The 61,289-nt window shown below is 44.0% G+C and overlaps 2 protein-coding genes and 1 pseudogene across 15 annotated transcripts; 1 reads left to right on the plus strand and 2 right to left on the minus strand.

Annotated features, from left to right (window-relative positions):
- Window positions 1-1,306: 1,306 nt before the first annotated feature.
- On the minus strand, window positions 1,307-17,588 carry SLAMF7 (SLAM family member 7). Of its 11 annotated transcripts, none has more exons than XM_001117618.5 (7): window positions 17,312-17,588; window positions 8,680-9,000; window positions 7,102-7,374; window positions 6,768-6,887; window positions 5,727-5,830; window positions 4,181-4,243; window positions 1,307-3,331 (listed from the first exon to the last, which is right to left on the minus strand). In XM_001117618.5, exons 1-7 carry the CDS (start codon window positions 17,364-17,366, stop codon window positions 3,260-3,262), a joined length of 1,008 nt encoding a protein of 335 aa, XP_001117618.2. In that variant the 5' UTR covers window positions 17,367-17,588; the 3' UTR covers window positions 1,307-3,259. The 11 variants fall into 11 exon arrangements, with proteins under 11 accessions (XP_001117618.2, XP_077796437.1, XP_077796423.1 ...); XM_077940311.1 differs by having other exon boundaries at window positions 16,416-17,407; XM_077940297.1 differs by lacking the exon at window positions 6,768-6,887 and having other exon boundaries at window positions 17,312-17,583.
- A 6,575-nt stretch (window positions 17,589-24,163) lies between these two features.
- On the minus strand, window positions 24,164-24,774 carry LOC719770 (large ribosomal subunit protein eL36 pseudogene; annotated as a pseudogene). The gene has a single exon (XR_001439307.3). The product of XR_001439307.3 is annotated as a large ribosomal subunit protein eL36 pseudogene (transcript).
- A 13,666-nt stretch (window positions 24,775-38,440) lies between these two features.
- CD48 (CD48 molecule) lies at window positions 38,441-54,613 on the plus strand. 3 transcript variants are annotated; one of them, XM_077940393.1, is made up of 4 exons: window positions 38,441-38,622; window positions 48,216-48,518; window positions 51,912-52,169; window positions 54,226-54,613. In XM_077940393.1, exons 2-4 carry the CDS (start codon window positions 48,230-48,232, stop codon window positions 54,303-54,305), a joined length of 627 nt encoding a protein of 208 aa, XP_077796519.1. In that variant the 5' UTR covers window positions 38,441-38,622; window positions 48,216-48,229; the 3' UTR covers window positions 54,306-54,613. The 3 variants fall into 3 exon arrangements, with proteins under 3 accessions (XP_077796519.1, XP_014969114.2, XP_014969105.3); XM_015113628.3 differs by having other exon boundaries at window positions 38,441-38,581; XM_015113619.3 differs by lacking the exon at window positions 54,226-54,613 and having other exon boundaries at window positions 38,441-38,581; window positions 51,912-52,943.
- The last annotated feature ends 6,676 nt before the right edge of the window (window positions 54,614-61,289 follow it).

Below are 61,289 nucleotides of genomic sequence, written 5' to 3' on the forward strand. Positions count from 1 at the left end.
GGGTCTCAGACTTTCCCCTCAACCCCACGAAGTGGGTAGCACCTCTTTTTTCTCACTGAACATCTATTTAAAACTTCCTCTACTCTATTATGTAATACATACTTTCTCATTAAGGAATATTCAGAAAATGAATAAAAATTGGAAAAAACCAAGCCACCTAAGCTTTCGCCCTCCCTAAACAACTGGTGTTACTATTTTGATGTTTTCTTCTAAATTTTTCCGTGTAGAGATTTTTTTTTTAAAACACAGCTGTAATCATATAGCACATTAAATTTTGCATTCTACTTTTTATATTTGTGATGTCATAACATTGTCTAACTTGAAAACCCATAGTTGTTGTTGCTGTTGTTTTGTGAGACAGAGTCTCACTCTGTTGCCCAGGCTGGAGTGCAGTAGCACGATTATAGCTCACTGCAGCCTCAGCCTACCAGGCTCAAGTGACCCTCCCACCTCAGCACCTTCTTGAGTAGCTGGGACTACAGGCATGCACCACCATGCCTGGCTAATTCTTGTATTTTTTGTAGAGGTGGGGCTTCGTCAAGTTGCCTAGGCTGGTCTTGAACTCCTGAGCTCAAATGATCCTCCTACTTCAGCCTCCCAAAGTGCTGGGATTACAGACATGAGCCACCTCTCCCAGCCAACCCATAGTTCTTGTTTAAACAATGTTTTTTTTTTTTGAGACAGAATCTCACTCTATCACCCAGGCTGGAGTACAGTGGTGTGATCTCGGCTCACTGCAACCTCCCCCTCTTGGGTTCAAGAGATCCTCTTGCCTCAGCCTCCCGAGTAGCTGGGACTACAGGCAAGTGCTAAAAATTTGTTATTTTTAATTTTATTTTTGATTCAGAAGCTACATGTGTAGGTTACATGGGTATATTTCATGATGCTGAGTATAACCCATAATTCTTTTTTTGAGATGGAGTCTTGCTGTGTCACTTAGGCTGGAGTGCAGTGGCGTGATCTTGGCTCAATGCAGCCTCCCCGTCCCGGGTTCAAGCAATTCTCCTGCCTCCACCTCTCAAGAAGCTGGGATTACAGGGGCTCACCACCATGCCCGACTAATATTTTTTGTGTTTTTAGTAGAGACAGGGTTTCATCATGTTGGCCAGGCTGTTCTTGAACTCCTGACCTCAAGTAATCCACCTGCCTCGGCCTCCCGAAGTGCTGGGATTACAGGCGTGAGCCACTGTGCCTAGCCTAACCCATAATTCTTAATGTCTGTGTGTGAACAGGCCTTCACCTGTGGTGGTCAGGTTCTTAGGCAGTTTCCAGAATTTCACTATTGCAAATAGCAAAATAATGCATCTTTTTGTATGTGAATCTCACAATATCTGTTTTATTAAGATAGTAAAGGACTTTTTTACTACAATACGGTTTTGCAGTAAGAGAAAAAGATCTGGCTCAATTCCTTCAAAATGCCTTTTCGAGAGAAGATAATTCTCAATTTCTCAATCCCATTCTTGCCCAACAAGCATTTGTTTTTAAGTTTTTCAACACTTTCAACACCTGGTGCAGAGGTCTCCATTCAAGATATGTGTCAGGGAACATATCAAAAGCAGCCATCCCCCTTTCCCCTTTCCTATGTTTTTTGCTTAAGTATAAGAGATGGTGAGCTCTGTGTTTGCAGGGATGTGCCAGACTGAGACTGACCTAGCATAGGGTCTTTTTTTTTTTTTTTTTTTTTTTTTTTGATGGGGTTTTGCTCTTGTTGCCTAGGCTGGAGTACAGTGGTGCGATCTCAGCTCACTGCAACCTCCACCTCTCGGGTTCAAGTGATTCTCCTGCCTTGGCCTCCTGAGTAGCTGGGATTACAGGTGCGTGCCACCACGCTCAGAAAATTTTTGTATTTTTAGTGGAGATGGGGTTTCGCCATGTTGGCCAGGCTGGTCTTGAACTGCTGACCTCAGATGATCCATCCAGCTTGGCCTCCCAAAGTGCTGGGATTACAGGTGTGAGCCACTGCACCTGGCCACATAGATTCTTAATAAATATTTATTGAATGAATTAACCATCTTTAAAGGTTTGCAAGTACCAACCGCCCCATGTGCCCCACCAGTCTCTACTACCTGACTCCAAGTCTCCTATACTGGCTTTAAAATGTGACTTCAGACTTGATCTCTTTATTGGGATGGGTTCTGGCACAGCCTTAAGACCTAGGCTTTTCTTTTGCAGCACAAGTGCATAAATGAAGCCTGGCTGGAGGTCCTTGTCCTTGGGCCATGCACACTTCTGCATCTTCATTATAGTATCTGCCACACATGGTCAGCTGCCCTGATTCTTCATCTTTGTGAACTTTGACCTTCAAGTCCTGTGGATCCGCACTTGGCCCTCTGGGAATTTGTGGTCAGGCCTACTACAACTGCTCATGAAAGTAGTTCATTCATTTGGAGCCAATTTCATGAGAGCAGAGAGCATGTCTGACCAATTAGTGTAAGCTCAGCATAGTGCCGGGCACATAGTTCATGCAGCCAATTAATACATCCATTTTTGTAAGGTGCATCTGCTTCTGCTGGACTTTTCTGGGGTCTTCTTGCCCTCCTGGTAATAGGACTCTTGGTATAATCCTGATGTCCAAGCCCTGGGATGGAATGAAACTCCAGACCCTGACCTGGAGCCATCATTAATACAACAGGCTGTCATTAATATGTGTGACCTTGCATTTACTTTTTTTTTTTTTTTGTGAGACAGAGTCTCACTCTGTCGCCCAGGCTGGAGTGCAGTGTGGCGATCTCCGCTCACTACAAGCTCTGCCACCGGGGTTCACGACATTCTCCTGCCTCAGCCTCCTGAGCAGCTGGGACTACCGGCACCCGCCATCACGCCTGACTAACTTTTTGTATTTTTTTAGTAGAGATGGGGTTTCACCGTGTTAGCCAGGATGGTCTTGATCTCCTAACCTCGTGATCCGCCCGCCTCGGCCTCCCAAAGTGCTGGGATTACAGGCGTGAGCCACCGCGCCCGGCCGCGTTTACATTTTTATAGGAACACTTCTAAGCACTTTTCTTGTGGTTTGCTGACATTCACAATCCCATTTTTGGGATGGGGTAGTTAAACCTTCTGGGTTTGAGGAGATTTCTCAGCAGTGGATGGAATTATGAACTCTTAAATCTAAAGGAACGTCAATGATAGTTTATCCTGGAAAAAAGTCAATGTTCTTCAATCTTCCTTGATGTTTCTAGTCAAATCAGTGAATTCTTTTGATTGTCTTCGAGAATTGTTTTTTTTTTTTGAGCAGAGACTTAGGGGAGTGCACTGCTGTCTAGATAACATTCTCATAGGCAAATAGCCTTGGTGTGTCTGGCATCGTGAGCAGTGAGTGGGGATTTTCAATCTGAAGACAGACAAAAAGAAAGCAGAGTGAGGGAGGTGAGCAGGGCTCTGGATCTTCCATGGAGACCCTGACATCCAGGAAACTTTATTTCCAAGGTTACCCAACCCAAATTGGCTGCCATGCTGGCTCCCACTGTTTAATCTTAATCACCCCTAGCTTAGAGAAACTATTCTTTAGGTTTAACCCATATTTATCTTGCTGAATGCTTAACGAACTGAAATTTCCTTGTAATAATCCACTAAACCAACCTTTTCTATAACTAAGCAAACTGCTTTAATGATTCTTATCTTTTTGGATCTGTTTCGGAGAGGAAGAAAAAGGAGACAGAAAGGCACCATTACTGCTGCCAACCATACCCTGTGAAGGAATAAGCGTTAAAGCTACTGCATTAGTAGTTTAACTGAGAGGAGGATGCAAACCAGATGTAACATAGTTGGACCATGGGAGAAAAGTAGAAATCACTCCCTCCTACAGTTTCCTGGTTTCTCAGGAGCAAGCTGGAGTCTTCTCCCCAGTTATTCCTCTCTTCATTCCTTGCGCAACCTAAGCCATGGTCTTTTTCCTTGTCTGTAACTTCAGTCAGAAGCCTTTTGATTTTCTCTGTTATTCCTATCTAGAACCTCTTTCCTACTCTATTTGTTCCAGATTACCCAATTTGATGCCTAAAACACAATTCTCTTCCATCTCCCATGTTCTCATATAACCCTAAGCAAAGGGAATGGGGAACTACTAGGGGACTTTTTAATTCCAGAGAGTATGAGATCCCTGGGTCCAAGAAATTTTGACCTAAACATGAAGCAGGAAAAGAAATGGAACCATTAAGATGAAATTCAGCTCAAAGCTTCTTACCTTTTTTGGTATTTCCACAGTGGAATAAAGTGTATTTGCTGCGTCTTCCATTGGGATAGTTCTCTATTAAAAACAAACAACAAGCAAAAGAAATCATCACCCACATCCTGACTCACATAGACAAGGCCAGAGAGACGTTCAGAATCCAGAGAGAGGAAAGCAGAGATGGGAGGAGATGGTGAGAGGAAAAGGAGGGTTCTGGAACAGAGAAGGGCAGTAGGAAGTTCTCTTGTTGGTGACTGCTATTATAATAATTTTTGATAACTTTTTTCAGGAAGCCATTACATTATTTTTAAACTGTATTGTGTTTACATGAATTTCAAAAATACATAAGATCTCTCTTTCTCTCTCTCTCTCATTAGCTATAAGTCTCCTAAAAGGATTAAAGGATAATTTGAAATAATTTTGCTAATGTTGCAAATAAACTTCCCCAACGGTCAAAGGGCCCTTGGAGAAAATCAGTAAGGATGACTTACGGAACAAAATAAAACAAAACAAGAACAACAATAACCAAAACTCCTTCCCAATCAGAGGTAAATATCCTGGGTTGGCTAAGCCTGTTCTTGAACATCCTGGGCAGCCCTGCAGCCCTCTGGGGATATATCTTAAGCAGGGGAAGAAAGAACATAGTGATAAAGTGATAAATTTTGACTTAAACCAGTTAAATGGAGCATAAAGCAGCCTCTTTTGTGATAAAGGAAAGAGTTCTCACAATACTAATGCCTTTGGTAATGTCTCCTCTTTGTAGAGGGTAAACGTAAGTAAATGTTGTAGGTAAATGAGGAAGATGCAACCTGATTGAGAGACACCAAAGTTTTGAGTAAAACTGGGGTTTTGAGGCTTCAAAGTATTTTTATTTCTTCGCTAAACAGGCCGTTGTGGTAAAGGGCTCTATGACCTCTAAAGAGCTAGCCCAGCCTGGGCTGCAGGAATTGGCCCTGAGGAGCCTTTTGAAGTTGTCTACTTATTTCATTTCTCCAAATTGTCTTTTGTTATTTGAGTTTCTTTAAACTTCATTATTATGATTTTCTTTTTGGAGACTTTTCTTTGAATTGCATTTGTATTCATTCACTTCACTCAGTGACCTACACCTGCAATGCCTTGATTCAGGGCCCAGAGTCACTACAGATGCCCCGATCCTTCTGATGGCTCCTTGAGTCATTTCAGAAGAAAAGGCATCTCTAGAGAAGTCTTCTGATACCATGATTCAAACATCCTGTCAAAGTCACACTCTTCTACCCACTCCCTTATGCAAAAGGAATCTGGCCTTTTGTGTGGCCGTTATGAACTGTGGAAGGGAGCAGGTGATTTCATAGACCACAGCATGAGCATTACGAGTCAGAACCAGGTGCTCCAGAGACCACCAGCTTCTTCTGCACAGAAGAGAATCCATGAAGACTTGCAGGAGGCACAGGTGCATTGAGTTTTAAGGCTATATATCCTCACTCCCCTCTTCCTTCCCATGTTGCCCAAATCCATGGAAAAACCTCACAAGGAGAGCCTCAGAGAGAGGATCAGTCCCCAGGAAAGATTAGAAGGGACTCACATTAGTGTAAGGGATTGTGTCATACTCTGTGTTCTCTCCAGAATAGGGGCATATGTTAGGAGTTTCCCGACAAATGTCCGCTCTCTTCTTCTCTTCAATGGACTCTAAAAACAAGTTGGGAGAGAATCAAAGATACGTCTCCGACCACTCACCACTTCCACTGGCCCACCATTTCTCCTGGATGACCCACGTAGGGTGACCAACCATCCCAGTTTCCTTGTAACGGAAGGGTTTTTTCCTTGTAACACTGAATAGGACTTTCAGTGTTAAAACTGGGAAAATCTAAACAAAACAGGATGAATTGGCCACCCTCATCATTTCACTTCCTGATCTCTCCATCAAGGTGGTTAAAGTGGGAAGTAGAGAAAGTCAAAGACACATTCAGAGGGGCTTCCAGGAGGGAAGGGAGATTTCAAAGTCTGCAAGTCATACCCAACTGATGTTATGTCCCTCCCCATCACCCACATGGACAGTGGGAACTCAGAAGACCAATCAGCAGGGTTTAGGAACACAGGATGGGGTGCAACTGGAGAGAGACAGGGAAAGGCTTCCCCAGGAGCCATGTGTCTAGTGGGCAGTAAAGCTAGGTCTTGGGTTGATCCTGTGGAAAGGGTGGGAGTGGTTTGTGGGCTCTGATAGGGATAGGGATAGGAAAGATTGACTAGAGGATTCTGGTCTGTGGGGACCTCAGAGTTGGAGGCCATCACCTCCCAGGTCAGGGGTGCAGAGTCAGCAGTGTGGGGCCTGTATCAACACAAGAGCCATATCAGTATGTCCCTCTGGGAGAAGGAGAGAAACAGGTCCTGGAAAGGGAACTGAGAGAACTGTGTCCTCAGGAAAGACCTCCAGCACTTTCTCTACTCCAGAACTAAGGAGTACAGGCTGACTGTGTGCTTCCTGAGGGCAGAGACTGTGGCTTCTTCATCTCTGCATCTTCAATACCTCATGCCAAGTCTGGCACACAGCTCTATATGTGCTTGTTGAATCAATGAAGGAGAAAACCATGAATGTGGGTGAGGACAAAAATAGTACGTGCTCTACCTTCTTGTGTCTCTCTCTTCAGAAACCAAAGAAATAGCCCCAGTACAAAGAGACTGAGCAGGAGGGGCACCAACAGGAGACACAGGAGGACCATGGAGGAATCTGAGTCATCAGCAGCACCTTCAAAGAGAGAACGGTTGGAGGCACAGGGAAGGGAGAAAAGTCAGTTCAGGAAAACGACCCAGGTCTTGGAGCACCTGCCACCTTCCTCCCAGCCTGGTGACCACCCAGTGGCTTCCAGTTTCCATAAAGTGCCTGTTCCCATGGGGGCTAGGAGCTGAAGAAGGTGTAGGTCCTGGGCAGAGGCTCCTGTGGAGGGAGGAGAGGCAGTCACCTTCACAGAGCTTCCTGGCAAGGATGGGGCTTGAGGAGTTGCTGCTGACAGGGTTCCTGACAGTGCAGATGAAGGTCATATCACTTTCTCCCCATCTCCAGGAGATGGGTAGGATGGACCCATTATGGGACTCATTGACTGCTTGCCCCAGGGCCTTCCAGGTATAAATCACATCCTCTTCCCCATGTTCCATGCGGCATGTCAGGTTGGTCACACAGGTGCCATTCTTATTACTCTGTAGACCCATGGTGACTTTAGGCTTTGACAGGTGCTCTGTGAAAGAGGAAGGACAAACAGAGGTGGAAACTCTGCCTATAGCTCTCCATTCTCTAAGTTAACCTTGGATACCTTGGACCTGAATCTCCCTGGGAGCTCCGACTGGAGAGAAAGCAGTAATTCAGAGCAGAATCCTCATTCTTATCTGGAAAAGAGAACTATCTAGGTCTGCTTTACCACAGCTATATAATAACAACAACAATAACAACAATAGAAATAATAATGCAATCGGAATATAACCGCCATTTACTAAGCATAGCCACATGGCAAGCACTGTGCTAGACGCATGTTAGATGTCTGCTAATATTATCTGTTCTAGAGGTTCCCTAGTCTCTGTCCTCAGGCTTCCCTTTACTCTCTAGGAGAGTTTACTTTACTCTCTAGGAGAAAATTGTATTGGAGTAGCCCTTCTGGCCCCCTTCTCTACCCTGTGCTCACTCCCCTGCCTCAGAGAATGAGTAATTGGTTCATTGGTGAGATGGTAAGAGTCTGACATTCATCGTTTACCTTTCTCTACTCATGGGTTTGAGACGTTAAAGATTGCAGTTCAAATGTGGTTTGCCCTTTTCCTTCCTCCCCTGACTAGTTAGCCCGCAGAATACATATCTTCGTTCCCTTCAACCATGTCTATATGGAAGACACACCTGGATCAGGTGTAGGAGGTGTGCCTACCTCTTACAAGCAAGTCTGAAGGCCCATCTCCTAATGTCCCTGATATTGTGGCTCAATGAGTGAGGCAGCTATTCTTCTTGTAGATGTTTGAGTCATTGTTTTGTAATTTTAACTTCCTTGGATGAGTGCCAAGGTCCAGAATTGAAAAGAAGCATTTTTCCTGTCTAGATTTACCAGAAATAATGTTGATATTTTTATCCCCTCCTTCTTGCATCTATTTATCAGTTGGTTGTAATCTGTAGAGAAAGAGGTGTGATCTATACTTTGCCCAAAAATCTTCCTAAGGTAGGCATTGCTTTCCTCCCCACTACAGATATGGAAACTAAGACTTGAAGAAATTAAATAACTTGGCTAAGGTCATGTGACTAAATTAAGAAGCCAGCATTTGATCTTGATCTATGCTATGGCCACTGCACATATCAGCCATCCACTGCACCACGCTGCTTCTTATAGCATCTCTGAGTAGGCAGGGACCTCAGGGGTCAGTTACATCTACTTCATTCATGCAGAAGTCCCCTCTCCCACATTCTTGCCAAGTGTTTATCCAGCCTCTGCTTAAACATCTCTCATGTCAAGGAGCTCACCACCTCACCAAGGCAGCCATCCACCATTGGAACTGATTCTGCTCACCGTAGACACGCAGCACATACTTCCGGGTGAAGGGATCCTGGAGGGATGAGCTGTATATCTCCACATTGTAGATCCCTGAGTCATTCTTCTTCAGTTTGCTGAGCTTCAGGGAATAGCCTCCATCTGGGAAGTGTACTCTCTCCTTATTACGATTTTGGGTCACTATCATAGGGCCCCCTTCTGGCTGTATGGTGACAAGAGTGGTTGTGTTGAAGGTCCAGACAATAGAGTCAACTTGCTTTACTTCAGACTTCAGGGGGAAAGTCACAGCCCCACCAATGGAACCGACCAGCTCTTTCACGGATCCAGAGGCTGTTGACCCTATAAACACAGAGAACCATAAAATAAGCCTGATTCCCTGTCCTTGTCACCAATTACTCATCCCCTTTAGGTCCTGGAGAGATCTGAGACACCCACTCAGTCCGACACAACCAGCTCCTGGAAAAGCCTTTGGAACCTCATATGAAGGTCCCTTACATGTTACCCTGTTACGTAAGTGCTCATATGGAAGCATTGATAGTAGAAATTTATGTATCACAACAATCTTAGTTCACTCCCAGAAAGTATGACTTATAAAAAGTCATCACTGGTTATGTGGTTGTAGGTGAAAAACAGTTAAGAATGTCTGCTGAAGAAACTTCCAGAAGTGGCCGGCTGAGCACTACTAGTAAACAGGTGTGGGGAGTAAGTCATCTTATTCTTACCTATTAAACTGGAGAGACAGCCTCTGGGAATAGCACAGAGCAGTGAGAGAATTTAGTTTGGGACTAGCAGTTTAAAAGCACAAATTATAATCTTGATTAACACTTTTTTTTTTTTTTTTGAGACAGAGTCTCACTCTGTTGCCCAGGCTGGAGTGTAGTGGCACAATCTCAGCTCACTACAACCTCCGCCTCCTGGGTTCAAGTGATGATCTTGCCTCAGCCTCCTGAGTAGCTGGGACTCCAGGTGTGCACCGTCAGACCTGGCTAATTTTTGTATTTTTAGTAGAGATGAGGTTTCACCATGTTGGCCAGGCTGGTCATGAACTCCTGACCGCCTCGGCCTCCCAAAGTGCTGGATTGCAGGCATGAGCCACCACACCCAGCCTTGTTTAACTCTTAAAACAACTTTTCGAGGAAACATTCTTTATATCTCTATCTTACAGATCAGGAATGTGAGGCACAGTGTGGGTAAATGACTTACTCAAGCCACATAGTAAGAGGCAGAGTACACACCAAAACCCACAGGGTCAAGACCTTGAAGGGCATATTTTATAGATGAGAAAACTAAATAGCAGAAATGAAAAGAACTTATTCAAGGCTGATAGAAATACAAAAACTAAGTCCTTAAAGGTGAAGTAGGGTAGGTAGTGAAGGAAGTAACAGTGTTCGAGGCAGTAACTCTGGTGACCCTACAGTCAATACAATAAGCCTCAGCATTCACATTGTAATTGAGCTCATTTAAGCAAAACTATCTTCGGTGAGGACTTTCCTCTGTAGAGAGAATGTGGATTTTGATTTTACTTGTCCTCAAACTGACCCGTTGCTCATTATAATAGTAAAAAAACACACCCATGGGTGGAGATTTAAGATGCTAATGAGATACGAGGTTTATGAAGAAGCATGTATAGCTACCGTGCATGTCCACCCAGAAGACCACCAAGAACATGGTTACTAGTAACACTTCTTTCCACCCTTTTATGAAGAATCATGTAAGATTCCCATAAAGGGAGTCTCCCCAGTGCCAGTCTTTGCTGTCTCATCCTTACAAGCAGCCCGCCCTGAATTTTCCCTCTCTCAGGATGTACTGTCTTTTCTGCACTTAACTGTCAAAATATTCTTTTTCTTTTGCAATCAATTACTCTATGCTGCATTTCCTTTGCTGTGTGTCTCTCATATAAATTCTTTTAAACTAAGTAGACAAGAACTTAGGTCTCACATCAGCTGTCAACAAAGGTGTTCTCCTTAAAAGTGCAAAACCCAAAGTTATTTCCCCTTCTGCCTCTTAACATAAAGTGTCAGGTTGAAATTTTTAAATGGAATTTTTATTAATTCAGCCATGAAAAGCACAAATGAAAGAAGCAAAGCCAACAAAACAGCCAAGCTATAGGATCCTGACAGTTCTAATGATGCTATTGCAAGACTACATAGTGACTTTTGTGGTTTCTATGTGCTTTTGACCTTGTTGGTCCTTCTTCCATAACAAATATTAAAAATCATATTTCATGACTGTGTTGGTATAAAATGAACGTGATCCAGGCTGGATTCATTATATAGTCATTGTTATTGTTATTGCTGTATTCATTTCTCTTCTGATTTTAAAAGAAATTAAAATTAAAACTACTGTGAGCCTTACATACAGTGTCTCCTGTGTCTAATTGGCCCTGTGAGACTGACCAAGCATCCAGGCTCTGTTTCATTTCACAGCCTGCTCTCTTAGACACAGTATTTTCTTCTACTCCAGTACTGATGTAACTCATGTCTTTTCTAGTAAAAAGACAAATTCCTATACGGACATATCCAGATATCAAAAATTGTTTCATTAGAGACATTTCTTTGGTCCCTGTTAAAATCAAATATCTTGGCAAGGGCTTCCAAATAATGAGTTGTCATGTATTAAATGTTTATTCTGGGCCAAACGTTTATTGTAAGGAGCATGCCTAACACTCAAAACAATCCTGCAAATTAGGCATTTTGACCTTTTTACACAAGGATCAGCAACCTATAACCCCCAGGCTAAATCTGGTCCACTGCCTGTTTTTGTAAATACAGTTGTACTGGAACACAGCCATACTCTTTCATTTACATATTGTCTATGGATCCTTTTTCACTACAAAGACTGAGTTAAATAATTGTGACCATGTTTTATTGTCTGCAAAGCCTAAAATATTTATTCTCTGGCCCTTTTCAGAAAAAAATTGCTAACTCCTGACTTCATAAGAAAACTGAGATTCAAACAACAACAAACAACAACAGCTAAGTAACTTATCCAAGGGCACAAAGCTAGCAGGTGATGATTTGAGGATTTAACCCAATGTCTCTCCAGCTCTGGGACCTGTACTCTTTTCACTGTGGCTCAATTTGAAGGCCACCTGGCATTTGTACCAGCTCTAGCCTTCTCCCTCACTCCCCTTCTCCATCCCCCTAAGGGGCTCTAGTGTCAAATTCAAAGCCCTTGGGCGCCATTGAAGCATAATTTCCCTTCTTGTCCTTTGGTGACCTTCCCTCAAGCATAAACTGCTCTACCAGTGCCCCAGGGGGAGGAAATCTGATGCTACCAAAGGGTGACCCACTCCATTGCTTACAGATCTGAAGTCTCTGGCAATGTTTTGCTAAATTTATCTCTTACCCAAGAAGAGGAATCAGTATCTTTTAGGAGCTGATTTCTATTTTCAAACATTTTCCCCCCTATAATGTATCAGTCGGTACGTATATACTTTGGATTACTCAAGCTTTTATCAAATCATCGCATTAAGTAATCTGATTTTTTTAAAAAACTATTCTCTCTGCTTCTTCAATATTAAGGCCGAGATGGTTTTTCGACTGCTCTCTCTGTTCATCTTTAGGAGTGTCAAGTCAAATAGTGCCAGGAAATGTTACAGACAAAATCAATTTTATTCTGAAATTTTGATCAGTGAATGTATTTGTTCTTCTACTTCAACAGCAGAGATGGAAGGGGTGAATATTTTGAAGTCAAATAAAGATTGGGTATCACTTGGCCCCAAATGGATGCAATTTCTACACTTAGGGCAACCTTCAAGTAATTTCATTTTCACATTTCATTTTGGAGCAATATTTAAGGTGAGGAAGTGCCAAAACTACAAGCATGTGGCTTTAGTTGCTAGCATGTGTGCAATTACTCTTTTCACCCTTGCACACACATAGTGCTGTATTCTCAGGGTAAATGCCAAGGGACATGACTTGTGTGGGATATAAGAAAATGCCGCCAAATTAATTGTTTCTTGTTAGAATAAAATTAGAGAGTGACGCAGGGCAAATTACCAACATGAGCCTATAGATGGAGTGTATTGTTCTATCTTAAGTGTATCTTCAGGGTGAGACAAGGAGTAATGAAAGAAAACAGTAGCTCCATGCCATTCTCGGAATGTGGGTCCAGAGGACAGGGCAGGGTTGGAGAGTCCTAACCAGTTTTGCTTCTACTTCCCAGTTGATTATGAAAAGGGATCCAGAAACAAGACACTTCTTTTTTCAGATATCCAAGGCTGAATTGAAGCTCTTCTTTCTGTGATGGTTTTGCACCTGCAGTGTGTGACCCTATGGAGTTTCGCCATATCTAAGCAGGTCACACTTGTCAGATTCAGTCATTCCTTCTTTTAATAAGAATTTATTTAGTTCCCATTGTTTAGGAGCCGAGGGTATAACTGGGGAGCAAGACAGTCATAAGGTTGTAACTTGCCTCTTTTACATCAATTTTACTCCTTCCTCATTCCGTAGAAGCCAAAAGGTTTGGGTTACCCAGTTCAGGTGGTAGCCCTTCTCCTGTACGGTAATTAGTTCAGGAGTGTCACATGACATGGGTTGATTGTATAAGGCCAGGATGACAATGTATTGCTGTGGAAAGATATGCAGCTGGGACTACCATTCACATGTGGCCACCACACAGGCATCCCGGCCTCCTCCCTCCCCTGATCCTCAGCTCACTTTCTACCTCACACTCTTGTTTGTGCTTTATCCTCCTTTCTGTTCATCTAAATCTTATTCAAACCCCGTAAATTCTAGTTTAAAGCTCTTCCCTGAGGAAGCCTCCAACTCTTCCTCACACATATCCCCTGAAAATTTACCACTAATTTCACTTCACTAACACTTTAAATTCTCCGGAAAGAAATATCCTTCCTGGGTGGTTGTTGGATATATCATTTTGCTGTGGATTAGCTAATGATTGGTCCACAGGATTAGAGGCCAGATCACCCAATGATGGTGTCACCAAGTCCTGCCCAGAGAGGGGGTAGAGGTGGCTTCTCCTCCTCCAGCATGTGGCAGAGGGAGAAAGGGCTCTGGCCTAACTGGGAGTCAGGACCTTGGGTCCATTCCTGTGCCTCAGTAATCATAATTTCAGCAGCAAACGCCTGGTGTCACGCTGCGGTTTGTAAGCTAGATCAGTGGGCATCCTCTCTACTGATCCTTAGAACAGCCCTGTGAGATAGAGCTTAAGCCCTGCTTTATAAATTAGGATATTGGAGTTTTGAGAAGTGGGGTGACTTTCCTAAAGCCCCACTGAAGAAACATTGGAAGAGGGAAGAGGAGTTAGTTCCTCTGCCTCAGAGGTCTGTGTGGTTTCCACTACTGCTTCAACATTTACCACTTCAAGTTTTGGTTTCGAACCCTCATACGGGAAATAAATAACAACATTTAGTTTCCAGGCATTTAGGGAAGATGAAGTGTGAATACGGATTTGAAAGCATTTTGAGAAGTACAGAGTAGCCTAACAAAAAGGTGGGAGGCAGGTGACAAGGTTGGGAAATGGGAGCATAAGAGTCAGGCCTTGAGAAGACTTCCCATCTTTTGGTTTTATTTCTGCACAGATAGGTAAAAATGAGAAACAGAGATATCCCAAAATGCCTTTGGATGGGTTCTCAGCAAAGTGAGCCACCAGAAAGTTAAGATGGCCGTGAGCATTCCCCACTACATCCCCTGCCTGCCTTTGGAGGTAGAGGGAGCTGGGGCAGGAGACCCTTTGTCTTTTGCCCCAGCCAAGATTCAGATGTCTTTGCATCAGGGGGAGTCAGCTGTAAGATGTCCTCCGTAACAGAAAGGGATAACAGGTCCTGCCCGTTGCCACCTTCCTTTCCTCTTGGTTGTCATCTCCTCCCCTGTCCTGTCCCCTAGAGTCTCACGAGTTGAGTGGAGGGAAGGAACCCAATTATGAGGAACATACATTATCAGTGCAACCAGAACCAAGAGATGGTGATATAGCAGAAAGACTTGGGGGGAGGGGAGAGTAGAAAAGCCTGCCTCCTGCTTGCCAGCCCCGTCCCCAAGCACTTCTCTGAACACTTGGTGCCTCTGTCCAAACGCACCAGTGTGTCGTGGCACTCTCCTCATGAAAACCATGGACCAGAGCATCTCAGAGCTGGGAGGAGTATCAGGGATTACTTAGTCTGATCTCATTTCACAGATGAGAAGGCTGATATTCAGAAGATTATGGTGATGTTTCCCAAACCAGAGGAAGGCCAGGATTAACAGCCAAGGCTCCTAAGGCAGGATTTTACAGACTGTGCCCCCTGCCACCTTTGGAGGCTGTGGCAGTGCCTCAGTGTATTTCTTGGGAGCTCAGGAGGAGGTTTAAGGGGTGAGCATAGGATAGGAGGCTATGGGACTTGCCTCCGTTAGAGAGACTTCAACTCTATACATTGGAGTCATTTATTTGTTTTTTTTTTTTCTGTGTAACATTTCATTTCATAAAAGGAAACCATGGATTAAAAAAACAAAAGCAAAAAACCCCAAAGTAGTTTGAAATCTATTGCACTTTACTCAAGTCCTCCTTAACGAATGAAAAAGCAGTGTAATTCAATGCCGCACAAGGCAGCCACAGACAGAGGCTTGAAAATTTCCCACTTCACCACGCACCTTTCCCATCACTCTAGCCCTAGCCTACCACACTCACATGTACGTTGCTCACCACTCTGCTCCTCACTCATCACCTGCCCCCTCTTCCTTGTTTATTCGGGTTCTTTTCAACACTCTCCTAATTCCCCTCACTCACTTTTTTGTTTTCTTTTTATTGATTGTCTCCTCAACATTACTGTATCATCGAATCATTGGCGGATTACTGTGCCCATTTTTCAGATGAGAACACTGAGGCCATGAGAGCTGCTCCTTGGACCCTCTGAGTTTAGCCAGGGTGGCCCCCTGTTGGTACACCCATATCCCAGAAACAGAGCTACCTGTTCTTCTGGGGCCTTTCCAGTCTCTACCTCAGATTTATGTACCTGGTGAAGGAAGAAACCCCAACTCGTACTCCCTGAGGAAGCTTCAGCTCAAATGCACATGTAGTGAGCATCTCTTTGGTGCCAGGTCCAGTGACCAATGGCTTGTTGTGATTAAAAGAGCACTCGCTTTGAAAACTCAGTCTCTGGCTACCTTTTAAACACTGTGTTATCTTGCCCAGGAAACATGATCTCTCTGCTAAGCCTACGTTTCCTCATCTATACAACAGGGATAATGACATCTGTCTTACAGACTTATGAGGAGGTGGTATGAAAAACACCTTGGATGTAGTAACTTAATAAATAGTGATTATTTTAATAATTATTTTGCATTTGATATGTCATTTAAAATGTCACAATAATTCTGCAACTTAGATTTCATTCTTTGTTACACACCTGAGAAGAGCAAGGCTCAGAGGGGAAGAGTAATTTGCCCACAATAATGCATCTACTAAGTCAAACCCAGGATGTGCTTGTCCAGGGCCAGGACTTGTTCCACTGCCCTGCAGACCGGAAGTTCCAGGACAATCTCTGTCTCCTTTCAGCCTCAGGAGGGGCACTACACAGGCTGCCCACAGCCTCTGGAGCAGGGCAGAGGGGGACTTGCATGGCAGGTTTTCCACACTTGGCTCTTTCACCGATAGGTTTCAAGTGGACACCTGGGGCTTTCAAAATCTCTGTCATTTTCCCCAACCCCTCCACCTTATCTCCCTCAAGCTCCATTTTTGCTCATCATTTCCGTTCAGGGAGTGCTTTTTTTAAAGTGAGAACCTGTTCCAGAACCACCTGGTTAGACCCAGGTACTTACCAAAAATACAAACTTCTGATGAATTCAAAGCTGGTAAGAGTCTGCTGATGCTGACCACTTAGCGAGGCCAGATGATGCAGGGGAAAGTACTGGGGGCACCAGCCACCTGCGTGGTCTTGGGCAGATCACTTCAAGCAGGCTCAGATACACATAATGAAGCAGTTATGTGAAGTCCTCATAGGGTGATCTCATGGTAGTACTCCATGAGATTGATGACAGAAGATATATTTCTCACTTATGGGGCTCCTGATCCTTTTTGAGAGCCCTTAGGATACAAAAATCTTCAAAGACTAGAATGCCAGTGACAGGTGCAGAACCGACCTCTGTCCTCCATGGGCTTAAACATAAAGTGCCTATGGTATGAGATGGTTCTCTAAGTAGAGACTGATTAGATTGCTTGAGTAAGGAAAGAAAATTCAAGTGATTCTTTCCGTTTATATTACTGTTATGCATAACCGGTTTTATAAATACATTTATAAGTAAATAAATACATACCTGTACAGTACCATTTTGTTCTTAAAGTTGCCTCAAAAGGAGAGAAGGCTAGAAGATAAAGTTTCCGAGGCCCAGGAAAACGTTAACATTCCTTATCTAACTCATGGCAGAACCTGAATTAGAAAAATGGTCTCTGATACCCAGCACCACTACCTTCAGCTCCTTCATCCCTGGGACAGTCAATAGGGGAGTCAGTTCTCAGAGTCATTTTTTGCCCTCCCTCTAGTCTCTTCCTGACCTGAGATTCAGAGATCAGAGGATGGCGAAAAGCAAATGTTAGATGAGAACACAGAGCCTCCTGAGTTGAGCCAGAGGCCCAGAGTGGAACAAGAAACCTGGAACTATTCAGGATGGGGTAGACAGGAGAGCAGGAGAGTGGAAGAGAATCCGGCTGGACTCACCTGTGAGCTGCCAAAGGATATAGATGAAGGTGAAGCATGTTGGGGAACCAGCCATATTGCTCTCTGGAAGTCAGCCACCGAAATGAACTCACTTCCCTCTCAAGTCTTACTCAGACCTATTCCCCAGCTGATTTTTAAAGAGCTGGGAGGGGTCACGCCACAGACGTGTGAGACTGAGTAATTGCTAAATTATTCTCAGAGTGAATAAAGTAAAATCTTTGCCACCAGCAATCTATGAGAGATCCATTTGCTCCCCATCTTTATCAGCATTTGGTTTATTCCTATTTTATATTTTAGCTGTTGTAATAAGTGTTGCAGTGATACCTCATTGTGGTTTTAACTTGCATTTCTCTAAAGCCTAATAATGTTGAAAATTTTTTCATGTGCTTATCTGCCATCTATATATCCACATCCTCCTTGGTGAAGTGTCTATTTATGTCTTTTGTCCATTTTATAATCAGATTCTTTCTTTCTTTATTTTTTTACTGTTGAGTTTTGACAATTCTTTGTATGTTCTAGGTATGAGTCATTCGTCAGATATGAGGTTTACAAGTATTTTCTCTTAGTCTGTAGCCTGTCTTTTCATCTTTTTTAAGGGGTCTTTTGCAGAGCAAAAATTTTAATTTTGGTGAAATTCGACTTACCAGTTATTTTTCTACCCACCACTAGGGCCCAAAGGTTTTCTCCTGAAAGTTTTATAGTTTTATGTTTTACATTTAAATGTATCATCCAGTTTTAATGTAAGGTGTGAAGTTTAGATTGAGATTCACTTAAATATATTGTCTATATTCATTGAGAACCAGATCAGGTAATATGGTTGACAGTTCTTTTCCTTTTTTTTTTTTGAGACGGAGTCTCACTCTGTCGACCAGGCTGTAGTGCAGTGGCCGGATCTCAGCTCACTGCAAGCTCCGCCTCCCGGGTTCCCGCCATTCTCCTGCCTCAGCCTCCCGAGTAGCTGGGACTACAGGCGCCCGCCACCTCGCCCGGCTAGTTTTTTGTATTTTTTAGTAGAGACGGGGTTTCACCGTGTTAGCCAGGATGGTCTCGATCTCCTGACCTCGTGATCCACCCGTCTCGGCCTCCCAAAGTGCTGGGATTACAGGCTTGAGCCACCGCGCCCGGCCAACAGTTCTTTTTCTTTCAACACTTGAAACTTTCAGATTGAACACTTTCAGATTGGGCATTTTCTATTGTTTATCTTCAAGTACACTGATTCTTTACTTTTTCATCTCCACTTTGAAATTTTTTATTTTTTTATTTTTTCATTTTTTCTGAGACAGAGTCTCGCTGTGTTGCCCAGGCTGGAGTGCAGTGGTGCGATCTCGGGTCACTGCAACCTCTGCCTACTGGGCTCAAGAGAGTCTCCTGCCTCAGCCTCCTGAGTAGCTGGGATTACAGGCACCCAACACCACACCTGGCTAATTTTTATATTTTGGTGACTACAGACTTTTGCCATGTTGGCCAGGCTGGTCTTGAACTCTTGACCTTAGGTGATCCACCCACCTTGGCCTCCCCAAGTGCTGGGATTGCAGGTGTGAGCCACTGACACTGGCCTCCATTTTGCTATTAAGCTCATTAAACTCATTCAATTAGTTTTACGTTTCAATCATTGTATTATTCAATTCTACCCTTTGGTTCTTCTTTATATCTTCTATTCTTTTTTAAGAGACTTTCTAGGTTTTTTTGTTTATTTGTTTTAAATGTGTTCATAATCACTAGTTGAAGCATTTTTACTATGGTTTCTTAAAAATCCTTGTAAAATAATTCTAACATCTGTGTCATCTTGGTTTTGGTGTCTGTTGCTTGCCTTTTGTTCATTCAAGTCGAGATTGTCCTGGTTCTTGTTATGATGAGTAAAATTTGACACCATGATGATAAGGTAGGGGACCACATTACTGCTGAGCAGTGGTAAAAATCCAGACTCTCCATTTGGCCTTTTCTGACACCACCCAAAGGAAGAACTGGGAGGAGTGCCTCATTGTTCAGGGAGGGAGTGGAGGTTCAGTCTTCCTACTTAGCCTCTTCTGATGTCACCCCAGTGGGGAGTGGGGAGTGGGGAGGGATTATTCCTTATTGCCAAGGGGTGGGGTAGGGGGTTTAAATATAGGTTTTCCACTTGGCCTTTGCTGGTAGGGGTGTGTGTCCGGTATTTCCACCTGGTGTTTGGCTAGAATATGGTGATTATTGTTTAAAGGCTTCTATTCCAGCAGTCCCCTTTCCAGTCTTTTGGCAAGAGAGAACAGAAAATCCTTGGGATTGACATTTCTAGATTATATTCTTATCTAGCACACAGCCTAGAATACACAGGGGTCAAAAAGAAAACACAGGTAACTCATTGTCATGTCATTCCTCATGTCCAGAGGTCCCTTGCCACCACGTCGTCTCTCAACTGTTTAGAATCTTCTTGTGTTTGTGTTTTATACATTATGTCCAGGGTTTTATTAAAATGTGTAATTAGTGGCAAGAATAGAGATAAATTCACTCACTCCATCTTGTCTGTAATTTCTCATGTCTGATCACATGTTTTTATATCCATTCTCTCCACTGACTTGATTGAAATAATGGTGAAATCTTTTAAAAAAGACTTCATGTCAAGTGGCAAAACGAATCAATGTGGACTTGAAAAACACAGTAATGATAGATAAAACATTTTCAAATGTATTAAAATGTATGGCCTTGCTCAAAACTAAGGTGAAAATTTCTGTGAGTGAGAAACATTGTAGAAATCCACAGCACATGAAAAGTGAGGGCATATGTGTCTAAAAGAAGCCTTGATACCCAAATCCTGCAAATACAGGAAAAGAAAATTACACACCAGCATCACTCATGAACATAGTTGCAAAGATCCTAAGTGACACTTTAGCAAATCAAAGCCATTGGCATATAAAAACACACCATGACTAAATAGCATTCATCCCATGAATGTGAGAATGGGCCAATATTTCCAAAATTTATCAGCATAGTCCATCACATTGATTAAATGTAAAACAACATATGATCATCTCAGAAGACATAGTAAAAACTTTGATAAAATTAAATATGGATTCATAATTTCAAAAATTTTTAGTAAACTTTAGCAAACATCATACTTAATGCTGAACCTTTAGAAGAAATAGTATCAAAGTCAGGAATAAGATAAGGATTTCTCTAGTCACTGATAGAATTTATTAATTAACTGGTATCTTGGCCAAAGCAACGAGACAAGAAAAATAAAGAAGATGTAACTATATTAGAAAGAGAGACAAATAATTGTTATTTTCAGACCATATCACTGTGGACATAGAAAATCCAAAGGAATCTGCAAACAATGAGAACTAATAAGAGACTGAGCATAATGTCTGACCATAATTGCAAACAAGACATTTTTCTAACTTGGGTCACAGGTTGACAACTTGTTTACTAATATTGACCTTATTTTATTAAGAACCAGAGAGGTATTTTCCCCAAAATTACACAGCATTTTATTATCACAGCCAAGATATCAACTAAAGTATTATGATGACCTCAAACCCAGTAATACCTCCATTACGAGGTATCACCCATTTGTGCACCATACTAGTACAAATGTGGCAATGGCAGAAATAGTAGTTTTAAAGTGCCATGAGTATGAATCCTGAAAATCTTGGCAAACAGAATGAGGATGGAGATGAGATATCCTGTATAAATTGACCTAGAAGTGATTTTGGAGCAGATCTTTCATTCTCATTCAAACAATTTTACTCTTGTTTCATGTCTCAGCTTTCCTTATTCCTGAAAATGACAAGATTTCTGGGAAGATATGGAGAGAAACTATTATGAAATGGAAAGAGACCTGAACTGGGTGGAATGAGATCAGTGAAAAGTCCTGGGGGTATCCCACCAAAAAAACATCTAGAGAAGAACTGAAAATGAAAGTAAAGCCTATGTTGAATTAGAAAGTAACTGCCTTTGTAAAATAAAATTTAATTAAAAGCATTTGGTAGTTAATCATTCCCTCTTTCTTGAGACATGTTGGCCCATGAGACTCTACTCTCTCTTGGTTCTCTCCTTCCCAAGTGTTATGGCTTGGATATTTGTTCCCTCCAAATCTCACATTGAAATGTGATCCCCAGTGTTGGAGATGGGGCCTAGTGGGAGGTGTTTGGGTCATGAGGGTGGATCCCTCATGAATGGCTTGTTGCCCTCCCCATGGTAATAAGTGAGCTTTTGCCCTATTAGTTCATGTGAGACCTGGTTGTTTAAAAGAGCCTGGTACCTTCCCGCCTCTCTCTTTTTCTCCGTCTCTCACCATGTGACATGCCTGCCCCTGCTTCATTTTCTGCCATGATTGTAAACTTCCTGAAGCCCTCACCAGAAGCTGAGCAGATGTAGGTGCCATTCTTGTACAGCTTGCAGAATCATGAGCCAAATAAACCTCTTTTCTTTATGAATTACCCCATCTTGGGTATTCCTTTGTAGCAATGGAAAATGTCTCTGGGTTCAGTCCTTAGACTTACTCATTTTTTAATCTATCCTGATTCCTTAGGTGATCTCGTTCAGTCTCTTGGTTTGAAATACCAAATTTTATTTCCAACTGTAACCTATTTCTTGAATTCAAGTCTTGTATTCAAGCTACCTACTCAGAATTTCCATTTGGACATTTAACAGGCATCTAAAACTTCACATGTGCCAAATCAAACTCCTGTTTGCCTACCCTCTACCTCCTCCTCTATCTGTCTTCTTCAACTCAGTAAACCGCAGCTCCAATCACTCAGGTTTTTAGGACAGAAAATTATAATTATCCATGACTCCCCTTTCTTATCCCCATATCCATCCATTAGAAAGTTCTATTGACTTTGCCTTGGAAAAAAATGCCTAGAACCCGATAACTTCTCATTGCCTTCACCACCTTTGCCACTACCGTCTCTCACCTGCGCTATTGCAGCAGCCACCTAACTAGTCTCCTTGCCTCTATCTTTGTCACCTATAATGTATTTTTCACAGGCTACTAAAGTGATGCTTTAAACACATAAGTCAGATCATGTTATTCCTCTGCTTGCCAATTGTCTCCCATAGTTCTTTGAATAAAATACAAAGTTCTTCCCAGGGCTCCCAAGACCCTATATGATGGTTCTTGGCTACCTTTTTAATGTCATCTCCCATCACTTTCCCCTGGCCTATTCCACACCTGTCACGCTAACCACCTCAAAGTTCTTGAACACTCCAAAGCTTTTGCACTAGAGGAGGGCCCTTCCCCAGATAGCCATATGGCTATCTCTTTCTTGAGATCTACTCAGTGTCACCTATCAGACAGGGGCTCCTGTGCCCCTATGAACATCACTCCCTGATCTTTTACTCTCTATCCCCTTACCCTGCCTTATTATTATTTTTTCCTTCTAGGATCTGCTACCCTAAAATCTAAGAAGCATCAGAAGAAAGACTTTGTCTGCTTTGTTCACTGCCCTATCCCCAGTAAGAAGAACAGTGCGTGGTATACAGCAGACCTTCAATAAGTACATCAAATGAGTAAATGGGTAGCAATAAAAATTGAGTAATTAAGAATTATATCCAGCATTTCCTTCTTTGTATTTGGAGAAGAAAATTAGGAGCACAAAACAGTCTGATTTCTGAGGCCCTCACGACACCATCTTTGTGAGATTGGTATGATGGTAGAGCAGAGTGTGGGCGAAAATTTAGAAACTCCAGAAAGTTGAGAGAAAATTTAGAAAGAATGCTTCTGCTTTTCAAGGGGGGGAGTTTGTGTCACCTCAAATTGAGAAACTGTTGTTGCTTATTTAAGCCATCCTTAACAGTGCTGTCAACAACTAGTGTAGTTTAAAAAATGGCATTTCATGCAAATCAAAACCACAGTGAGATACTATCTCATGCCAGTTAGAATGGCGATCATTAAAAAGTCAGGAAACAACAGATGCTGGAGAGGCTGTGGAGAAATAGGAACACTTTTACACTGTTGGTGGGAGTGTAAATTAGTTCAACCATTGTGGAAGCCAGTGTGGCCATTCCTCAAGGATCTAGAACCAGAAACACCATTTGACCCAGCAATCCCATTACTGGGTATATACCCAAAGGATTACAAATCATTCTGCTATAAAGACACATGCACATGTTATGTTTATTGTAGCACTGTTCACAATAGCAAAGACTTGGAACCAACCTAAATGCCCATCAATGATAAGACTGGATAAAGAAAACGTGGCACATATGCACCATGGAATACTATGCAGCCATAAAAAAGGATGAGTTCATGTCCTTTGCAGGGACATGGATGAAGCTAGAAACCATAATTCTCAGCAAACTAACACAGGAACAGAAAGTCAACACCTTGTGTTCTCACTCATAAGTGGGAGTTGAACAGTGAGAACACATGGTCACAGGGAGGGGAACATCCCACAGTAGGGCTTGTCACGGGTTGGGGGCTAGGGGAGGGATAGCATCAGGAGAAATATCAAATGTAGGTGACAGGTTGATGGGTGCAGTAAATCACCATGCCATGGCAGGTGTATACCTATGTAACAAACCTGCATGTTCTGCACATGCATCCCAGAAATTAGAGTATAATAATAAAAAAATAGCATTTCAATAATCACTTGTTTTTCAAGACACCCATAATTAGAGTATGTTATATAGCAAGCATAGCAGTCACCTTCTTTTTATTTTTTAACTTTTTATTTATTTATTTATTTTTATTTTTTTTTATTATTATACTTTAAGTTCTAGGATACATGTGCACAACGTGCAGGTTTGTTACATATGTATACTTGTGCCATGTTGGTGTGCAGCACCCATCAACTCGTCATTTACATCAGGCATAACTCCCAAAGCCATCCCTATCCCCTCCTCCCTCCCCATAATAGGCCCCGGTGTGTGATGTTCCCCTTTCTGTGTCCAAGTGATCTCATTGTTCAATTCCCACCTCTGAGTGAGAACATGTGGTGTTTGGTTTTCTCTTCTTGTGATAGTTTGCTGAGAATGATGGTTTCCAGCTGCATCCATGTCCCTACAAAGGACACAAACTCATCCTTTTTTATGGCTGCATAGTATTCCATGGTGTATATGTGCCACATTTTCTTCTTTTTTTTTTTTTCTGTCAAGCTGTTCTTTATTTCAGGGAGAAGCCGGGGGAGGGGCTCAGTCTTTCTTGGCAGCAGCTTTCCTCATAGCGGCCAATACGTTGCTCAGCTCCTCCCGCTTCCTCTTGGCGCGGATGTGCATCCCCACCCTTTTCTTGATAAACTTGAGGGCCCGTTTGTCCTTGGAGACCTTCAGTAACTCCATGGCGCGCCGCTGGTACGGGGCAAAGCCACACACCTCCCGAATCATGTCCCACACGAACTTGGTGTGTTTCGTCAGACGCCCGTGGCGGCGGCTGTGCCTGGGCTTGCTCACGTTCTTGGTCACCTTGTGGCCCTTGTTGAGGCCCACGGCCATAGCATAGCGTAGAGCCATGGCTGCTGCTCTCCAGTGGCAGCCCTGGCGGAAGGGGTGCCACATTTTCTTAATCCAGTCTGTCACTGATGGACATTTGGGTTGATTCCAAGTCTTTGCTATTGTGAATAGTGCAGCAATAAACATACTTGTGCATGTATCTTTATAGCAGCATGATTTATAATCCTTTGGGTATATCCCCAGTAATGGGATGGCTGGGTCATATGGTATTTATAGTTCTAGATACTTGAGGAATCGCCATACTGTTTTCCACAATGGTTGAACTAGTTTACAATCCCACCAACAGTGTAAAAGTGTTCCTATTTCTCCACATCCTCTCCAGTACCTTTTGTTTCCTGACTTTTTAATGATTGCCATTCTAACTGGTGTGAGATGGTATCTCATTGTGGTTTTGATTTGCATTTCTCTGATGGCCAGTGATGACGAGCATTTTTTCATGTGTCTTTTGGCTGTATGAATGTCTTTCGAGAAATGTCTGTTCATATCCTTTGCCCACTTTTTGATGGGGTTGTTTGTTTTTTTCTTGTAAATTTGTTTGAGTTCTTTGTAGGTTCTGGATATTAGCCCTTTGTCAGATGAGTAGATTGCAAAAATTTTCTCCCATTCTGTAGGTTGCCTGTTCACTCTGATGGTAATTTCTTTTGCTGTGCGGAAGCTCTTTAGTTTAATTAGATGTCTATTAGGTCTGCTTGGTGCAGAGCTGAGTTGAAGTCCTGGATATCCTTGTTAACTTTCTGTCTTGTGGATCTGTCTAATGTTGACAGTGGGGTGTTGAAGTCTCCTATTATTATTGTATGGGAGTCTAAGTCTCTTTGTAAGTCTCTAAGGACTTGCTTTATGAATCTGGGCGCTCCTGTATTGGGTGCATATATATTTAGGATAATTAGCTCTTCCTGTTGAATTGATCCCTTTACCAATATGTAATGGCCTTCTTTGTCTCTTTTGATCTTTGATGGTTTAAAGTCTGTTTTATCAGAGACTAGGATGCAACCCCTGCTTTTTTTGTTCTCTGTTTGCTTGGTAGATCTTCCTCCATCCCTTTATTTTGAGCCTGTGTGTGTCTCTGAATGTGAGATGGGTCTCCTGAATATAGCAAACTGATGGGTCTTGACTCTTTATCCAATTTGCCAGTCTGTGTCTTTCAATTGGACCATTTAGTCCATTTACATTTAAGGTTAATATTGTTATGTGTGAGCTTGATCCTGTTATTGTGATATTAGCTTGTTATTTTGCTCATTAGTTGATGCAGTTTCTTCCTAGCATCAATGGTCTTTATATTTTGGCATGTTCTTGCAATGGCTGGTACCGCTTGTTCCTTTCCATGTTTAGTGCTTCCTTCAGGATCTCTTGTAGAGCAGGCTTGGTGGTGACAAAATCTCTAAGCATTTGGTTGTCTGCAAAGGATTTTATTTCTCCTTCACTTAGGAAACTCAGTTTGGCTGGATATGAAATTCTGGGTTGAAATTCTTTTCTTTAAGAATGTTGAATACTGGCCTCTGCTCTCTTCTGGCTTGTAGAGTTTCTGCCAAGAGATCTGCTGTTAGTCTGATGGGCTTCCCTTTGTGGGTAACCCGATCTTTCTCTCTGGCTGCCCTTAACATTTTTTCCTTCATTTCAACTTTGGTGAATCTGACAATTATGTGTCTTGGAGTTGCTCTTCTGGAGGAGTATCTTTGTGGCGTTCTCTGTATTTCCTGAATTTGGATGTTGGCCTGCCTTACTAGGTTGGGGAAGTTCTCCTGGATGATATCCTGAAGAGTGTTTTTCAACTTGGTTCAATTTTCCCCTCACTTTCAGGCACCTCAATCAGACGTAGATTTGGTCTTTTCACATAATCCCATACTTCTTGAAGGCTTTGTTCATTTCTTTTTCCTCTTTTTTCTCTAGACTTCTCTTCTTGCTTCATTTCATTCATTTGATCTTCAATCGCTGATACTCTTTCTTCCAGTTGATCAAGTCGGTTACTGAAGCTTGTGCATCTGTCACGTATTTCTCGTGTCATGGTTTTTATCTCTGTCAGTTCGTTTATGGCCTTTTCTGCATTGATTATTCTAGTTACCCATTCTTCCATTCATTTTTCAAGATTTTTAGTTTCTTTGAGCTGGGTACATAGTTCCTCCTTTAGCTCTGAGAAGTTTGATGGACTGAAGCCTTCGTCTATCAACTCGTCAAAGTCATTCTCCATCCAGCTTTGATCCATTGCTGGCAATGAGCTGCGTTCCTTTGGAGGGGGAGATGTGCTCTTATTTTTTTAATTTCCAGCTTTTCTGCCCTGCTTTTTCCCCATCTTTGTGGTTTTATCTGCCTTTGGTTTTTGATGATGGTGATGTACTGATGGGGTTTTGGTGTGGGTGTCCTTTCTGTTTGTTAGTTTTCCTTCTAACAGTCAGGACCCTCAGCTGTAGGTCTGTTGGAGATTGCTTGAGGTCCACCCCAGACCCTGTTTGTCTGGGTATCAGCAGCGGAGGCTGCAGAAGATAGAATATTGCTGAACAGTGAGTGTTCCTGTCTGATTCTTTCTCTGGAAGCTTCATCTCAGGGGTGTACCCTGCCATGTGAGGTGTGGGGTGTTGGTCTGCACCTAGTGGGGGATGTCTCCCAGTTAGGCTACTCAGGAGTCAGGGACCCACTTGAGCAGGCAGTCTGTCCGTTCTCAGATCTCAACCTCTGTGTTGGGAGATCCACTGCTCTCTTCAAAGCTGTCAGACAGGGTCATTTACATCTGCAGAGGTTTCTGCTGCTTTTTGTTTAGCAATGCCCTGTCCCCAGAGGTGGAGTCTACAGAGACAGGCAGGCCTCCTTGAGCTGCTGTGGGCTCCACCCAGGACCCAGTTTGAGCTACCTGGTGGCTTTGTTTACCTACTTAAGCCTCAGCAATGGTGGGCACCCCTCACCCAGCCTTGCTGCTGCCTTGCAGTTAGATCTCTGACTGCTGTGCTAGCAATGAGGGAGGCTCCGTGGGCATGGGACCCTCCTGGCCAGGTGTGGGATATAATCTCCTGGTGTGCCGTTTGCTAAGACCCTTGGTAATGTACAGTATTAGGGTGGGAGTTACCCGATTTTCCAGGTGTTGTGTGTCTCAGTTTCCCTTGGCTAGGAAAAGGGATTCCCTTCCCCTTTGCGCTTCCCAAGTGAGGCGATGCCTCGCCCTGCTTCAACTTTCCCTGGTCAGGCTGCAGCAGCTGACCAGCACTGATTGGCTGGCACTCCCCAGTGAGATGAACCCCATACCTCAGTTGAAAATGCAGAAATCACCCGTCTTCTGTGTTGCTTGTGCTGGGAGCTGGAGACTGGAGCTGTTCCTATTCGGCCATCTTGCCCCGGGGATTCTATTTTTTAACTTTTAAGTTCAGGGATGCAAATGCAGATTTGTTACATAGGTAAACTTGTGTAATAGCTGCATGTGTAATAGCTGCACATGTAGTATTCCATGGCGTATGTGTACCACATTTTCTTTACCTATTGATGGGCATTTAGGTTGATTCCATGTCTTTGCTATTGTGAACAGTGTGCAGCCACCTTCTTATGAACGTGATTTTGCACTCAATTATCATCTAAAATTATTCTTTAGGCTAGATGCATCATATCTGTAATCCCAGCACTTTGGAGAGGCTGAGGCAGGAGGATTGCTTGAGGCCAGGAGTTTAAGACCAGCCTGGGCTAATATTTAAATTTTTGGGGGGGGGGGGGCGGAGCAAGATGGCCGAATAGGAACAGCTCCAGTCTCCAATTCCCAGCACGAGCGACACAGAAGACCGGTGATTTCTGCATTTTCAACTGAGGTACTGGGTTCATCTCACTAGGGAGTGCTGGACAGTCAGTGCTGGTCAGCTGCTGCAGCCCGACCAGCGAGAGCTGAAGCAGGGCGAGGCATCGCCTCACCTGGGAAGCACAAGGGGGAAGGGAATCCCTTTTCCTAGCCAGGGGAACTGAGACACACAACACCTGGAAAATCGGGTAACTCCCACCCCAATACTACGCTTTAAGGAAACGGGCACACCAGGAGATTATATCCCACACCTGGCTGGGAGGGTCCCACGCCCACGGAGCCTCCCTCATTGCTAGCACAGCAGTCTGTGATCTACCGGCAAGGCAGCAGTGAGGCTGGGGGAGGGGCGCCTGCCATTGCTGAGGCTTAAGTAGGTAAACAAAGCCGCTGGGAAGCTCGAACTGGGTGGAGCTCACAGCAGCTCAAGGAAACCTGCCTGTCTCTGTAGACTCCACCTCTGGGGACAGGGCACAGTAAACAATAACAAAAGTAGCAGAAACCTCTGCAGACGCAAACGACTCTGTCTGACAGCTTTGAAGAGAGCAGTGGATCTCCCAACACGGAGGTTGAGAGCTGACAAGGGACAGACTGCCTGCTCAAGTGGGTCCCTGACCCCTGAGTAGCCTAACTGGGAGACATCTCCCACTAGGGGCAGTCTGACACCCCACACCTCACAGGGTGGAGTACCCCCCTGAGAGGCAGTTTCCAAAGCAAGAATCAGACAGGTACACTCGCTGTTCAGCAATATTCTATCTTCTGCAGCCTCTGCTGCTGATACCCAGGCAAACAGGGTCTGGAGTGGACCTCAAGCAATCTCCAACAGACCTACAGCTGAGGGTCCTGACTGTTAGAAGGAAAACTATCAAACAGGAAGGACACCTACACCAAAACCCCAGAAGGAAAACTATCAAACAGGAAGGACACCTACACCAAAACCCCATCAGTACGTCACCATCATCAAAGACCAGAGGCAGATAAAACCACAAAGATGGGGAAAAAGCAGGGCAGAAAAGCTGGAAATTAAAAAAATAAGAGCACATCTCCCCCGGCAAAGGAGCGCAGCTCATCGCCAGCAATGGATCAAAGCTGGACGGAGAATGACTTTGACGAGATGAGAAAAGAAGGCTTCAGTCCATCAAACTTCTCAGAGCTAAAGGAGGAACTATGTACCCAGCACAAAGAAACTAAAAATCTTGAAAAAAAATTGGAAGAATTGATGGCTAGAGTAATTAATGCAGAGAAGGTCATAAACGAAATGACAGAGATGAAAACCATGACACGAGAAATACGTGACAAATGCACAAGCTTCAGTAACCAACTCGAAGACCAGCCTGGGCAACATAACAAGACCCTGTTTCTATAGAAAAATTTTTAAAAATAGCTCATCATGGTGGTGCACACTTGTAATCTTAGCCACTGAGAAGGGTGGGGCAGAAGGATCACTTAAGCCCAGGAGTTTGAGTCTGTCCTGAGCTATGATTGTACCACCCTACTGCAGCCTGGGTGACACAGAGCAAGACTCTGTCTCAAAACAAACAAACAAAATCCAACAACTATCTCTGTAAAATAACTAAGTTTGACATTAAAACACGAAATAGAGAACTTTAAATTTTAAGCTAGAAAAAAAAGCACAGGAATATTTGAATACCTTACGTATATACATACACACACACACACACACACACACACATATATATATATATATATATAATTATATATACACAATTTTTTTTGAGACAGGGCCTTGCTCTGTCACCCAGGCTGGAGTGCAGTGGTATGATCATGGTTCAAGGCAGCCTTGACATCCCAGGCTCAGGTGATCCTCCCACCTTAGCCTCGTGGATAGCTGGGACTACAGGTGTGTGCCACTATGCTGGGCTAAGTTTTGTATTTTTTGTAGAGATGAGGGTTTCCCCATGTTGGTCAGGCTGGTTTCAAACTCCTGGGCTCAAGTGATCCACTCACCTTGGCCTCCCAAAGCGCTGAGATTAAAGGCGTGAGCAACCGTGCCTGGCCATTATTATATTTTCATTACTATTTAACCAACTTTGGACATCTTGAATAGAATACTTCTTCCAATTTTCCGTGAAATATTTATATTTATGTTAAAGCCTTCCTGAGAATGCATGTAACTTTCATAATTTAATACTTGAGACTTCACGGACACCAGCCACAGACCTGACAAACTGTTATTTTCCTTCTTGGCTGGTGGGCTTGCTGCATCATAGCCACAGTCTATACTCCTGTTGGCAGCAGTGCACACTGAAACCTTGAGCTTGCTGCCTGAAGCTGGAGCACACTTCTTTCCTCTGGGGGCTTTGGTTCCCTCCTACTCACTCACAGGGCTAAACTTGAGTGTCATATGCTGTCTAGCTCAGCAGGCTATGAGTCTACTGTGCTTTTCTTAGGTTTCTCCAGTTTCTACAAGTCACTTCTGAGTGGGCAGAGGGTGTAGAACCATTTTAGATCTCACATCTCTATTGTGCATTCCGGTTTTCACGCTCCTTCACTCACACTCTCTGTCTGGTTTCCATCAATCACTCAGCCTGACCTTTGGGAAGGGAGCTCTAGGAAGGGAGGTTACTCCTTGCTTGTAACCTCCCAGTGGCTGGTGTGACATGCTGACCCCAAGCACGTAAAGATCTATCTCAAGTATGGTGGAGGGCCTTGGGTTGAAACCATAGAACACTGTTTTTAGAAACTCATGCAAAATGGTCTGAAGTAGGATACAGCTGCTGCAGGAACTAAGATATAAGGCATGATGTTAGACCAGCACAAAAGGGAGATGATACGCTTACTAGATCATGTAAGGAATTTACCTCCTGAAAATATAACAGCATAATCAGAGTTATAAAAAGTTCTTCTCAAATAATGGAAACAGTGGAGGGTAACCAAGAGAACAGTGTAATAACTGAATGCAATTTAATCTCTTACAGTACATTGCCACCACTACAGAAAAGTAGAGTTTTAACTTCTTTGTTATGAATCTCCACCTCTGATGATCGAGTGTGCCTGCAATTCTGTAAGATCCAAAAGGGGAGGAGGTGATGGTACCTCTTTCTGTATTCCCTTAACCTCCAGAAAGAATCTTCAAAGTTTAGTCAAATGTGAAATTAGTAGGTATTCCTCAAGAAATCTCTCATTTCTAACATTAATTTGCTAGTTCAGGGATGATATTGTTTGAATGTATGTCCCCTCCAAATGACATGTGACCCTAGTGTTGGAGATGGGACCTAATGGGAGGTGTTTGGGTCATGGGGTTGGATCCCTCATGAATGATTTGGTGTCCTCCCTGCAGCAATTAGTTCACACAATAGCTAGTTGTTTAAAGAGCCTGGAACCTCCTCCCCTCTCTCTCTTGCTCTTTCTTTTGCATGTGGCATGCCTGTTCCTCCTTCACCTTCTGCCATGATTGAAAGATTCCTGAGGCTCTCACCAGAAGCAGATGCATTTGACCCATTCATCATTTCTTCCACAGAACTTTATGTTATCTGGCTGTCCATGGCACCACTCCTGTTGTCTTTCTCCACTGATTCTATTTCTCATGTTCATTCTTATTACCTCATCAGCCTGACCTTCACTGTTCATAGTTCTGTCACCTTTTTGGTCATAATCACTTAACAAGTCTCTAAGAAGTTCCAAACTTTCCCTCATCTTCTAGTCTTCTTCTGAGCCCTCCAAACTCTTCCCACCCCTGCCCATTACCAGGTTCCAAAGCCACTTCCACATTTCAGCAATTGCTTTATAGCAATGCCCAACTCCTCAGTTCTATTTTTTTTTGTATTAGTTCAATTTGTATTGCTATAAAGTAATACCTGACACTGGTAGAGTCACTGGCTGCTTATGTCCCCAGCCTGTAAAAGCTGCAGGCACTCAACACCATTAACATCTTAATTCCTCAAATTCTTTAATTTCCTTTAAAATGCTCTAATTTCCTCCCTCCCTCCCTCCCTCCCTCCCTCTCTCTCTCTCTCTTTCTCTTTCTCTCTTTCTCTCTTTCTTTCTTTCTTTTGAATCTTGCTCTGTCTGGAGTACACTGGCATGATCTCAGCTCACTGCAACCTCAGTCTCCCAGGTTCAAGCGATTCTCCTGCCTCAACCTCCTGAGTAGCTGGGACTACAGGCACGCGCCAGCACCCCCAGCTAATTTTTGCATTTTTAGAGACTGGGTTTCACCACGTTGGCCAGGATGGTCTTGATCTCTTGACCTCGTGATCCACCCACCTTGGCCTCCCAAAGTGCTGGGACTACAGGCGTGAGCCACTGTGCCTGGCCAAAAAGGTCTAATTTTCTTTCTTCTTTTCTAGTAAATCTTTGTCAGTCTCATTTACATATGCCTCATCCTTTGCCATCCCTTAAATGTTGGTATTACCAGGGGATTCCATCCCCAACCTGCTTTCACTTTACATATTCTTTCTGAGTAAGAATTTGTGGCCATAATTACTTGTGTGCTGGTACACAGCACAGGTCTCTCCCCTGAGCCCCAGATACATATATTCATCTGCCTCTTAGACATTTTAATCTTAATATATTCAAAACTGAACTTATCATCTCTCATGTCCCAACTTGTCCCTTATCCTATCCACTGATGTGACCACCCAGGTCAGGAACCAGACTCTTCCTATTCCCACTTCCTTTACCTCCATATGCAACCAGGTATCAAGTTCTGCTCATTCTGACCCCTGCCCTTCACACCACCACCTCTGCTTCAGCCAAGTTGAGTAATAATGAAGGCCAAGGTTTTCATCATTGCTTAGCTGGATCCCTCCAATAGCCTTAAAATGTCCCCCCTTGCTTGTGGTCTCATTCTCCTGTTTACCAGAATATTCTTTTTAACTTGTGAACCACAGTATATCACTAATCTGCTCAAAACCCTTTAATTACCTCCCTTCACGAGTCTTCAGGATAAAATTTAAACCCTTCATCAGGTACACTAAAACATTAGTGATCTGGACCAGTCTGGAAACTGGATCTGCTTTCTGTATCCAGTCTTTATTTCAGCCACATTAATATCCTCATTTTCCTGAACTGGCCAAGTTCTTTGGGTAGTAAAGGTATAAAAATAAACCCTTTGGCTGGGCGCAGTGGCTCACGCCTGTAATCCCAGAACTTTGGGAGGCCAAGGCGGGAGAATCGCTTGAACCCAGGAGGCGGAGACTGCAGTGAGCCGAGATTGCGCCACTATACTCCAGCCTGGCAACCGAGCGAGACCCCGTCTCAAAAACAAACAAACAAAACCCCTATTGTTATTTGATTTTTTTCGTGTATAAGAAAAAATTTTATTCATGTTAATTACAGCAACCTCCTCTGATCATACACAGTGTGTATTAGGCACCCTTTCTATGTGACACCACAGTTTCCCATTTTGCAACTTCTCAGTGTTTTTCTTCTCTGTTTTCTCCATGAGACTGTGAGTCGCTTAAGAGCAATATTATGACTTTAATTTCTACATCTCCAGGTGCAGCTCAAGAAATATCCAACAGGGAGAAAGGAAGAGAAGTGGGGATCCGAAAAAAGGAGGTGAGAAATGGAGAATCTGTCTTCTGCCTCCACTAAAATGCCTCTCATCATGGCCAAGGTGGCTCATGACCACACAATTGTTAAATGAAATGGAAGCACTTTTTGTTAATCTGGATATAGTCTTGAAATTTTTGCCCTCACATTTTGAGACCACCTTCTCCTTGCTCTCTGACTGATCCTCCTTATTTTCCTCTTCAAGATCCCTTTTTTCTATTGTCTCTTAAATGTTAAATTTACCCTAGGAAATCGTCCTGAGTCCGCGGGTTCTTTTAGTCTCCCTAGGGAATGGCCTCCAAGCTGGCGCCTACTCAGGCAGTGTTGTACTGCCCCCTACTGGTGTAACTGAAAAGCAGGTCAGTCGCACGCCACATGTAGAGTCCAATTTACAAGCACGAGGCCTGGCACAAGAAAAGTGAATGTATTTCCGAAACTAGTTTGGGAGGAGGGCAGGAAGTGTCCTCCTTTAAATGTGCCACGTTGCCTTTGGAGCAAAAAGTGAACACTTTTATAAGGTAAAAGAGAAGTGAGCAAGGCAGGGAGGTCTTCCTGCTACTGGGCAGTTAAACACTGAGCAGTTGAGTAGGTGCCCTACCTAGTCTCCATTGTCTGCATGCTTTATTCCTCTTGATTGCGGGACAAGAATCTGGGACCTGCTGAACTTCAGGTGTCAGGAACAAGCTGTAACATACCCCTATTTGCTGAGCTGTGGGCAGTGGGACCAAATGAGAGCTGTGACACACCCCTATTCACTGAACTGCAGGCAGCAGGATTGAATAAGAGCTGTGACATGTCCCCATTTGCTGAGCTGCAGGCAGTGGGACTGAATGAGAGCTGTGACATGCCCTCATTTGCTGAGTTGCAGGTGGCAGGAACGAGAGAGAGCTATGACATTTCTTGGGGTCTCAGACCTTGGGACTCTCCAGGCAAAGCTGTAACACCTCTTGGGGCTCTGCAGTTGTTGGCGTCTCCGAGTTTGTTAGTGGCACTGTGTTCCCCTCATTTAGACACTGATGCCCAAGGTGGAAGCAGGTCACAGCAGCACACCCAGTCCTGCCACTGGCTGAGTGTGGATCCCATGGCTCAGGAGTTCAAGACAAGCCTGGGCAATATGGTGAGACCTCATCTCTACAAAAAAAAAAAAAAAAAAAAAAAAAAATAGCCAAGCGTAGTGGTCACTGTACTCCAGACTGGGTGACAGAGTGGGAGCCTCTGCCCCCCTCCCCCCCAAAAAGAGAATGTAACATTAATTTATAATGTCTCTTTTAAAAATTTAACACAATGTTATCTTTTTCTTGCTGAAGGAGCAGGGTTGTGTCCTAAGGTTAAATCAATTCACTGGGAAAAATATAATATCCAGTTCCAAAGTGTAACCAATTTGACCAAGAGGAATTTGATTCGGGTGCTGTTTCAAATTTTGCTTTGCAGGGTTCTTTCTTTTCACTTTTATGTTTTTTCCTTTTATTTTTAGTTGACATATAATAATTGTACATATTTATGGGATACAGAGTAATATTTTGATACTTGTATACAACGTGTGATGATCAAATCAAAGCAATTGGGATATCCATCACCTCAAACATTGATCATTTCTTTGTGTTGGGAACATTCGAAATTCTCTCTCCTAGCTTTTTGAAGATATACATAAAATAATTCTTAACTATATTCACCCTATAGTGCTACAGAACGCTGGAACTTATTCCTCTTCTCTAGCTGTAACTTTGTATCCATTAACCAACTTCTCCCCATCCTCCACACCCCTCTACCCTTCCTGTTGCGGGAACTCAGGGACTCCGAATGGAGGGACCGCCTGAAGCCACAGCAGAAGAACATAAATTGTGACTTCCTGGACATTTATTAGTTCCCCAAAATGAATTCTTTTATAATTTCTTACACCTGGCTTTAGTGCGATCTCTGAATATAAGTTGTGAAGATTTCATGGACACTTACCACTTCCGCAATCAATACCCTTGTGATTTCTTATGCCTGTCTTTACTTTAATCTCTTAATCCCGTCATCTTCTTTGTAAGCTGAGGAGGATATACGTCACCTCAGGACCCTGTGATAATTGCATTAACCACACAAATTGTTTGTAGAGCACGTGTGTTTGAACAATATGAAATCTGGGCATCTTGAAAAAAGAACAGGATAACAGCAATGTTCAGGGAACAAGAGAGAGAAGACTTCTGGCCGCTGGTGAGCCAGACGGAACAGAGCCATATTTCTCTTCTTTCAAAGGCAAATAGGAGAAATATTGCTGAATTCTTTTTCTGAGCAAGGAATATCCCTGAGAAAGAGAATGTGCCCTGAGGGTAGGTCTATAGACGGCCCACTTAAGGCGGCCGGCCACCTTTTAGGGTAGAAGCCAAAGTGATGAAATAAGCCCTGGTCTCCCATAGTGCCCCCAGGCTTATTAGGACGAGGAAATTCCCACTTAATAAATTTTGGTCAGACAGGTTGTCTGCTCTCAAACCTTGTTTCCTGATAAGATGTTATCAATGACAATGAGTGCCGGAAACTTCATTAGCAATTTTAATTTTGCCCCATCCGATGGTCCTGTGATCTCGCCCTGCCTCCATTTGCTTTGTGATATTTTATTACCTTGTGAAGTACGTGATCTCTGTGACCCACACCCCATTCGAGCACTCCCTCCCCTTTTGAAAATCGCTAATAAAAACTTACTGGTTTTATGGCTCGGGGAACATCATGGAAACTGCCGACATGTGATGTCTCCCCCGGACACCCAGTTTAAAATTTCTCTCTCATGTACTCTTTCCCTTTATTTCTCAAACCAGCCGAGATGCTTAGGGAAATAGAAAAGAACCCATGTTAAATATCAGGGGTGGGGTTTTCCCCCAGTACTTTCCCAGCCTCTGATAACCACAATTTTACTCTCTACTTCTATGAGCTCATTTTTAAGCTTCCATATATGATTGGGAACAGGTGGTATTTATCTTTATGTGCCTGACTTATTTCACTTAACATAATGTCCTTCCAGTGTGAGGATTGAGGAGAGCAGACATTTTATTGTTCATCTCCATGTTGAGAATCAGAAATATCCCCAATTAAAAAAAATGATTACAAATATGTTATATCAGGAACTGTGGCTTGCCTATGGGTCCTGGGTGGGCAAATAACTAATTTAAATTCAATAGGAATGGGCTTGAAATGTCCTAGACCAAGATATGATTTGGCTGTGTCTCCATCCAAATCTCATCTTGAATTGTAGTTCCCATAATCCTCACATGTCTAGGGAGTGACCCAGTGGGAAGTAAGCTAATCACAGGAGCAGTTACCATCGCGAGGTTCTCGTAATAGTGAGTTCTCACTAGATCTGATGGCTCTACAAGGAAGGGGCTTTCCCCATTGTTGCTCAGTTCTTCTCTTTCCTGCTACCATGTGAGGAAGGATGTATTGGCTTCCTCTTGCACCATGATTGTAGGTTTCCTGAGGCTTCCCAAGCTATGCTGAACTATAAGTCAATTTAACCTCTTTCCTGGCCAGGCACAGGCTCATGCCTGTAATCACAGCACTTTGGGAGGCTGAAGCAGGTGGATCACTTGAGTTCAAGACCAGCTGGGCCAACATGGTGAAACCCTACTAAAAATACAAAAATTAGCTGGGCATAGTGGTGCTTGCCTGTAATCCCAGCTGTGTAGGAGGCTGAGGCAGGAGAGTTGCTTGAACCCAGCAGGTGAAGGTTGCAGTGAGCCGAGATTGCACTGCTGCACTCCAGTCTGGGCTACAGAGTGAGGCTGTGTCTCAAAAAAACAAGACAAAACAAACAAAACAAACCCCCTCTTTCCTTTATAAATTACCCAGTCTGGAGTATGTCTTTATTAGCAGTGTGAAAACAGACTAATACAGACCACAGGGGTGGGAAATCCATTCTTTTGGGCCAAGTAATCTTACTTTTCTTCTAATGTTCAGTGGATAGGCTGATGTCAAGCTTCAAATGGTGAATTATCATAAAGGAAGAAGAGTAGAGGGTGGTGCTGGGGGTAAGAGATGCAGCACTAAGGCTATGTGGGTCTGATTTCCCAGACTACCTGCTCTGAGTGACACCTAACCAGGCTTGACTGGGCACCTCCTATGTCTTAGCCCCTGAATTAATCAGAGTGATTCTTTCCTGGGAACAAAAAGCAGATATTCTCTATCAGGGTCTCTTAATCTTTTCTGAGTACTGTCCCCACTGAGAGTCCAGTAGAAGCTATGAATCTTCTCCCTACAAAAAAGCACTCATGTACATTCAAACAAAATTGTTCTCAGTTTCCGTGATGCTCTTAGATAAAAAAATTTACAAGGCCTCCTGTTTCTGGTTTCTGGGGCCCCACACAAGTGTGCTGGGTGGAGAGAAAAGCTCAGTGTTTTTTTTTCTCTAACCCTATTTGGTAAGTTCCCTTTTTAGCCCTGGCCTCTTTCTAGCCAGGCTCTCAACTGTCTCCTGCGTTGCTGGGAAGTTCTGGAAGGAAGCATGGGCTCCAGAGGTTGGAATCGGTGTCTGGCTCTGGAATTGCTACTGCTGTCTCTGTCACTCCTGGCGATCAGCATTCAAGGTACTTTCTACCAACCGTCTGCCTGTGATTGTGCACTGAAGGTATGGTCAGTTGGGAAAGGGGAGATGGGATGTAGTTCAACCCTAGAAGCCGGATCTGGTATCTGGAAAGCAGATATTTCCATTCCAATACCATGGCCATGGCATGGTTGGGGAACCTTTCTTAGCACTGAAGAATTGAGCTTCATCTCCTTTCCCAAGGGGATGTAACCAAAACAGGACCCTGGGGAGAAGGAGAAGTAGGCTTCTCATATTTTGTCCCTTGGCTGGTGGTCCATGAAGTTGTGGAAAAGTGTTTTTTCATTTTGAATAAGAAGAAGCTCTACACTGACAGCTGCCGTATTTTATGCTCTGACACATTGTACTTCATTAGGCATTCTTTGAGACCTCTGTATATGTGAGGTGTTGTGTCCTGAGCCAAGGTAAATGACATTGTCATTTACCCAAAGAAAAGATAGATCAAAATTGTAGGAAGAAAAGCTTGGAAAGGATTGCTGTCTGGGGTCTCCAAATGAGGGTCTGAGAAGAGGCTGGAAGTGCGTCAGCAACAAGGGAACCTTAACGCATCTGATTACTAAGAGTTAAGGTCCATTCCTCTGCCACAGCCTGTTCGGTCCCCGTCATGTGCCCAAGGGCTGAGCTAACTTTCCTTCTTCTGTTAGAGCTGCCTCACCCTCTTTCTTCATCCATCCTTCTTATGCAGCTGAGAAGCAGCAGTGAAGCCTTTGACTTTCTTGCTATTCCCCCAAGTAAATACTCAAGTCTTTTTAATTTAAAGGGCTTTAATGCTCACCACTCCGAGGATAACAGTAAAAAAGAAACAAACATGCGGTAGTTACACCGTGGCATAAAATGATGATAGTTTGTAACTTTTAGGGAGGTGAGGGAGAATGTGTGGAGGATAGGTCTCTCACATGCTCTGCCTCTCAGGTAGAGTCCTTTGGTTCATGACTGTGTGAGTCTACAGCTGTATGGGTTCTGTGGACCTGACTCAATGCATAGGACATTGGTATGGCCTTGGGAGTTGGGACGGACGTGAAGTATTCATCTAACTATTGGGAAAAACAGGGTTGCCAATGAGAACTGGAATATTTCAGGACTTTCTCTTGGCATACTGAAAACATCCTGACAGTTGGTCGTTCTCTGACTTCTTTTCTAGGCTTCATCTTGGTTGTGTATTCTTCTTTGAAACATGCAGACCACACCTGATTGTGTTATCCTTTGAATGGATAATACTGGTTTTGATGAGGTTAGGTTATCTATTTCTTTTTTTTTTTTTTTTTGAGACGGAGTCTCGCTCTGTCGCCCAGGCTGGGGTGCAGTGGCCGGATCTCAGCTCACTGCAAGCTCCGCCTCCCGGGTTCACGCCATTCTCCGGCCTCAGCCTCCCGAGTAGCTGGGACTACAGGCGCCCGCCACCTCGCCCGGCTAGTTTTTTGTATTTCTTAATAGAGACGGGGTTTCACCGTGTTAGCCAGGATGGTTTCGATCTCCTGACCTCGTGATCCGCCCGTCTCGGCCTCCCAAAGTGCTGGGATTACAGGCTTGAGCCACCGCGCCCGGCCAGGTTATCTATTTCTATAACCTAGGTTAGTAAAATACAAATTAAGCACTTACTGGGTGTCAGACATTGTGCTAGGCATTTTGTATACTTTTTCATTTAACTTTCATTAGAAAATAGTGAGGTGGCTATTATTATCTACATTTTTCAGATGAGAATACTGTCTTTCAGAGAGATTGAGAAATCCTCCTAAGGGCACACAGGTCTAACTTCCAAACCATTTTATTACGATTTTGCCTTTCCTAGACTAAGGCCAGAGAATCTTGATGAAGGTCAATGTGCCTAAATCTCTTAATTTTACTGTTTGCCTTAAAAGAGGTGTTTTCTCTTACCTCTGGCTTATGTACATGCCTTCTTTCCACCTAGATTTCCCTCCCTCCTCCCCTCTCCCTGCCTCTCTTTTAGGCATCTGTTTTCATGTGACTTCTTCCTGGACTGTCTGCTTGTGACTGTGTTCTGAAGGCATGGTCAGATTGGAACCTCAGGCTCCAGATTATGGTTTGTGAACTGCTTGATTGATCATCTGTTTCCTTGAACTTTATGAAGACAGAAACCACGTGCAGTGTTGTGCTGCTGCACTTAGCACAGGCCTGGAGTGTGGCATGTGCTTGATAAATAATTGTTACACAAATGCATGAACAACTTCAAAAAGTTTCCTTTTGAATGATACATCCATATCTTCCTGAAAGTGCAAGTAGTTCTCTCCTCTGCAGTAAGGGATGCTTCTGTGGAAAAGTTTGAGAAGCACTCTTAGCTCTCTTCTTCCTTCTCTCCTCAGACTTGGGTTTCTCAGCTCTTTGGTTTCAAGGCAATGATTCAGGGCACGCTCCACAACTAGCCAATTCCCCATCTGTCCACAACACTTAGCAGGGTGAAGTAGAAAGAGTATTGTACTAGAAATGAGATGACCTGTGTTCTATCTGGTTCCATGCTGTGGGATTTTCAACAAATCATTAAAGCTTCCTGAGGCTCAGCTTCCTCAGCTCTATAATGGGTATAATAATCTGTTCCTCTTTTCTTCAAGGGGTTACTATTAAGATCAAATAAAATAAAAAATGTGCAATTGCTTTGCATTTGTGACACACACACAATCTGATACAGGTGAAAGCCTGGAAAGAGCATCAGTAAATTCCTAAGCCGCAAGCACTCACCTGAGCCCAAGACCAGAACTTCTGTCTCTTAAACATCTTCTCTAGACTTTCCAGACACATGTCTAAAACTTAACTCATCATCTCTATTCCTGCTATGTATTGCTATTTAACAAGCTGCCACAATACTGTGGCTTAAAATAATAATGATTTACTTTGCCCACAGATCTGGGGGAAGACTGTTCATCCTGTCTCATTCGGTGCTTTTCATGTGCTTGCAATCACATTATGGTGTGGCCTAGAGTCATGCAAGGCTCTTCACTCACAGGGCTACTGCCTGAACTGAGGGAGGCTCAAAGAGCTGGGTGGCTGGTACCACCCAGCGGAAACCTCCCAGAGTTGGTGTCCCAAGAGAAACAGGCAAATGCTGCATGGTCTTTTCTAAGCTAGCTTTGCAATTCACACTTCAGTTGTATTCCATTCATTAAAGCCATCACCAAGCCTACTCAAGTTCAAGGGGAAGGGGCACAAAGTCCATCACTTGATGAGAGGACTGTCAAAAAATTTACAGACTTAAAAAAAAACAAAAAACAAAAAACTACTACAATCCTTCTTCCCCCAAAACCTACTGCTCTTCCACTGTTCCCCACCTCTATAAATGACATCTCCACTTGTCCGGTTGCTCAGGCCAGAATTCTAGAAGTCATCCTTGATTCTTTCCCCTGCTTCTCATGCCCAGTGAGTAAGTCCTGCTAATTCTACTTTCAAAAATATCTCTCAAATATGTACAATTCCATCCACCCCCATGCTATCTATCTTAGATCGAGCCACCATTTTCTCTTATCACCAATTTCCACAATGATGCGCTATTCTAACTTCTCTATTTACTGTACTCTCTTCTAGATAACCTGTTCTCCACCCTGCTGTTGGTATACATTTTCTAAAATGGTTCTCTGTTTACTTCACTCTTCTGCTTAAAATCTTCAGTAGCCACTGTGGTAAATGAGAAAGCAGAAGCTGTGAGTGTAAAGTTCACATTTCATAATAAGCTCACTTCCTGGCCTCCTTAGTCTATGTTTTGCCAGCGAGCTACTTCCTGTTCCATAAACAAATCTCATTTTGGTGTTTCTGGGCTTTTGATTCTTTTCCCGTTTTGTTGGACTATTCACTACCCCCAGTCCTTATCTTTCCCTTGTTTCATCCCACTTAGACTAATTCCTTTTACAGAAGCCATTCTCAACCCCCAAATTCAAGTGATGTGCTCCCTTTTATATGCTTTCTAAGCATTCTATATTTTCCTTTTCCTAACACTTATCATCAGTAGTGAAAGCATCTGATTAATTGTGTGGATTCACTGGAATGAAGCTCAAGGGAAGGAGCTGCATCTATCTATTGTATGCATACAGAGTCAAGTACATAGTAACTGCTTACTGCATAGTTATTAGATGAGTGAATACATGAGGAAGTTCATGTATGCATGTATGCATGGAGGGATGGGTGGATGGAGGGAGGAAAGAAGCAAAGGAAAGAGGGAAGGAATAAATTTTGTCATTGTTTCAGTCAACCTGGGATCTCAGAGTAGCTCTTACTGGCCCTGATAAATTCTTTCTCGCATTTCCCACAGTGGCTATTTCAAACTTTCACCCTATCCTCAAGCCCCCTTACCTCAGTCCTCTGCCCTCTCAGCAAGGTATGTGCCTCCTTCTTTGCAGAAGAAATGGAAACTAGAGACCATTAGGCAGGAGGCCCTTCAACTTCCTGCCCACTATCTTCAAACTAGTAACTTTTCTCCACCACCAACTGTCTTTCCTCCTCCTCTTTTCCTTCAGAGGATGAAGTATCCCTCATCGCAGCCAAGACCTGTGCCATCAACTCTGCTCTGAGACCCCCTAGCCCAGGCTCATCAATTACCTCCCTTCTCTTCATGTCTTTCCTCCACTGAATCCTTTCCTTGGCTTACCATAGATTAGGTCTTTCCTTCTTTGAATAACACTAAGAACAAAAACAAAATACTCTCTACTTTTTCATGACCCTTTACATAATGCCCTACCATTCTTTTTCCCATTCAAATTGCAATGTCTGAAGAGAAGAGTCTATTTTTATTGTTTCTCCTTCCTCACCTTCAAATTGCATTGCAATGTTGCCCATTGAACTCATTATAGTTCCCATCTCAAAAAATAGTAGCCTACTCAGCTTCTCACCAAGACACAAACCTGGGGTCTTAGTAGCTATTGCAAAATTACTTCCTAAAAAGGTTTGTACAGGCTTGTTAAATATTTAATCTTATGAGAGAGCTCCAGGTAACTCTGTCTCCACATCTTTAATGCTCATCTTCTTTTCTTCCTTAAGAATTTTACTAGAAGCCATGTGTTTTGTTTTTATTATTTTTATTTTTCTCAATATACAAGAAAACCAAAGAAGTCAACCATGTGTCTTGTTTTTTTTTTTTTTTTTTTTTTGAGTAACCAGAACTTACTCTTTAAAACCTTTCTCTTTCCTGGGGAGACTCTTTGGTATGGGATTATGACTTCCTTTGACCTGAATTTTTTCCCTTTACAATTCTGTTTTTCTACAGACAAGAAACATGGGTGGGCACAGGCAGGATCTGGTTCTATTTGTTCTTTTTTTTAAAAAGCGAAAGTGAGTTTATTAAGAAAGTAAAGGTATAAGATCCAACTTTGTTACTTTATCCCAACCATCCAGACATATCACCAAATACTTCCTGTTAGAATTAAATCAAAATAGTGATTTTTTAAAAGGTTGCTTCACCTACTTCCTAAAAGATGGAATTGTTAAGAAGGCAAATCAAGATTTTATCAGCAGTTAATCACTTCTTTATTTCTCAGTAAGAAGTTACAGCCAACCATCAGGACAGCCTTTTTGGAATTGTTACACATGGGTGGTTAAGGAGGGAGGGAGGAAAGTTACAATATTGTATGCGTACCTGTCATCAGCACTCATAATATACTGAAATGGGCTGGGCATGGTGGCTCACGCCTGTAATCCCAGCACTTTGAGAGGCCGAGGCTGAGGTCAGGAGTTTGAGACCAGCCTGACCAACATGGTGAAACCCCGTATCTACTAAATACAAATAATTAGCCAGGCATGGTGGTGGTGTATGCCTGTAATCCTAGCTACTTGGGAGGCTGAGGCGGGAGAATTGCTTGAACCTGGGGGATGGAGGTTGCAGTGAGCCAAGATTGCACCACTGCACTCCAGCATGGGTGACAAGAGCAAAACTCCATCAAAAAATTACATATACAAATGATCTGTCTGGTGTTATTACCTGCCTCTGTCATCAGACAGTGGATTGTGTTATCTTCCTGAGTGTATGAGACATGCTGGGGAGTCTGCCAAGGATGACCTAGCTCAGTACTTCTCAACCAGGGTGAACATGGGAGAATTTTGTCCCTCAAGGGACATTTGGCAATATATAGATACATTTTTGGCTGTCACAACTGGACAAGTGTTACTGGCACCTAGTGGGCAGATACCAGGGATTCTGGCAAACATCTTACAATGCACAGAACAGCTCCCTACAAAAATGAATTATATGGCCCAAAATGTCAATAATGTCAAGACTGAAAAACATTGATCTAGACTGCCTATTATGACCACTTCTATTAATTCATGTGGAAACAAGTAACAGAAGGAGAACAAGTCTGGAATATGTCTAGTGATTTTAAAATCCTGGAAAGAATGTCCTCCTAGGCTGTATGCTCCAAGAGGCCAGATACTCTATCCACCTTGCTGATAGCAGAGTCTAGCACAGTGTCAAGCATGTTGTGGTTGTGCGATGACTGTTGCTGGCTTGAACTGATTTTGTCAGAGGGATTATAGGGCATGGGCTGGACCAATCAGAAGCACTGTAGAAATGAATGCCTAGGTATTTCTGAGTACAAACAAGGACAGGGTAAGCACTCAATAAACATTTGTTGAATAGATAGATGAATGGTTGGAAAGCTGAATGAACAGGAACTTGAAAGTCCTGGGGATACAGATAAAAATCTTTTAGTGGTTGAGAATGTTTTGGAAATGATGGATATGTGGAAAGTGAACAGCTAGTATACATCATGTTGAAGAGCACAATTGAGTTTTTGTGTGGCAGCATATGACACCAGAGTGATATAGGACATATTTCCTCTTCTTCTACCTTTAGCTTTTTTTATACTGCTCTTTTTTAGGCTTGGTATACATATTCTAAGTTCTCTCTCCACAAAAAAAGCCAACAGACCTCACTTCATCTTGTACCTTGTCCTTATCATCTTTTCTTTCTCCTTACCTTAACCAAACCAGGTTTTTAAAAATACCCCGAGGCTTATACAATTTGGAGTATTGTCAAGAAAAAGAAAAAGAAAAGAACAAAACTAAATACAAATAGGAACAAAAATAAATTCAATTAGAACAAAAAAAGAAATCCCAGGGAATTAGTACAAGTTTAAAAAATACAAATACTACTCAGATCATGAGAGCAGAAAAAATAGCACCATATTTTTAATTAATGAAATGCCTTCATGCTTCCATAATACTTTGCTACTGAATAGCTCTGGCTGTTGTTCACTTCCAACCTGCTTTCTCCTCTGCATCCCACCTGCAGCCCGATTGCAACGTGTCCACGGCCATTGCCGGTGAGTCAGCGCAGAGGGCAGCAGGAATAGTCCTGGATGCAATTGCTTCACTGAAGTGGCTAGCAGGAACTTCCAAGAGTTTGCAACCCTCATACATGTATCCCACTAATCCGAACTAAGTAATTCCCATTTCTACTTCCCCTTAGCCAGATTTCAAAATGCCCATAACTGAGATGCCAACCAACAAAAGTGGAAATGTGATGAAGGGGATGTTGTGGTAGACAGAGGCCGTGGTCTAATTATTTGTGTTTAAGATATGTTTTGTAAAATGGATTACATGAATACACTGCTAGGGCTCCTCCAGGGCCATCCAAGAAGCCCTGAAGCTTCAGCTTCATCACTTTCACAGAGAATCTGCCTCTGATCCAAACTTTGTGAAATAATAGTTTAAACAGTCTCCACTTTCTTACCTTCTAATAACTTGCTTCTAAATATATTGTAAATGCACACACAAGACATGAGCCGTTTTTACAGGAACACTTTTTTTTTTTTTAACAGGACAAAACATTATTAAAGCTAAAATGTCACCATCTACTCTCCCCAATCCCACTCCCTCTCTGACTGTGTCTCTCAACATCCAATCCCCTTGCTCACTCCACACTACCCACTCACCGCCTCCTTGCTGTTGTTTACGTATGGCAGGCAAACCCCTGCCCCAGGGCCTTTGCTCTGGCTCTTTCCTCTGTCTGGGTCCCTCTTACGCCAGATATCCTCTTGGCCACCTCTCTCCTCCAAGTCTTTGCTCAGATGTGACCTACTTATCACCTTATAAATGAAGTTCACCCTTTTACCCCTACCAGTACTTGTGACTCCCCTTACCCTATTCTAGGTTTTCTCCTCTGTCATGGCAATTATCACCTCCTTACATACTATATAGTGTGTTCGGTTAGCGTGTTCATTGCTTACGTCTTTTCACCCCACTCTAACGCAAGCTCGGTTAAGGTAGGGATCTTTGCTGCTTAGTTCACTGATGTATCCCAAGTGTCTCAAATCGTGCCTGACAGATAGTTCTCAACAAACATTAGCTTTTAATCATCCTTTGGCTTACCTTAGTGGTCATCTCCTCCGAAGAGATTTTTCTTAGTATTTTCTCAATTTTCTATCCCTACCCTCCAGATAGGAATACATTCCCATAGCCCACTGTGTTTATTGTCAGGACTCAGAAAACAATGCCCCAAACTCATGGCCTCAGAAGCAGCCTTGGAAGGGAAAGTTTTTCTCTGACCTTCTCCTGCTCTCCTGTCTATCAGTCCCATTCTCCCCTAGGCTAGCCACAGACACTGAAATCCCTCTTTCCTAAGGCGGGCCATAGAAGCCAAAACCCCTTTTCCCCAAAGCCAGCTGTAAAACTTAAATATACCACCCTAACTTTCCTTGAGCCTTTCTATGTAAAAAAAAAAAAAAAAAAGCCATAAAGAAATTATCTGACCTATCTTGTTTAATTGTGAATCATAAGACCCCCATTCTAGAGAGGGCCTGCCCCACACGCAGGAGGAAGGAAGGAATCCGGCACAGAAAGACCAAGCAGAATCTAGACAGACAGGCCTTGCTGGGTTTTCCCCAAACAGTCTATTGGCATTCGATCATACCCTTTTTGTCCAATCATATTTCTCCATGACTGTTTTGTTTCAACAAAGCAACTCCATATGCTTTGTTGAACCTAAGCATAAAAACGAACGATTTGCCCTGGACTGTTTAGTTTTCATTGGAAGTCCATTCATTCCCCAGGCTCTGCTTACACGTTAATCTGTATGCCTTTCTTCCTTAATCTGCCTCTTGTCAGTGATTTTTGGCAAACTTTCAGAAGGGGAAGGGGAAGCTTTCCCTTGGTCCCCACATTACCTTTATAACAGTCACCAATATAACATATTAGGATTATTAGTTTGTGTGTCTGTCCTCCCACATTGTTGTATTAAATATTTTTAAATAGAATAATGTACTTTTTATGTCTATGCCTCTAGGGACTAACAAAATGCTTACTGAGCTAGGAATAGACAGGAAACACAAGACCAGAGAGGAGATATGACTTGTCATCAGTTTACTTGAAATTCTACTGGTATGAGAGTAAGGGAGAGAGCCAGGCCCAACCTCAGTTGGCCTTACTCAATTCTTTTATTTTCTGGGGATAGTGCTAGATGAATTATAAGCAACACCCCCTTCCCCCATGCCCACTTTTCAAGCTCCAACTTTTCTTGAGTTCCTGAGCAGGAGACCTGGACTTCCAATGAAAACCATACTCACTTCTCCTAAGCAGAAATCCCTTCCTTCTCGCCTGTTCCACCAGCCCAGGCTATACCCTAGGCCTCTCAGCAACACTGCCTTCTCTATGTCAGGTCTGACTCTGACTCTCATTGGCAGGTCGCTTGGTACATATGACCGTGGTCTCCGGCAGCAGTGTTACTCTGAACATCTCTGAGAGCCTGCCTGAGAACTACAAACAACTAACCTGGTTTTATACTTTCGACCAGAAGATTGTAGAATGGGATTCCGGAAAATCTAAGTACTTTGAATCCAAATTTAAAGGCAGGGTCAGACTTGATCCTCAAAGTGGTGCACTGTACATCTCTAAGGTCCAGAAAGAGGACAACAGCACCTACGTCATGAGGGTGTTGAAAAAGGATGGGTATGAGCAAGAATGGAAGATCAAGCTGCAGGTGCTTGGTGAGTCAGGGGAGCCAAAGGGCAAATCCCCACTCCAGTGGCCCCGGATGGACCACTGTGGCTTCCTGGGAGGCATGGGGCATTCTCGGGGAGGAGGAGAGGAAAACCTCAGGACAGGTTTGATTCATTTTTCCTTGATGCAATTCTATTTGGGAGTAAGCCGAGGTCAACAGACCCCCAAATTAACAATCTTAGGACATTTAACACCTCTTCTGAAGTTAGTGAGTCTGAGCTTTGAAGAGAAGGAAAACTAGAGGTTTCCTATTTCCTTCATTTTGTCCTGTGATCATCCTAAATCAGCTCAGCTCATCTTAATTATATCTCTGAAATTAGGTTTCACTGGACTTAAGATAAAAGAGAATGTATTAATATAAAGAATGGGGCAGGAGTTATTAGGAGAATTTTTCAACTTTCATAATGGGCGGGACAAAAAAACTTCCACTCATAGCTACAGTCTAACCAGTTTATATTGAATAAGGACCAGGACATTATACTTGGAGCCAGACAGACTTGGGTTCAAAACTCTGGTCAGTTGCTGACTAGCCATGCAAACTTGAAAAAAGATCTTCACATCTCCATGCCCATATTAGGTAAGACTCTTTCGATAGCAAGTAACAGAAACTAATCCAATGTACCTTTACCAAAAAAGAAGAATTTAGTTTAAGAAACTGGGGCTATTTAAAGCAATTAAAAGAGCTAGGAAGTGCTGAAGGGGAGAAGATTGAAAACCAGGGTCAAGCTAGAACCCCTAGCTTCAGGAATCTGTGGACTGTGCCTATGGATTTGGATTCCTGCCATTTTACACATGTTATCTCTCAAAGCTTAGACTTTTGCTCCTCTGAGTTTCAATTCTCAGGGCAATTTAAAGACAGAGAAACTGATAGTCCCAATTTAGTTCAAGTATGTGTACCTGATATAAACAATTATGGTGAAAGGGTCAGATTATAAGGCAGAAACATGGATATGGGGAGAGCTCCAGCGGTTGGGGTATGCAATTCTTGTAGAAGAGTGGGGCTAAGTGTCCAAGAGTGGTGCTCCCTTGAGAGCCTTAGGTTCTTCATCATATTATGAGAATAATTCTACTTACCTTTTAGGATGTTATTAGTATCAAAGTAGATAAGGAAAGTGAAAACATTTTTTAAAATGTCAAAACGTGCAAATGAAGAGTGTTGTATACATTCAAGTTCCACCAGCCAGACAGTCCCTGATCCAAGCAGATTCCCTTCTCACTCTTCTTCCATGTCATATGGGCTGAAAATTCAGAAAGTCCTGGGAACAAAAATATTCAAGGTCTCTTACAGTGGTTTTCTGGTTAACACGCTCGACAAGATTTTTTTTTTTAAAGCCCTAATGTGTATCATTTACCAACTTTGTAATTTCTGTGGTTTAAATACCACTACCACAGTTGATTTCAGTAAACTAATGGTTTCACAAAAAGCTTGCAAAATTTCTGAGTACTTAAAAATCCACAAACTGTCTTGGGCTTCAGCATACCCTGCCTGAGGGTAAGATTTCCAGGATGTGGTTAGCAGAAAAAAAAATGGTCCTCTGGTCCAGCCCAAGCATTTCTGACAGCTCATAGCGAGCATCTTGGAGCTGGACAGCCCAAGCTGGCTCAATTAATTCCATCAGCAAAGTGTCCAGTGCTATGCTGATCACCATGGGAAATGCAGAAGGAATGTAAGATATGAGGCCAGAACACAGGAAATGATGAAAACCAGGATAAAAATTGCTCAATTAAAGCATGTAGGGGAAGTCCAGTCAACTTTTGTCTCCTCTGTAGTCTGAGCAATCTTTTAGCAATCTGAGATTGGCTTCACAGAGGAGACAAAACTAGAGTTCTAGAGACTAGATTGGTAGAGCTTCTAGAGCCTCTCCACACATACAACCAAGAGACAAGCTCTGATCTGGTCAATTCTCTGCCATATTTTAATCTTATGGGGTTTGAACTGCATTGATTCTGCAGATGTTTTGCCCTTGACCAGAATGAAAAGATCTCAGAGGACTGCAGGTAAACCAGCCTTAGCCAAGGAAAGACCAGATGCAGGGACTATCTCTCATTCTCTCTGGCAGCAGTACAACAATAATAATGGTAAAATGACCTCTAGAATGTATGCAATACTTACATTCTGCAAAAAGCAATTATCCATGACAGGTGACATTTTATCTTTACTAGCATTGTGTAATGAGGTAGAGTCAGTTTACAGATGACAGCAAGGGGTTTAACTACCTTGCCTAATGTCACTCCACTAGAGTCAAGTCCAGGACCCAGACTGGTCTCACTCCAAAACTAGTGTTTCTGTGCCTGCTTGCCTCCCTTCCCTTCCTTTCCCTTCCCTTCCCTTCCCTTCCTTCCTTTCTCTCTTTCTCTTTCTTCCTTTCTTTCTTCTTCTTCTTTTTTTTTTTTTTGAAGGTCTTCTCCTTCTCCTTTTTGAAGGTCTGCTGGAATGCAGGGGTACAATCATAGTTTATTGCAGCCTCGAACTCCTGGGCTACAGCAATCCTCCTACCTCAGCCTCCTGAGTATCAGGGACTACAAGTGCACACCACCACAGCTGGCTACTTTTATTTTCTATTTCTTTGTGAAAACTGAGTCTCTCTATGTTGCCCAGGCTGGTCTCTAACTCCTGGCTGCAAGCAATCCTCCTGCCTCAGCCTCCCAAAGTGCTGGGATTACAGGTGTCAGCCACTGCACCTGGTTGTGTTTTATCCTTTCTATCTCATAACTACTTCATTCATTCTTTCACAAGATACTTATAGAATACCTGCCATGTGGCAGGGATTGTGCCAGACATGGAGATACCAAAGTTAGCAGACCAATCTGTTTGTCACAATTGACGTGGCTGGAAGTTACATGAAGTTCTCTGTAGCTCTGCCAGAGTCTACAAGGCTGGCACCTGCACTGGATAGTTGTGCAAAGGACTTTGCCACGCACAGGCAGGTACCTCTTACCTTAGGACTCTTGCCAAATCTGAACCCGATAATTCTTGAGAGACAGACCAGTCAAGGTGCCTGCCATGAACCATTGCTAGAGAAGGGTCCCTGAGCATCTCAGACAGTTGGTATACTAAGTCTGACCCCAGCAAGTCTCTGGGCTATTCGTTCAAACTCACACATGATCATAACCCCATTTTGTTCCCAGAGCATATAATGGACTCTGGCGCCCCCTCCAGGACCCAGCTTAGCTTCACTGCCTAGGAGCAGCGCTTGCAGTCTGTGAGGCCTCAGGAGGTCAAGGCTGCTCACTGGCTCCCTCTGTAGAACTTCTTCTTCATGACTCTGCCTCCTGGGGCACTCAGGCCCCTTCCCTGGGTCCCTTCGTTCTTTGTTAGCTAAACCTTCATAGCACGAATGCCTCACTGTCTCATCTTATAACATCCTCCTCGCTTTCAGACCCTGTACCCAAGCCTGTCATCAAAATTGAGAAGAGAGAAGATGTGGATGACAACTGTTATCTGAAACTGTCATGTGTCATACCTGGCGAGTCTGTAAACTACACCTGGTATGGGGAACTCCCGAAGGAGATCCAGAACAGTGTTCTTGAAACCACCCTTAAGCCACACAAACACTCCAGGTGTTATACTTGCCAAGTCAGCAATTCCGTGAGCAGCAAGAATGGCACGTTCTGCTTCAGTCCACCCTGTACCGCGGGTAAGAAGGATCCCTGGGAGCTGAGGGGGGCACAGGGTAACTGGAGTTCTGTTGAACGAAGAAAGGCTGGGGGTTCTATGCAGCCTCCTTGCACGGTGTTGTGGTCAATCCCTAAGGTGTCTGGGAGAGCTGGGAGATGTGGGTTCTGCCGCCAGCTCTACGACCAACTCCCAGCCAGCTCACCTCACCTTCGTGGGACTCAGTGTTCTCACCTGCAAAGGACGTTTGACAGAGATCTCTGATGCTTCTCTTCCCTCTCCCGGTATAACAAAGCATAGTCCTGACACCTGAGGCCAGGGTCATCGTAGAGCAGTCTGAAACATCAGGGTGAGCAGGGAGAAGGAAGGGCAAGTGGGCAAGCAGCTGTCTAGAGGAGCTTCGTTCGACAGCCAAAGTCAGCCAAAGAAAGAGGGACCGAGGTCGTTAGATAGCCAAAGTCAGCTAAGGAAAGAGGGACTGAGGAGATGGGCCTGAGAGAGGCCATCGAACAGGCATGAGAGCCTGAGCTTCAGGCGAAGCTTCTCCTCCTCAGGCTGATGTTCCTAGGTGAAGTTAGGAAGCCAAATTCCCCTGTCTCCTGGGAGGATCCACTCATTGGAGTGTCACACCTGCTCCAGATCAGGCCTACACTGGTGCTAGCATGGGACAGCTAAGGCCGTGGGTTTTAGAGTCGGTCACAGCTGAGATCGCTTCTAGGACTGTCACTTACTAGCTAAACAAGTTTCTTAGCTTCCCCAAGTCATGTTCTTCCTAAATAAAGGACAAAATAACAGTTCTTATCTCGTACTAAGGATTCAATGAGACAAGACATGGAACCTGCCTATCACAGTGCTTGACAAGTCCTTAGTAAGCGGGAGCTAAATGAGATGCAGTCTCTTAGAGTTTTAGGGACCCCTTAATAAACTTGGATCAGTATCTCCAGCACTCTGGGCCCTGTACCCTCCACAATCCTGAAATCAGATCCCTGAGCCCTGGCGTACACATTCTTCTAGAATAACTCAGACCTGAGGTGCTCACCTTCACCTGTGACCCCTGTCATGCCCAGTCAGCAGGGATTCTGGCCTCTGAGAACGTTGCTGTTTCATGGTCTTCCTGGGCTCTGTCTATGCTCCTCATCTGCACTGATTTCTTTATCTCTACTCTCACATGTGGACTACGGAGCCTGCATGCTCTTCCTTATTCTTCCTGACTCATTGGAGTTAGGAGCAGCCTCTCCTGATATGCCCTGTTCTTCTGCCACCACAGAGCCACTGTGACAGTTTGGTGTTTGACCATGAGAACACAATTTAGCTGGTGGTTCCAATACCACTTTCATATCAATATCACATCCTGAGATCCAGAAAAAGGCAGAAGCACATTCCTTGTCCTCTATAAAATGGGTGTGACTGTTCATCCGAAGAGTGGGTTAAAACAATAATAAATCCATTTTCTTTTTGGAAGGGTAAACCCATCTATCAGTTTTTAGTCACCCAAATTATCCTAGAAAGCGCCCTCAAACTCCCTTCCCTATTGTATCACTCATTCCTTTTTTGTTTTGATTTTCTCCAGCTCAGCCCTGCCCCACCCCAGCATCTAAGTTTTCCTTCCATCCTCTTTCTTTTTCTTTCCTTTTCTGTCTTCCTTTCCCTTCCCTTCTTCTTTCTAGCTAGTGCAGATACTTAGTGGGGTGGAGAAACAAGGAAAGGAAGTGATCCTTTTCTCTCTAAAGTCAGTTGTGCATTGTATTATGTGGTCATCTGTCTGTACCTGAAGAGCTACCCTACCTCATTGATGTCCAGAGTAGGGCAGTGATGCTTTCCCAGGCCACAGATATGTCAAGATAACCTTTGAGCACAGGACCCAGCTAAGCCAGTGATATTTAAGGAATTTCTGCACTTTTTATACTTTATGTTTGGGGAGATTGAGGAAGAGAATGTCCCAGGCAAATACGATGGGATTCGGGGAAGAAATTCATTCCACTGTTCTGTGAGCTCCCACACCAGTGTCCAGTAACCCTGCCCCTTCTCAATACATTAGTCAAGATACCTAAGTGTATAGGATTTTCTTGCTCTTTCAGCCCGGTCCTTTGGAGTAGAATGGATTGCAAGTTGGTTGGTGGTCACAGTGCCCATCATTCTTGGCCTGTTACTTATCTGAGATGAGCTCTTTTAACTCAAGTGAAACTTCAAGGCCAGAGGATCTTGCCTGTTGGTAACCATGCTCCTCACCAGGACAGAAACTGTATAGGATGAATGGAAGCATGCTGCTGAATTATCAACGAGGATTTTCAAGTTAACTTTTAAGAACTGGCTATTATTTAATTTTATATCTCTTGGTGGTTTTCTAGTAAACATATAGACATAGAGATACACACATGTTTTTCCCACCAAAAATTGTGACAACACCGTGAATGTTTTATTATTTTTTTAAAAATAAACATTTGATATAATTGTCAACTAACTGAATTCCTGAAGTTGTCCCAAATCTGTCAGACAGTGCCTGCTCCATCAGCCGGGAGAAACTGGAATCTGGAAACACAGAGGGGAGAGTCTGGGGCCACTGGCTCCTGTGTGTCAACACAGCTGAGGAGCCAATTTGTGCTACCTCTGACTCTTATTCCAACATCCATGCCAAGCCTCCTGGGGTGCCAGCTCCCCTGCCAAGCCTTTGCCTCCTTTCCAATGGCTTGCCTTGCTCTGGCCCCTCTGAGGACCACTCTCCTTAAGTCTGCTGCAAATATAGGTTCAGGCTTGCTCCCTCAGAAGGAAGGATGCAGCTCTATCTCATAAGAAGCCTTCCTGCCCCACAGGCCTTGCGCAGGGAGCTGAGTTCTCTCTCCTCTTTTCCATTGACGCTGTGTGGGCAACTTCTCAACTCCCAGTTGTTTCATGGGATCCCAAAAAACCTTCAGATCGACACAGTGGTCTCACCAGAGTTGTCCACTATGTGCAGGTAGGAGTCCCCAGGCCCACCAATGACGTAACACCTGGGATTTTTGCTTAATGTCCCCTCCTCTAAGTCTCCTCATGTGCCTGGAGCTGAGAGAGTCACAACAGAATGCAATTCCCCTTCAGAAAAATCTGCCCGCCACAGACTGCTCGCCTTTAAAACCAGACCAGCCTCCCTAACCGCATTTGTGGCCCTTCCCTCCTCACCCCATCTCCTTGGTGATAGAGACGGTGCTGTGTGTGTTTGCCACACCTTCTCATTTTCCCCTGGGTGAGTGAAAAAACTCCTTGTCCCAGCTACTTTTGTGTTTAGCTGGAGCCATGTCATGAAATCTGCCCAAAAGAAAGTGGGTGGAATGGATATGGCAGGAGTGAAGGACTTCAGAAAGTGGGGCTACATGATGCAAGGAACTGCAACGGAGCCATTGCTTGGAAGGCAGCTGCCTGCCCTGCATTGCACAAGCATGATAAGAAAGGTAGGCTTTTGTCTTTTCCACAAGTCAACCTGGGCTCCCGAAGAAACCCACCACCCCAAGACCAGCCTGTAGTCCCATCCAAAATAACTTCTGAGCAGCCTGCATCCCCATCGGAACTCACTTCTGAGCAGCTTGCATCCCCATCGGAACTCACTTCTGAGCAGCCTGCATCCCATCCAAACTAAGCCCTGAGCAACCTGTCTCCTCATATGAACTCACCCCCAAACAGCCTGCATCCCATCCGAACTCACCCCTGAGCAGCCTGAAGCCCCGTCCGAACTCACCCCTGAGAAGCCTGCATCCCCATCCCAGCTCACCCCTGAGCAGCCTGCATCCCACCAGAACTCACCCCTGAGCAGCCTGCCTCCCACCAGAACTCACCCCTGAGCAGCCTGCATCCCATCCGAGCTCACCCCTGAGCAGCCTGCATCCCCATCCCAACTCACCCCTGAGCAGCCTGCATCCCATCCGAGCTCACCCCTGAGCAGCCTGCATCCCATCCGAGCTCACCCCTGAGCAGCCTGCATCCCACCAGAACTCACCCCTGAGCAGCCTGCATCCCACCAGAACTCAACCCTGAGCAGCCTGCATCCCATCCGAGCTCACCCCTGAGCAGCCTGCATCCCCATCCCAACTCACCCCTGAGCAGCCTGCATCCCACCAGAACTCAACCCTGAGCAGCCTGCATCCCATCCGAGCTCACCCCTGAGCAGCCTGCATCCCCATCCCAACTCACCCCTGAGCAGCCTGCATCCCCATCCCAACTCACCCCTGAGCAGCCTGCATCCCCATCCCAACTCACCCCTGAGCAGCCTGCATCCCATCCGAGCTCACCCCTGAGCAGCCTGCATCCCATCCGAGCTCACCCCTGAGCAGCCTGCATCCCATCCGAGCTCACCCCTGAGCAGCCTGCATCCCCATCCCAACTCATCCCTGAGCAGCCTGCATCCCATCCGAGCTGACCCCTGAGCAGCCTGCATCCCATCCGAACTCACCCCTGAGCAGCCTGCATCCCATCCGAGCTGACCCCTGAGCAGTCTGCATCCCATCCGAGCTCACCCCTGAGCAGCCTGAAGCCCCATCCCAACTCACCTCTGAGTAGTCTGCATCCCTATCCCAACTCACCCCTGAGCAGCCTGCATTCCCATCCGAACTCATCCCTCAGCAGCCTGCATCCCCATCCGAACTCATCTCTGGGCAGCCTGTATTCCCATTCAAACTCACCTCTGAGCAGCCTGCAGCCCCATCCGAACTTATGGTTGAGTAGTCTGCAGTCCCACTCGAACTCACCTCTGAGCAGCCTGCATTCCCATCCGAACTCACCTCTGAGCATCCTGCATCCTGCACATGGACCATTTCCATTACCTTTCTGCATCCTGCACATGGACCAAATCCACCCTTCTCCTTCCCCTCACTTTTCTCAGTGAAAGAAGAGGTTTTCTTTTCGGGAATGTCATGCCCGCACGCGCGCGCACACACACACGCGAGCGCGAATGGCATAAACAAGCAGTAAGAAGGAAACAAATGCCACTTTCTGTCACAAATACGCACATTGCTCAGCTGCTAAGGAACCAGCGCACCTCTGCGGACATTGTATTTGTATTATTTCCTTGGAAATAATACAAGTTACTTGGAAACCTGAGGTAAATCTCACCTTAGATGGCTCAGGTCACAGGCACCAATGGTTCCCTGCTCCTCCCATCCCTCAAGGCAGTGCCAGACACATAATTTGTGGGGCTCAGTGCAAAATGAAAATGGTGGCCCCCCTTGTTTAAAAAGCAAGGAAAATGTGCCAGTAACAGTACTGAAATATTAAGCTTTTTCCTTTTTTCCACAGTCTCTCTACTTGAATTGGCATTTTTTTATTTGCTTGCTATTTAATGCTGTTCTAAGTAAAGGCAAATTAAAAATTTAAATTTTCGTGAATTTTACTTTTTATATTTTGAAATGTCAGTTTTAAATGAAAATAAAATATTTAATTCATATTTGGAATCATTGCAATTACTCAGTTCATATTTCATGGCTTGTGCATGCATATATATTTTGTTCTTATTGGAAGTGTGCAAACGCTGCAAAAATCCAACTTAACTTTTTTATTTTACTTCTTGTTGCATACATGTTCTTCCAACACTCTGTGACAGCCAGTGGCTCCCATAACGTGACTACTTTGCACTTGCTTTAAGTTTCACTGAACTCCCACACATTTTAGGTAGGTCCGCTGGAGTGCCATGCTCATAGGATATGAAAAAAGAATGGTGGCAGATATGCAGATTCCACGTATCTTCCCTTCTCATCTGCATGCTCCATTGTCCCAATGGACTTCAGTGAAAAAGCAGAAGCTGAAAGAGAAAATTATCAAGAATTTCCAGATAGTGATAGCAACAGCAGAGCACTAACCCAGGTACAGGACCCTTCTGACCTGGGGCCCCGTGTCACTGCACAGATCACAAGCTGGTTAAGCCAAATTTACCTCAGAGACAACTAATATCTTACACCAAGGCAACAGCCTTCTCTAGAAGTCACAAGGCCTGGTTCTTACGTTCCCCAGCCCCTGATATGTTTCTATGCATTAAAAGTTAGTAGAAACTAGGCACAATGGCATACATTGTAGTCCCAGCTACTCCCAGGGCTGCGGTAGGAAGATTGCTTGAGACCAGGAGTTGGAGGTTTCAGTGTGCTGTGATCGCACCTGGGAAAAGCCACTGCCAGTCCTGCCTGGGAAACAAAGCAAGACTCTGTATCTTAAAAAAAAAAAAAAAAAAAAAAAAAAAAAAAGGGTTAGTGTGTTCCCTTCTCAGTATACACAAGCCCATTTGTCTTTGTGCAAAGAGGATACTCCAGAATTTGCCTCAAGTTCAAGTCATGAGTAGCCTCTAGTGAACTGAGGTCTCAGAATAAGTTGCTTCCCCTTGTCCTTCAGGCAGCTCAGGCAAGCTCCGGCACTGCCCTCTGCTGGCTCCACCGCAGCAAGTTTAAGTAAAACTTAAAGCCTTGGATTAGGTCAGTGCTTCTCAAACCCTAACTTGCCAGCAAATCACCGGGAGAGCTTGTGAAAATGCACACTCTGAATCAGTAGGTCTGGGGTGGGAACCAGCTTGTCTCAACAGCCAGCATGAGGTTGCACATGGAAGGCTGGCAAGGCCAGGAGCTCCTGTGGACTAAGAGAATGTAACCCTCATATCTGGCTTTGCACAAATAAGCAGCTTGGATTGGGCCCTTGTGTTGGGACCAGGTAGGGGTACATATAAATAGACCTGGCCCCTCATTTACAGCCTATATTTACCAAGTGCTTACCTATGCTAGGGGTCCCATGCTGGAAGCCGCTTACTAATAAGGAACACTGGCTAAGCCCATGTATGTTCCAGGCTCTGTGCCGAGCTTTCATTACCTGAATGGCTCTTTTCTTTTCTTTTCTTTTCTTTTCTTTTCTTTTCTTTTCTTTTCTTTTCTTTTCTTTTCTTTTCTTCTCTTTTGAGACGGAGAGTCGCTCTGTCACCCAGGCTGGAGTGCAGTGCTGTGATCTCCGCTCATTGCAAGCTTTGCCTCCCAGGTTCACGCCATTCTCCTGCCTCAGCCTCCTGAGTAGCTGGGACTACAGGCGCCCGCCACCACGCCCGGCAAATTTTTTTTGTATTTTTTTAGTAGAGACGGAGTTTCACCATGTTAGCCAGGATGGTCTCGATCTCCCCACCTCATGATCTGCCGGCCTCGGCCTCACAAAGTGCTGGGATTACAGGCGTGAGCCACCGTGCCCGGCCGTGGCTTTCTTTAAGGAACAGGGCTGCAGGTTGTTTGGAGTGGAATTGTTTCCGAAAGTCTTCATTGAGGATTTGGACTTTAAATGGTTTCCTTGGCCAGAATAATTTTACACAACTGTTGGTATGATCAAAGCAGCCTTAGAAAGCCTTAGAAAGAGAGAGAAAGGACATCTCTCATTGTCCCTTCTTGTCCAGGAATAAAAGGATCAAGCTCCTCCGCAGTGTTCTTGCGCTATCTTCAAGTGCATTTGTTAAAGTGGCAGCTCCTGCACCTGGAGAGTGTGCTCTCTCTTCCCCACAATTCCTTCCACTCCTCCTCCCCCACCTCTAACCTCCTTAGAAGACTGCATGGTGGGGCAGAGGATGGATTTAGCCCAGAGCCACCTGCACCAGCTGGCAAATGCTAACCACAGGCTCTATTTTCTTTCACCAGCTGCTCTGCCCAGCCCTTTGCTCCAGTTCGGTGAGAGCCCACTCCTTTTGCCTGGTCCCCTCCCCCAACTCCACCCTGTCTGTCTTTCCTCCTCTCTCCTCCACCATCTTCTTCTCCTACAAATTTTTGTCGCCATCATGTTCTATTCCCATCATCTTTCCATCTCTCATTTTTCTGTTCCTCTGTCTCACCCTATCCGGCTGATTATTTTTTTTCATAACTCCCGCTTTTCACCCAGACCTCACCATGCCAATTCTGCCTCTGAAGTTCCAGCTGCCCATGAGGGTCTGCACATCCCCTGACAGGCAGTGCCTTGGTTTATTTCCTTCCTCCTCTACTGACATAGGAAACATAGTTCTCTCAAGAAGTGCCTCCTATCCCCATGACTAACTTGGTCAGAGACTCCCTAAGGAGCCAACAACGCAGCAAACACGTTGGTTGGTTCTCTCAACAGATATTTGCAATAGGATTCCCAGAGGCACTTTTCCTAATGCCTCATATTAAGGGCTAGGACAAAAAGACTTCACATTCTAGAAAGCTGCAAATAAATTGCGGCAGCACCACCTCTAGGGCTTAGGAAGGGGTGACTGAACTGGTTTTACTACCCCAGTGCTCTTCACCCCCACTCTATATAAACAGAGCCGACTAGGGAGAGAAGAGAGAAAGAGGATCATCAACATCAAAAGTGTTGGAGTTTGGGGAGACCTGCAGCCTTCCCCTTCCCTTCCTATGGGTAAGTTTCTCCACCCATAGCGCCAAATGAAAGAGACCTCCAAGAGTGCCCCGTGAGAGGTTCAAGGTATGCAAAAGAAAGGGAGACTAAGGTCTCAATTCTAGGTTGGGTAGTGGATCTGTTGATTTTCTTCATGGTAGAAACATGACATTGCAGCAATATCTGGAGCAGCCTGTACACCCACTGTTTGGCATGGCAAAGATGTAGTAGTTTCCACAGTGGACGCTGCAGGCATAGTCAAGCTTCACCTGTCTTGCCACCCTGGCCACCACGTAAGCAGATCCCAGCAGCAAGAGGTTTTATTGATACATCATTGATGAGAGCTGAGTGGGAGGAAGGCCGGAAGAGGCCAAGCCAGAGATCTTCCACATCAGCACACTACTCAGTGGAGAGTCCCCCACCCCCACCCTGAAAGCCGTTACACCTGTGCTCTACAAAAAACAGAGACAACCACCAGCAGCCAGGTAACTAAGACATAATACGGTCCTCTCCTCCTGGCCCTATATCACTTGAGAAGCTGGAACTAGATGAGGTAAAATAGAAGGGGAAAGATCAGACCACACCCTCTTCCCTATTACAGATTTTTAGATCATGAGACAAGCTTGGGCTGAAGTGACAGGAACAAGTAAAAGGGGAGTTTTACATCTGAGCCGTACTGTTAAGTTACTGGAAGTGATAGAAACGAAAGTGAATGATTTTCCCAAAACATCCTTAAGTGATGGGAGGCAGATTTGACACAGTCCTTATGTGAATGGGGGAAAATAGTTCTTTGATGTTAGCTCCCAACACACCA

Source organism: Macaca mulatta, chromosome 1 (assembly GCF_049350105.2).
Source record: "Macaca mulatta isolate MMU2019108-1 chromosome 1, T2T-MMU8v2.0, whole genome shotgun sequence".
In the NCBI taxonomy this organism is placed as follows: domain Eukaryota; kingdom Metazoa; phylum Chordata; class Mammalia; order Primates; family Cercopithecidae; genus Macaca; species Macaca mulatta.

Coding starts and splice junctions, on each gene's coding strand:
- CD48 (XM_015113619.3), top strand. CDS start 38,500: ATGGGCTCCAGAGGTTGGAATCGGTGTCTGGCTCTGGAATTGCTACTG. Junction 38,582..48,215: donor CCTGGCGATCAGCATTCAAG/GTACTTTCTACC, acceptor TCTCATTGGCAG/GTCGCTTGGTACATATGACC. Junction 48,519..51,911: donor GATCAAGCTGCAGGTGCTTG/GTGAGTCAGGGG, acceptor CCTCGCTTTCAG/ACCCTGTACCCAAGCCTGTC.
- SLAMF7 (XM_001117618.5), bottom strand. CDS start 17,366: ATGGCTGGTTCCCCAACATGCTTCACCTTCATCTATATCCTTTGGCAG. Junction 6,888..7,101: donor TGCCAGGAAGCTCTGTGAAG/GTGACTGCCTCT, acceptor CTCTCTTTGAAG/GTGCTGCTGATGACTCAGAT. Junction 4,244..5,726: donor ACACAATCCCTTACACTAAT/GTGAGTCCCTTC, acceptor TGTTTTTAATAG/AGAACTATCCCAATGGAAGA.